Below are 72089 nucleotides of genomic sequence, written 5' to 3'. Positions count from 1 at the left end.
TTCTTCACGTTATGCGGGCCTCTCACTGCTGTGACCTCTCCCGTTGCGGAACACAGGCTCCGGACACGCACACCCAGCAGCCATGGCTCAAGGGTCCAGCCGCTCTGCGACACGTGGGACCCTCCCGGAACGGGACACAAACCAGTGTCCCGTACACGGGCAGGCAGACCCTCAACCACTGTGCCACCAGGGAAGCCCCACATTTTAGGATTTTACGTTTGTTCTATTTCTGTGAAACGTGCCACTGGAATTTTGATAGGGGTTGCATTGAATCTTAGGTAGTTATGGTTAGTGTCGACATTTAAACAGTATTCTGCCAATCCACAAGTACAGAATATCTTTCCATTTATTTGTGTCTCTTATCAGTGTCTTATAGTTTTCAGTGTATAGCTCTTTCATCTTCTTGGTTAAATTTATTTCTAGGTATTTTATTCCTTTTTTTGAATATTAACTTTTTAAAGTTAATTTTAATTTTATATTGGAATATAGTTGATTTACAATATTGTGTTAGTTTCAGGTGTACAACAAAGTGATTCAGTTATACACACACACACACACATATATATATATTCTTTTTCAGATTCTTTCCCCATATACGTTATCACAGATAATTGAGTATAGTTCCTTGTGCTATATAGTAGGTCCTTGTTGATTATCTATTTTATATATAATATAAAATATTACATATTATATCTGTTTTTGTGCCAATACCATACACTTTGATGACTGTAGTTTTGTAGTATAGTCTGAATTCAGGGAACCTGATTCCTCTAGCAGTATTTTTCTTTCTCAGGATTGCTTTGGCTATTTGGGGTCTTTTGTATTTCCATACAAATTAAAAATTTTTTTGTTCTAGTTCTATGAAAAATGTCATTGGTAATTTGATAGGGATTACATTGAATCTGTAGATTGCCTTGGGTAGTATAGTCATTTTGACAATATTGATTCTTCCAATCCAAGAACATGCTATATCTTTCCATCTGTTTGTGTTATCTTCCATTTCTTTCATCAGTGTAGTATAGTTTTCAGAGTACAGGCCTTTTGCCTCCTTAGGTAAGTTTATTCCTAGGTATTTTATACTTTTTGATGTGATGGTGAATGGGATTGTTTCCTTAATTTCTCTTTCTGATCTTTCTTTTTTAGTGTATAGCAATGGAAGAGATTTCTGTGCATTAATATTGTATCCTGCAACTTTACCAAATTCATATATGAGCTCTAGTAGTGTTCTGTTTTCAGCTTTAGGATTTTTTATGTATAGTACCATGTCATCTGCAAACAGTGACAGTTTTACTTCTTTCCTTCCAATTTGTATTCCTTTTATTTCTTTTTCTTCTCTGATGGCCGTGGCTAGGACTTCCAAAACTCTGTCGAGTAAAAGTGGCAAGAGTGGGTATCCTTGTCTTGTTCCTGATCTTAGAGGAAATGCTTTCAGTTTTTCACCATTGAGTATGATGTTAGTTGTGGGTTTGTTGTATATGGCCTTTATTATGTTGAGGTAAGTTCCCACTATACCCACTTTCTGGAAAGTTTTTATCATAAATGGGTGTTGAATTTTGTCAAAAGCTTTTTCTGCATCTATTGAGATGATCATATAGTTTTGATTCTTCAATTTGTTGATGTACTGTATCACACTGATTGATTTGTGTATACTGAAAAATCTTTGCATCCCTGGGATAAGTCCCACTTGATCATGGTGTATGATCCTTTTAATGTGTTGTTGGATTCTGTTTGCTAGTATTTTGTTGAGGATTTTTGCATCTATATTCATCAGTGATATTGGCCTGTAATTTTCTTTTTTGTGATATCTTTGGCTTTGGTATCAGGTTGATGGTGGCCTCATAGAATGAGTTTGGGAGTTTTCCTTCCTGTGCAATATTTTGGAAGACTTTCAGAAAGATAGGTGTTTCTTCTCTAAGCGTTTGATAGCTTTCATCTGTGAAGCCATCTGGTCGTGGACTTCGTTGGAAGTTTTAAAATCAGTTTTGATTTCAGTATTTTTTATTTGTCTGTTCATATTTTCTATTTCTTCCTGGTTCAGTCTTGGAGGATTGTACCTTTCTAAGGATTTGTCCATTTCTTTTTTTAATTTTTATAAATTAATTATTTTTGGTTGTGTTGGGTCTTCATTGCTGTGCGTGGGTTTTCTCTAGTTGCGGTGAGCGGGGGCTACACTTCATTGTGGTGTGCAGGCTTCTCATTGTCGTGGCTTCTCTTGTTGCAGAGCACAGGCTCTGGGCACAAGGGCTTCAATAGTTGTGGCATGTGGGCTCAGTAGTTGTGGCTTGCAGGCTCTAGAGAGCAGGCTCAGTATTTGTGACGCATATGCTTACTTGCTCCGCGGCATGTGGGATCTTCCCAGGCCAGGGCTTGAACCCATGTCCCCTGCATTGACAGGCAGATTCTTAACCACTGCACCACCAGGGAAGCCCTGTCCATTTCTTTTAGGTTGTCCATTTTATTGGCATATAGTTGCTTGTAGTAGTCTCTTATGATCCTTTTTTTTTTTTTTTTTTTTTTCAGTACACGGGCCTCTCACTGTCGTGGCCTCTCCCGTTGCGGAGCGTAGGCTCCGCGATATGTGGGATCTTCCCGGACCGGGGCACGAACCCACGTCCCCTGCATCGGCAGGCGGACTCTCAACCACTGCGCCACCAGGGAAGCCCCTCTTATGATCCTTTGTATTCCTGCAGTGTCTGTTGTAACTTCTCCTTTTTCATTCCTAATTTTATTGGTTTGAGTCCTCTCCCTTTATTTTCTCAATGAGTCTGGCTAGAGGTTTATCAATTTTGTTTATCTTTTCAAAGAACCAGCTTTAGTTTCATTGATCTTTGCTATTGTTTTCTTCATTTCTACTTCATTTATTTCTGCTCTGATCTTTCTGATTTCTTTCATTCTACTAATTTTGGTTTTGTTCGTTCTTCTTTCTCTAGTTGCTTTAGGTGTAGGGTTAGGTTGTTTATTTCAGATTTTTCTTGTTTCCTGAGGTAAGATTGTATTGCTATAAACTTCCCTCTTAGAACTGCTTTTGCCACATCCCATAGCTTTTGGGTCCTTGTGTTTTCATTTTCATTTGTCTCTAGGTATATTTTTTTGTATTTCCTCTTTGATTTCTACAGTGGTCCATTGGTTGTTTAGTAACATATTGTATAGCCTCCACGTGTTTGTGTTTTTTAGTGTTTTTTCTTGTAGTTGATTTTTAATCTCATAGCATTGTGGTCAGAAAATATGCTTGATATGATTTCAGTTTTCTTAAATTTACCGAGGCTTGATTTGTGACTCAAGGTGTGACCTATCCTGGAGAATGTTCCATGTGCACTTGTGAAGAGAGTGTATTCTGCTTTCGGAAGGAATGTCCTATAAATATCAATAATGTCTCTCTGGTCTATTGTGTCATTTAAAGCTCGTGTTTCCTTATGGATTTTCTGTCTGGATGATGTGTCCATTGGTGTAAGTGGGCTGTTAAAATCCCCCACTATTATTGTGTTACTGTTGATTTCTCCTTTTATGATTCTTAGCATTTGCCTTATATATTGAGGTGCTGCTATGTTGGGTGCATATATATTTGCAATTGTTATATTTTCTACTTGGATCGATCCCTTGATCATTATGTAGTGTCCTTTTTTGTCTCTTGTAACAGACTTTATTTTAAAGTCTATTTTGTCAGATGTGAGTGTTGCTACTCCAGCTTTCTTGTGATTTCCATTTGCATGGAATATCTTTTTCTACCCCCTCACTTTCAGTCTATATGTGTCTCTAGTCTGAATTGGGTCTCTTGTGGACAGCATACATATGGGTCTTGTTTTTGTATCCATTCAGCCAGTCTATGTCTTTTGGTTGCAGGATTTAATCTGTTTACATTTAAGATAATTATTGATATGTATGTTCACACTGCCATTTTGTTAATTATTTTAGATTTGTTTTTGTAGGTCCTTTTTCTTCCTTCCTCTTTTGTTTTCTTCTCCTGTGATTTGGTGACTATCGTTAGCATTGTGTTGGATTGCTTTTTCTTTTTTGTGTATGTATCTATTGTAGATTTTTGCTTGTGGTTACCATGAGGTTTTGTTATAGCAGTCTATATGTATACAAGATTGTTTTAAAGTTTCTGGTCTCTTAATTTCAAAGTGATTTCCAATATCCTGCATTTGTCCTCTCTTCTCACTATTGCTGTCTTTGATATCATACTTGCGTGTGGATGATTTCCTACCTTAACTGTGTTTGCCTTTACCGGTGAGCTTTCCCATTTGTACTTTTCTTGTTTCTACTTGTGACCTTTTCTGCCTAGAGAAGTTCCTTTAGCATTTGTTGTGAAGCTGGTTTGGTGGTGCTGAATTCTTTTACATTTTGCTTGTATGTAAAGTTTTCGATTTCTCTGCTGAGTCTGAATGAGAGCCTTGGTAGGTAGAGTATTCTTGGTTGTAGGTTTTTCCCTTTCATCACTTTAAATATATCGTGCCACTCCCTTCTGGCCAGCAGAGTTTCTGCTGAAAAATCAGCTGATAACCTTATGGGGGTTTCCTTGTATGTTATTTGTTGCTTTTTCCTTCTTTCTTTTAATATTTCTCTTTGTCTTTAATTTTTGTCAGTTTGATTAATCTGTGTCTAGGCATGTTCCTCCTTGGGTTTATCCTGTATGGGACTCTCTGCGTTTCCTGGACTTGAGTGATTCCTTTCCCGTGTTAGGGATGTTTTCTGCTATTATCTCTTCACATATTTTTTCCGTCTCTGTCTCTCTCTCTTCTCCTTCTGGCACCCCTATAATGTGAATGTTGATGCATTTAATGTTGTCCCAGGGGTCTCTTAGATTGTCCTCATTTGTATTCATTCTTTTCTCTTTACTCTGTTCCAATGATTTCCACCAGTCTGTCTTCCAGCTCACTTATTCATTCTTCTGCCTCATTAATTCTGTTACTGATACCTTCTAGTGTATTTTTTATTTGTTATTTTATTATTCATCCCTCTTTGTTCTTTAAATCTTGTAGCTCTTTCTTAAACATCTCTTGTATCTTCATGGTCTGTACCTCCATTCTTTTTCTAAGACCTTGGATTAACTTTACTATCATTACTCTGAATTTTCTTTCTGGTAGATTGCCTATCACCCCTTCATTTAGTTGTTCTTCTGGGGTTTTATCTTGTTTCTTCATCTGGATCATATTTCTCTGCTGTCTCATTTTGTCTAACTTTCTGGTTTGTGGTCTCCATTCTGCAGGCTGCAGGATCATAGTTCCTCTTGCTTCTGGTGTCTGCCCCCTTGTGGGTGAGCTTGGTCCTGAAGCTGGGTCAGCTTCCTGGTGGGAGGGACTGGTGCCCATCCACTGGTGGATGGAGCTGGGTCTTGTCCCTCTGTTGTGTTTGGAGGTGTCTGTGAGCTCAGGACGACTTTAGGCAGCCTGTCTTTTGATGGGCATGGCTGTGTTCCCACCCTGTTTGTTGTTTGGCCTGAAGTGTCCCTGCACTGGAGCCTGCAGGCTGTTTGGGTGGGGCTAGGTCTCTGTTCCAAAGTGGCTACCTCTTGTAGAGCTGACGTCAATGACTATTCCCTGGGGCCTCTGCCACCACTGTCCTTGTCCCCACAGTGAACCACAGCTGACCCCCACCTCCCCTTCCAAGATCCACGGGTAGGTCTGGCCCATGCTTCTATGGAGTCATTGCTTTGCTCTGGATCCGAGTGCACAGAACACCTTGCATGTGCTTCAAGAGTGGAGTCTCTCTTTCCGCCAGTGCTGCACTCAAGCGCCATTGGCCTTCAAAGTCAAATGCGCCAGGGGCTCCTCTGGGACTCTGATGTGGGGCTCAGAACTCTCACTCCTGTGGGAGAACCTCTGCAATGTAATTATTTTCCAGTTTGTGTGTTGCCCACCTGGTGGGTATGAGATTTGATTATATTGCAAAAGCTCCTTCCTTCCATCTCATCGTGCCTTCTTCTTTGTCTTTGGATGTAGAATATCTTTTTTGGTAGGTTCCAGTCATTTTGTTGATGGTTGTTCAGCAGTTAGTTGTGATTTTGGTGTTTTTGTGAGAGGAGGGCAAATGTTAACTCTTTTCATTTTTATACACTATAGTAAGATACTACTGCTAAGTCTGCCTAGGAGGGTCCAGGTGTGGGTTCTTGTCCTTGCTCCTCTCTTTAACTTGAACTTTTATTCAAATTTAACTCCCTTCTATTTTATTTCATTAATATATATTTTAAAAAATTGGGGGGATATCTGCATTGGAAATTTTCTCTCTCTGATCAGTTGTGTGTGACCTTGGGCAGGCTGCTCACTCTCTTCTGGTATTCATTTTTACCATCTTTTTCTTCTTTTCCTTCATGCTTGGTCTAGTTTCATTAGCTCACAAGAGACTGCATGCAGTGGCCTTGCACTAGCTCTTCAGACCAGAGTTCCTAGTGCCAAAAGGCTGCCCTGACACTGCAGCTGGGGAACCATGTTCTAGGTTTTTAATTCTTTTGATGTAATTGTAAATGCAATTGTGTTCTTAATTTCTCCTTCTGATAGTGTTATTACTGAATAGAAACACATGTGATATTTTGTATATTGATTTTGTATCCTGCAACGTTACTGAACTTGTTGATTAGTTCTAACAGTTTTTCTGTGTATGGAGTCTTTAGGGCTTTCTCCATATAATATCATGTCATCTGCAAATACTGACAGTTTTACTTCTTTTCCAATTTGGATGACTGTTTTTTCTTTTTCTTGCCTAATTGCTCTGGAAATACTTCCAATACTATGTTGAATAAAAGCTTCAAGAGTAGGCATCCTGGGGCTTCCCTGGTGACGCAGTGGTTGGGGGTCCTCCTGCCGAATCAGGGGACACAGGATCGTGCCCTTGTCTGGGAGGATCCCACATGCCGCGGAGTAGCTGGGCCTGTGAGCCATGGCCGCTGAGCCTGCATGTCCGGAGCCTGTGCTCCGCAATGGGAGAGGCCACAGCAGTGAGAGGCCCGCGTACCGCAAAAAAAAAAAAAAAAAAAAAAAGACTGGGCATCCTTGTCTTTTCCCTGATCTTGTAGAAAAAGCTTTCAGCTTTCCACTGTTGGATATAATGTTAGCAGTGGACTTGCAATGTATGGCATTTATTATGTTGAGCTACCTTCCCTCTATACCTACTTTGTTGAGAGTTTTTAATCATAAATGGACGTTGAATTTTGTCAAATGCTTTTTCTGCACCTATTGAAATAATCATATGATTTTTTATCCTTCATTTCATTAATGTGGTGTATCACATTGATTTATGTATGTTAAATTATCCTTGCATCCTGGAATGAATCCAACTTGATCATGGTGTATGATCCTTTTTATGTGTTATTGGATTTGGTATGCTAATATTTTGTTGAGGATTTTTGCATCTATGTTTATCAGAGATATTGGCCTGTAATATTCTTTTCTTGTGTCCTTGTCTTATTTTGGTATCAGGCCTTGTAAAATGAGTTTGGAAATATTCCCTTCTCTTCTATTTTTTGGAAGAGTTTCAGAGGAATTGGTATTAATTCTTCTTTGAATGTTTAATAAAATTCACCTGTGCAGGGCTTCCCTGGTGGCGCAGTAGTTGAGAGTCTGCCTGCCGATGCAGGGTACACGGGTTCGTGTCCCGGTCCGGGAAGATCCCACATGCCGCGGAGCAGCTGGGCCCATGAGCCATGGCCGCTGAGCCTGCACGTCCAGAGCCTGTGCTACACAATGGGAGAGGCCACAACAGTGAGAGACCTGCGTACTGCAAAAAAATAATAATAATAATAATTAACCAGTGCAGCCCTCTTGTCCTGAGCTTTTGTTTGTTGGGTGGCTTTTGTTTACTGAGTCAATAACCTTACTAATAATCAGTTTGTTCAGATTTTCTGTTTCTTCATGAGTTAGTCTTGGTAGTTCGTGTGTTTCCAGAAATTTATCAGTTTCTTGTAAGTTGTCCAATTTGTTGGTGTTATGCTTATTGTTGTTATTGTTACAGATGAGATAAATGATGGTCACAGAAGTTGTGCCAGTTTTGTCTGCCCCCAAAGCCCATGCTTTTTCTAATGGGTAACCTTGCATTGTTCGTTCATTTCTCTGTGGGTCTATCTGTGTAACTGGGAAGAGTTGAACTTGGATGGGGTATAAACCTGGCTTTACTGAGAATCTGGAGAGGGTCTGAGACAGAAGTCCCACATTTTCCTACCCCCTATCAGTGCCATCGTGCTCGATGCTCTTCACAGACAGAACCTCAGATGAGGCCTGAAGTCACAGGGCAGTGTCCTGGGGAGTTTAGGTAGTTGGCACTGGAATATAGGAAGGAGGGATAAAGGCTTCCTTTATTGATTGGGCAGTGGTATTGACTACAATTGTCTTGAAAGTGGAAATGAGGTATTTCTCAGCTCTTTGCCATTAGCAGTTGCCTGGAGACACCCTTGTGAAGTTCCCTGTCTAGTCATACCCTGGAAGTCCTCCCTTGCTCTTGGACCCACCCTCCCCAGCTCATAGGTACAGCCAGAGACATGGCATGAACATGGGCCCCTGAAACCAACAAATTGGCCTCCCCAGTCCTAAAGAGGGAGGATGGAACCTGGTGTCTTAGGACAAGCACCTAGGACCTCAGGCTTCCCTAATTGTCTGCAGGATGTCTCTCTTTGGAGACAGCGTCAAAAGTAGGGTAGCTTTTCCTTTGCCTCCCTGGCTCATTTATCCAGATATATCTCCTTTCTCTCTTTCCTGACTGGCTATGTGGCATCTTAAATGTCTTGTGAGCGGCTTTTGCCTTCTTGTTTTCCTCCTAGTCTAAGCCCCCTTCAGTTTTCACCAGCATCAGAGAAACTCTCCTTAACAGTTTCTTATTCCAGGCTTTACCCTCTCTTGTCCGTTCCTCACTTAAGTGCTAGAATAATCTTCTCAGTCATCCCACTTGCCCAGTTGGAGAACCTGGACAACTTGCAACCTCATATGATGACAGGAAACCTGGCTCCCAGCTGGTTACATGGTCACCAAGCAGGGTGGGGTTCACCCCCCCAGGGTTGAGCATGTGCACTGAATGTCTCCTTTGGCTCTGTGCCCTGGTCACCTCGCTGGCCTCATCTGAGCATCAGCCCTGTCACCAAGCTCCTGTCTGTCCCACTCACTTTATTTCTTACTATTCCCTCTGTGCTATGGGAGGCCCTGGGGAGGTCTCTGACATCATGGAGTCATGACACTTAATTTTTTTTTTTTTTTTTTTTGCGGCACGTGGGCCTCTCACTGCTGTGGCCTCTCCCGTTGCGGATCACAGGCCCCGGACACGCAGGCTCAGTTGCCATGGCTCACAGGCCCAGCCACTCCGCGGCATGTGAGATCCTCCCGGACTGGGGCACAAACCCGTGTCCCCTGCATCAGCAGGCGGACTACCAACCACTGCGCCACCAGGGAATCTCTCATTTTTCATGGGATCAGGAGAGAATCTGACACCTGCAGGACTGTTTGCACAAGCCCTCCTTGTTTGGAAATGGGAATGGCTTGCTTTCCATTATTCTATTGGAGAAGAGAGAAACCTGCTCCATGCTGCCTCAAATTCAGTAAAAATGTGGTGATTGGATGTTTTTATTGAACTTTCCTTAATTTAGGTCAGAGATTTTTTTTTTTAATTAATTAATTTATTTATTTTTGGCTGTGTTGGGTCTTTGTTGCTGGGCGAGGCTTTCTCTAGTTGCAGTGAGCGTGGGCTACTCTTCGTTGCAGTAAGCGGGCTTACTGCAATGGCTTCTCATTGCAGAGCATGGGCCCTAGGCACACGGGCTTCAGTAGTTGTGGCTCGCGGGCTCTAGAGCACAGGCTCAGTAGTTGTGGCACATGGGCTTAGTTGTTCCACGGCATGTGGGATCTTCCCAGACCAGGGCTCGAACCCATGTCCCCTGCATTGGCAGGTGGATTCTTAACCACTGCGCCACCAGGGAAGCCTCGAGGTCAGAGATTTTTGATTAGATGTCATCTTGGGCATTTCTGTTTCTGTCCTGGGATTCCCTCCCCCTAGCACTTGACTGCGGGTTGCAGATCAACCTGACTGTGGCCATGCTGAGAAAAATGGAGATGTGACAACTGGGATCCTTGATTACTTTTGGCCAAGGGCTGGAAGCAGGGCAGGTAATATCTGGATGTTGCTCAGAGAGGTTAACAAAAATTCTTTTCCCCAATTCTGCAATTTAAGTCATACATCACAAAAAGAATTATAGTTCAATCTGACCCCCAAAACCAAGGCAACATTAATATGAGAACACTTTGCACACACTAGTCCCTCTCCTTTTCACCAATTCATGCCCATTACTTGTTCAAAATTCCACAGAAAATTATTTTCTTCCGGGCAGGCATGCCTGATGAATACAGCTTTTTGCCTGAATAGAAAATAAGTGTTTCAGGCTTCCCTGGTGGCACAGTGGCTGAGAGTCCACCTGCCGATACAGGGGACGCGGGTTCGTGCCCCAGTCCGGGAAGATCCCACATTCTGCAGAGCGGCTGGGCCCGTGAGCCGTGGCCGCTGAGCCTGCGCGTCCAGAGCCTGTGCTCCGCAACGGGAGAGGCCACAACAGTGAGAGGCCCGCCTACCGCAAAAAAAAAAAAAAAAAAAAAAGAAAAAAAAGAAAATGAGTGTTTCCCTTAAAATCATTTCCTAGAAAAGGAAGAATCCCCCAGTAGTAAATTTCTTATAAGGTTTCTCATTTTACAGGTTCTCTCTCAATTACTTTGAAAATAAGTTCTGTTTAGGAAAAACCCATTCATCAAAATTCACACTAGTTTGGAAAGCATGTGGAGATCACCAGGAGAATTTCCATAAAAGGAACCAAAGGCAAAACCCAAAGATTTAGCAATAAATAACTCCTGCAGTAAGATCTCAATTTTTAATGTGATGGATTTCATTGTAAACAACTCTTTAAAAGACTCCTTTAAAAAACAGAATGATAAGTGGTTACATTAGAGATGATACCTAGGCATTTCTAAGATAATTGGGGGAAACTGTGTTAATATTACATAAGTGGTACTTAGGGCTTGGAGTGCTGTTTCCATTGACAGCTTCATCATGCTGTGTCTCAAACAACTAGATGGGCTGAGCTCTGGAAAAATGTGCTGATGATTCAAAAAGGGGAGCTTGTGATGACAGGGAAAGGTCTTGCTGTCCAAGAGCATATGAAGATTTGGATAGAATTATTTCATAAGGTATGAGTGAAAAAAACCAATAATCTATATTCCTATATTCTATATAGTCTGACTTAAAATATGGACTGTAGTTAGACATCTGACTATTTAATCAACATCTCTGAAATTTAAACATTCAAGGTGTCCACATTTTTTTCTTTTGGATCTTCTCATTGAGAAATTGGGGTATCACTCTACATTTGGGGCTGTCTCAACGTTTAGCCTGGAGATAACTCAGAGCCTGGTGCATGGCTTGGATTTATTTGACTTTTCTGATGTGTTGTTTTTTAAGGATAAGCCTGATCCTAAGCCTGTTTATTTCATCTTCCTTTCCAGACAATGACTTCTGAGGGCAGGGCTGTCCTCTTTTTCTATTAGAACCCTCCTGATCGAGTTTTTTCCTCTTGAAGTGTTGGAAAGTTCACTCATTCATCTTCTCATTTTCCTTGTCTGCAGGATGATAAGATTGAATAAGCTAGTTTGTAAGGATCCATACTGGCTTTAATTTTTTTCTTGAAATTTTTTTTAAAATTATTTATTTATTTATTTTTAGCTGCGTTGGGTCTTCATTTCTGCACGCAGGCTTTCTCTAGCTGCAGTGAGCAGGGGGGCTACTCTTCGTTGCGGTGCACGGGTTTCTCACTGCAGCGGCTTCTCTTGTTGTGGAGAACAGGCTCTAGGCACGCGGGCTTCAGTAGTTGCATCACACGGGCTCAGTAGTTGTGGCTCGTGGGCTCTAGAGCACAGGCTCAGTAGTTGTGGCGCACGGGCTTAGTTTCTCTGCGGCACGTGGGATCTTCCCGGGCCAGGGCTCAAACCCGTGTGCCCTGCATTGGCAGGAGGATTCTTAACCACTGCGCCACCAGGGAAGTCCTTGAATTTTTGTTTTTTGACTCACCAAGTATATGTGTTGCTTTAAAAAAGCTTTTGCCCTTGGTAGGGGTGGAAGTGTGCTAGGGATGGGAATCAGGACATGCTTTCATGTTGGAGGTGAAGAAGAGGGCAGATTCCAGGCTGCCCTGGTGGTGCAGTGGTTGAGAATCTGCCTGCTAATGCAGGGGACACAGGTTCGAGCCCTAGTCTGGGAGGATCCCGTATGCTGCGGAGCAACTAGGCCCGTGAGCCACAACTACTGAGCCTGTGCGTCTGGAGCCTGTGCTCCGCAACAAGAGAGGCTGTGATAGTGAGAGTCCCACGCACCCCGATGAAGAGTGGCCCCTGCTTGCCACAACTAGAGAAAGCCCTCACACAGAAACGAAGACCCAACACAGCAAAAATAAATAAATTAATTAATAAACTCCTACCCCCAACATCTTTTAAAAAAAAACTATTAAAAAGAAGAAGAGGGTGGATTCCTAACTTCCCATGGCACTTTGCAACTCTGGGTAAAATGGAATCTGAGACACATGCTAAAAATTAAAAAAAGAAAAGTCTCAATAACAAATTAAAAAGTCTGTTCTGTCTCTTCATCCATCCAGCTCTTTCTATAAACAAGATTTATGAAGCACCTATAAATACCAAACGCTGTGCTAGGTGGCAGGGACTCAGAGATGAATAAGACAGGGACCCTGCCTCCAGGGGGTTCAGCTCCTAAGTCAGAGACAGACAAACACTGGCCATCGGTCTGGTCTCAGGACACAGAAGGCCCTTAACTCTGCAGGGAAGGAGAGAGGAGGAGAATGGAAGGTCTCACCCTGGAGGATCTGTTTGAGGCTATTACTGGTGAGTAGGTAAGAATTTTCCAGCTGAGCTATGGACTGGGGGCAGGAGAACATTTTAGGAGAGGAAATCATATGTATGGGCTGGGAGGTAGGAAGAAACACAGTATATTCCGGAAACGAGGGAGTGTGTACCTGGAGAGGGGGCTATATGAGGCTGGAAAGAGAGGCACAGCAGGACCAGGAAAGAAGATGGAGCCTGAAAAGCAAATGTTGGCAGTTTGGTCAGAGTAGCAGGACCTCAGCAGGCCCTTCATGCTGCCAATGCTGCCCCCTAGTGGAGTAGCAGGAGATGGGCAGGAGCCGCTGGAAACCATGTTAAAGGGAAGGCCCCAGAGGTGGACAGGCTGGGAGTGGGTCCCTGCGCTCGGCAGCAGACCCGGGAAGTCTGTGGCAGAAGCACCTGGGACAGGTGATCTGAGCACTCAGAAAACATGCCCTGCCCCCAGATCCTTTCGTCACCGGCTGCAGTCGCCAGATGCCACCGTTAGAGGTTCCCCCCCATCCCTGTCCCCAAATAATGAGACTGTAGGAGCTGTGTCAACATGCATTCTGCTCAGGAAAGTGTGACATCTTCACCTCTCTTTTAGGTGTTCCTATAAATGCATGTGCTGTGGGGAGGGAAGGCAGGCTTCAGAGCTAACTCAGATGAGGGCATAAGGGGAGAGATCCTGATTAAGGAACTGTACTCTGGGCTCAAGGCCCAGTTAGGATGCTTTGAAGTGGTCCGTCGGGGAGCGGGGGACCGTGAGGTGCTGGGGTAGGGCGAGGAGGGGGAGAGAAACTCAGAAAGAAGTTAGCAAAGGTCTGGGAAACAGAAGTGCATTCCTGTACGAGCTGGCCTTCCAGCATGCCCACCATCCAGGGTTTTGCCAAGAGCGGTTGGGTACAGTGGGTATACATGGCAGAGAACATAGGCTTTGCAGTCAGGCTGGAGTTGGAGCCCCTTCTCCTCTCTGTCAACCGTAAGACCCGGAGTGAGTTGTTCAACTTTTCTGAGCCTACGAGTCTAAATGGTTCTGGTATTTACCTCTTAAGAGTTTTTCAAGGATTTAATGACCCCAAGTGAACATTCCATAGAGGGTGTGCATTTGTTAACCTGTATTCACCCTGCACCAGCATGGCCCCCAGTAGGTGATCAGAAATGTCTTGGGCAGGGAAGGGCCCCTTGCCGCAGCAACATGAGCAGCCAATTTCTAGTCACAGTTCTAAACGTGGAACTTAGATGTTCTCAGAGGTCCTTTCCTGGGCTCTGATGCCTGCTGGTAACTCAGGTGTTTGTAAGTCTAGATTGAACATTGGGCAAAATCCACACTGACTTTGACCTATAGTGAAGAGTGGCTGCCTTTTCATTCCTTTTTTTTTGGGGGGGGGGGTTCTTTCTTTTTAATTAATTATTTGGTTGCACCAGGTCTTAGTTGCGGCAGGCGGGCTCCTTAGTTGCAGCACGTGGGCTCCTTTGTTGCGGCAGGCGGGCTCCTTAGTTGCAGCTCGCCAGCTCCTTAGTTGCAGTACTTGGGCTACTTAGTTGTGGCACGCAAAGTCTTAGTTGCGGCATGCATGTGGGATCTACTTCCCTGACCAGGGAACGTGGAGTCTTATCCACTGAGCCACCAGGGAAGTCCCTGCCTTTTCATTCTTTAAATGTTCCTGCAGAGTTCTTTCTGTGGTCAGAATCTCAGTGCCTTTGAGTACCTTTTTACTTAAATATTCTCTTTCAGGCGATTCATTTAAAACCATGATCCCCTTTCTGGAAGCGTACAGAACCAGTTCCAGAGAAGTTGATATTAATTCATTTAAAAGCTATCACTAGTCAACAGGTTTTTTCTGACTTCAGCCATAACTGTAGGGAAAACAATTTCCTATAAGGACAGGATCCAGGTGTGTACTTATGAGTTTTATCTTTAACCGTTAAGATTCTTCTAGTAGAGAGAGTGGCATGGACATATATACACTACCAAATGTAAAACAGATAGCTAGTGGGAAGCAGCCACATAGCACAGGGAGATCAGCTCTGTGCTTTGTGACCACCTAGAGGGGTGGGATAGGGAGGGTAGGAGGGAGACGCAAGAGGGAGGGGATATGGGGACATATGTATACATATAGCTGATTCACTTTGTTATAAAGCAGAAACTAACACAACAATGTAAAGCAATTATATGCTAATAAAGATGCTAAAAAAAAAGAAAGATTCTTCTAGCAAAGGAAGCCTGGACTGAATCAAGGGGTGGGATCTCATTCAGTGTTTGAAGCAGTGCTCTGGGGAATAAATCACTTTTGACCGCTTGGTTAATCTGGCCACTCTGTATCAAAAGGACCGTCCATGGCCCTAGCTGATGAGGTAGCCGGAGCAAGAATTGCTTGATCTGAGTTGTCTTCTTTTTCCCCTTTTGTGTGTGAGGATTCCCACTATGTATCTCACCACATTATCCTGGAAGGATTCTAATTTCAACAAATGCATAAATGTATAAATAAAAACCATTTAATGTTTTTAAAAAATGTTCAAGAATGAGAAAAGACAATTCTAGTTATATTTTTCTGACATGTAAAATGACAAAACCAGAGTCACAAGGGATAAATGTAGAAGAATTGGGTTTTGAATGTCCACAGATTTCTAAAACTAAGCTATGCCTTCCCATCTGTTTGAAACCTTTAGCAATTGGGAAAAAATAACTATAATCTAAAAAATTTTGAACTTTGAATTTAAAGGTAGGTTTTTCTCCCTCAGTGTAGATAGAACTGTTTTAAGCTGTTGAGGAACCAAGTAGCCTTTCGAAGGTCTTTGTAGGTCGGCCAGCAGCCAACCTAAAGGAGCAGCAATGGGGGCATGGGCTGTTGGCCTGGGGTCACTCACTACCTGCTTCCCCCTGCTTCTCCACACTTCCTTCTCTTTCCACCTCAGGTCTCTCTTTCTCCTTCTCTCTGTACTCTATTAATTAACCAGAGCATGTTTAACTAGACTTAAACATCTATGTAAGAGCACAGTTTGTTGTACTCTTGTTTATATTTTGAAAGCATGGAAGGAATGTTTTATATTAATTTAAAAAGAAAAAAGTTTAAACCAGAAGTTAAAATTGTTTCTGTCTCTGGGCTAGGGAAACTGAATGCCGAGGGAACTCTGTAATCTTTTTGGCAGTAGGATGGATTGGATCCATAATACAAATTAGCGTAAGACAAGAGGTACCACAAAGAAGTCAGGCTGAACCCATAAGAGCCACAGCCAAAGATTTTAAACAAACACATAGCCCAAAGCCAAGATGCTATTTCTACAACCTTTAGTATATATGTGAAGGGATGAAGTTAACTTGTGTGTCTGTGGATTTTTCATTTACTGCATATTTAAGATAAAATCACAATGTGAAGACACAAATCTAGTAGTTCAGATTTCCTTCCAGGTGGAACTGTTACTTTCATACACTACTACTCGGCAACCTCAGGGGGCAGCAGTGGGATGCTATGGATCAATCGGCTTCGTGCCTCACTGTGACAAGACTCTAGTAGAGTGTGGGCACAGACAGGCCACAGGATGGCACAGCACCTCTGTACTTGGTTGGTCCCCTGGCAACCCAGTTAAAAAATATCCACTGGGAGGTAAGATGCTGGGATTCCAGAAACCATCTTAGTAAATCCAGAAAAATGGTAAATGAATTTGCCACCTCTAAGTCTGTATTTATTAAGGCCGAGATAGGGTATTGATTTTCTTCCAAACCCTATCCATTATGCTAAATGGGCATTTAAAGAGACACAGAACCCTCAAAAAGCACCCAGTTTACACAAAGGCCCAACACCAGTAATGATAAATACTGTTACCTTAAACATTACGTTTAATGACATCTAGTAGTGACCACACCCAGAAAAAAACTGAGTTAAGAATTTATTAAATTTACTTAAAGGATGCGAGCTGATATATAAGAGAACATTTAGAGTTATGTCAACATAAAAACAATAGCTGTGGTTACAAGTTGCACATGCAATTCACTGTGCAAAAGTGAAAATACATACAATATTCTTTCTAGACAAGCCTTCTATATGAAGTTAGATTAGGTCAAGGTAGAAGAGCAAGTGAACTTAAAAGGATTGCACTTACGATTAAGTGGGACGTAGGGTATAAATAGGAGACATACCTAATGCTACTCACGGTACTGCAGTACTAGCAAATTGCACACTTATTTTTAGAGGATACTATTCTATACATATATATACTAAGACTAAAGAATTTTCAAATATCCACCTTTAAACTATCCCTTTATTTCTGACACATCACATTTTGATATTCATGTAACAGCATCTGAAGCATGTAGTTATCATTCTCAAAGCTTATGTTTAAGGGATAAAAGGTCTGTAACATCTATCACCATTGGCCTTAAATTCATTTTCATCATGATCTATCAACTTTAAAGAACTGTGTAATGAAGTTTAACCCGTCTTAAGGAACTACTGACTACAAAAAGCCTTATTAAAAAATTTAGAAATAGGTAACAAAAGAGCTCATCCAGAGCTGCCATTTTTAATGCAATGTATATTAGAATATCGTGGGAATATACATACAAGTAGCATATACAATGGAAAAAAATAGATTAACCCAAAAGATATTACATTTAGCTTTGGAAAGTTTTGTTTTGACGTACATCTAAATTCTGTTTATAAATAGCCTGAAAAGGAACAGCTACCAAGGACCAGTTTATAGAATTAGGCTGTAAGTTTGCTAGTTTAAAATTTCTTAAACCTAAATATCTTGCCATTTTATGGCTTCATATTCTTTTAATTTACAAAAGTGCAAAAAAAATTTTAAAGTAATCTTACCTGGGCAATAGAATCTAACACGACTTCCAACAGAAAGCTATCCCAATATTTTTAAACAATTGAACTTTAAGTTTTATGTAGCTTATTATTTTGACATTTTACCCATTTCAACAAAAAACTACTGAAACAGAAATGTATGGTATAGAAATTTGTTCCTAACACCAAAGAGAGGAGGAGATTGGTGTGGAATATAACGGAATAGACTAGGAAGAGTTCTCCTACTTAATTTATAGTTGGTCAGTACATGCCAGTTAACAGAAATATTTTAGGGAATTCTACTAGATAATTATTCTATTTCTAAATTTATGTCATGATTTTTTTTTTTTTTTTTTTTTTTTTTTTTTTTTTTGCGGTACGCGGGCCTCCCACTGCTGCGGCCCCCCCCGCTGCCGAGCACAGGCTCCGGACGCGCAGGCTCAGCGGCCATGGCCCACGGGCCCAGCCGCTCCGCGGCATGTGGGATCCTCCCAGACCGGGGCACGAACCCTCGCCCCCGCATCGGCAGGCGGACTCTCAACCACTGCGCCACCAGGGAAGCCCTATGTCATGATTTTAACTAAACTACGTGAGTAGAAAAAAGACATCTTTTAAATTTGATTTCTATTTATAGTGCTATATTTTAGATGTTCCACTTTAAATTTGACTTTTCATAAATATATGTTTTAAAAGTATATTTCAACTTCATTAACCCTTAACTTTACAATAAACTAGGGTCTTGGATGACTTTGTGTGTAAAAAAAAAAAATCTCTTATCAAAGAAAAAGGTTGAAATTAAACAAACAAGTAGGCACAGAACAGATGTGAACACAAACCATGTGAATGATTCTTCTTCCCTTGCTTCTGCTCACATGTTGGGTATGTTTCCTAGTGCTGAATGATCCATGTTAAAAAAGAATTAAACTTTTAGATTTTAGCAGGTTTGAAGTCTGATAGTTTTCCAACAGTTATTTAGCCTCATGCCTTTATGAAGGATGAGGGTAGGATACCAAATACACCAGTAACAATCAAATTACAGTAACAACACATGTAACATACGCTTATTATTTTTTTAATCTTACAAGAGGGCAACTGCATCAAATTTTTGGATACTAGATATTTAATGAGCAGTTTATCCACTATCTTAAACATAGTCTTAATTTTCACATAAATTAAGTGGATTTGTTTCTGGCCTACCTAAAATATAATTTACATATTATCAAGACAGATTATTCTAAGACATGCCTTATGAAAGTAATTTTGTACTTAAGTTTCATGATTGCTTTTCTCTTTGGGGGCAAAGATGTATATTACATAAATATATTTATTTCCTGAATGAATTTTTGCACAGTAACTATATCCATTTAATATGCCTAAAGTGCTTTTGTGGCTGGGGGCATTCACTCACTGCACCATGTTCTGTACAAGTTTCAACATACAAATTTGCTTATATGATGTCCTTTCTTAAATAACTATTTGATCTGATTCCCATAGATCATGAGTTCACATTTTATAACTGCCCACCTCCCATGTACAATCTCGCAACACTGCTATTTGTTGGGAGGAAGGTTAGAGCTAAACATGGTTGTAAGGACATGACTACTTATTTTGAGGAAATGAAAAATGTAACAGATATAAATTTGTTGACATTTAGCAAGATAAATCTTGTCCTGATTTGGACCAGCCTTTGATGACCAACTTAAACGGTGGTAATGCTTATTACCTTGTAGTGTGTAGTGTGTGTGAGTTTGGGGTCTCTCTGTCCCAACTTGACCCGTCTGTGCCTAATTTTCCTTATCTACTACTAATGCTGACATTCTCCCAATCTCATGTTGGTTTTGCCTAAAGTAGAATAGGACATATCAGAATAAAGCATCTGCTCTGTCTCGGAAAGACCATATATGAGAAAGAACTCTGAGAAGTATCAGGCAAGAATACAAGGGATAAAGCATAACAGCAAGTCTAATGTGAACAATATTGAGAGAGTAATGAGTCGAATTACATCTCAACTGTAAATGTGTACTAATTTTTCTCAGCCTTTTATTCTTCAGTAACCTCTACAAACTATTTTAAGTTGGCTTGGTTTCTGTAACTTAAATATGACAGAAAAACAACACAAACTTGCTTGACAGCAGTACTCAACCACATGACAGTTTCTTCTTACTTACTCAGCTCCTAGTTTTTAGGCCCTGCCTCCTTGTCAAACGTGGTGGGTAGGGAATAACATAAATGCGAAAGTGAGTTTAGTGCTAAACTCTGGAAGCCCAACTCACTTTTCCCCTGAAGAACAGAACATGTGGGAAGAGGTTTAAAATATTCCTAAATCATCATGTAGAACTAAGTTCCACCTACCTCAGAACTGGCAGACATTAAAATACTATCTCTTCATTAAGCGCCTCTACAATAAGGATATTTGCTAACTGTGATATTTCCTAAGATCAATATGTACGTTTTTGGGGCGGTGCTTTGTTTGTTTTGGTGAGTATTGCCCAAGTCCTCTAACTTATTAATCTGCTTCAAACACCTACTAGAAAGAAAGAAAGAACTCAGTCTTGGCCTACTTAAAAACAAAGCATATTAAATCAAAACACATTTTAAGGTGAAGACATACTGTATAAAGTGCTTCATCAACCAAATTCTCTGACGTCTTAACAAGAAGGGTCAATAATGTTTATATACATGTATAGAAAAGTGTTAACAATTTAAGCCTTTATAAATGGCAAAGAATTTTTTAAATGTTTAAGATAGTTCATCGCATTCATTCCTAGCTCTTATCTGGACCCTCTGCTGAGTTTGTGAAATGGATCTTCGGAGGTTGTCAATAGTGATAGAAAGCAAATGTTTGAAAATTTACTTAATTGTCTAATATTCAAAAATTAATATTTTTAGTTTGCCAAGTTAAAACTCCAGAATCCCTTTTCTCCAGTAACTGGCAGCATCATTACCAATGGACGAGAACTAATATTTTATATGTTGGTATGATTATAAATGAGCCCAATTTTTTTCTTTTTTTTTTGTCAGACAACAAAAGCTGGGCTCATATTAGTTGTACCATCTGGACTCTTTTTAAATTATGTTGTCACTTGAAGTAGAGGGTCTAGACCTTGCTCCCCTAATTTTTATGCTAATTCTCCCCAAGATTTGATATTTGATGACTATTCTCATTAAAATCAGTATAGCTGTGCTAAGTTTACCACTGCTTTTAATTTAAATACCCTCTGTTTTCTAGATAGATAGCAAAACAAAAAGTTTCACTTTATAAATTTCAGACAAGCTTTGTTTTTCTTCAGTGCAAACATCCTGAAACAGCACAAAGTCATTCAGCTATTTGGAGGATGAAGTCAGTTTATGTAGTGCTTAAAGTTAAATCCCAGATATTCTGGAATGGAAACAGCCCACATGGGAGGACAGTACCTTCTTGTCCTTAAGGGCAAATGATCATCTTCAGTGAGTGAAGATCTGAAATCACAGATAAAATACTTTTAGCTTTACTTTACAGGTACTTCCAAAGTTGTAACAGGAGTTAGTCCTTCACTGAGGCATGTAGCCACCTCGTCTTACAGTCTGTGGTAAGTAACTTTTAGGCATTCCTTCATCAGTTGCAGCCTCCATCCCAACTGTTTCAAATCTCTCTACTTGTCCCTCAGTGCCTGGACCAAAAGCATCTGCTGCAGGAACTTCCTGAAACATTTTCATTTGCCCAGATCCATAGGGCTGTGAAATATGATCTGAAATCTGTTGCTGTTTAAGTCTAACAAAATCTCCTTCATTGACTGATGAAACTTGCTTTGACTTTTCAAAATGTGAAGTATCTGGACTGGTTTCATGTTGACTGCAGTTTTGTTTGAAATACTGTTGCCTGGGCAGAATGCTGTCACTGCCATCTACATTATCTACCAGCTGTAGATCTTCTGGCCGTTCTTCAGAATCTAACAAGGGCTGGGTGGACTCGGATCTTGAGAAGACTTGGACAGATGGCACCTGGTGTCTGTAGCCACTATGTACCACAGTGGAATACTGGACAGTGCTCGAAGTGTTCTGTGCAGATTCATTTTCATCACTGCTAGAAATGCTTGGCCTAGAAGATGACATGCATGAAGACCCTCCAATACCACTGCTGTGTCCTTCAGTATTAATTTTTTCCTTCTTGAATAGGTCCAATGATTTTAGATCTTCTGGGAAAGGCTTTTTGTCATTTGCTTCTATTTCCACAACACTTACATCAGTGAAATTGCCATCTGGATACATTTGATCTTTTGAATTAAAATGCTAAGAAAGAGAGAAAATGAATTAGTACCTATGGTGCATGTTCATTTAGAAACTCTGAAATAATTACATATGATATATTAGTTAAAGCCACAGAGTAATGAATCTCTAAAACGTCTCAGTAACTTTTAATGGTGCAGAGATAATCTATATCACTAACTAAATCATGTGAATCACGGATATTGTGAAATGATTCTAAAAAGTATGAATTAGACTGTATTTCCTCAGAATTCTAAATCAATATTGTTGGTGTTACATTTTGATAAACTTAAAGGTCCAGAAATAAAATTTCATGCCTAGTCTGGGCAGCCTAGGATTAACTGGATAGAAAAATGAGGAAAACATTAAACTCAAATGACTGAAGTTTCATAGGATATACATTTCAATCTGTTAATCTAAAATTAAAGGACTGTCAGAAGATATTAAGTACAAATCATTTCCCCCTTAGGGAAGTTCAAGGAATTTACTGTAGGTTTACAGAAGCCATTTAATCATGTTAAAATGGTAGATTTAAAATTTTACTTTAATATATAATCTAAAATGCTTGCCTTACAACAGAATTATCATATAGCAGCATTAAAACATAGTAGGTTTTCAACTTAGAAGTTCAATCAAATATTTTTAATGTATACTAAATAGAATTGGGAATATAAGGACAAATATGCTATGGTGATAATAAACTCCTAGAATACATAAGTATTATTTTAAATTTTGACTAAAATTCTCATTTATGTACTATTTTCATCTACTTTTCAATTCAGTCTGATTATCTTTTGCTTGAACTCTACAATATATCCTAATATGCTTGTGTATTACAAGTAAGTCAGAAATATTTTATCTTACCCTTGGAGGTGTGAGAGGTGACCACTGGGCAATATGACTCTTTGAAGGATCTGGAACATTAGGCCAGATGTGTTTTTTAATTCTGGAGAGAAAAGAAATATCGCATATGTAGAACCACATGTAATAAACAATGAATAGTCCCTATTTCTAAACATTATCATCCAAGAATCTTAAGAATCAAACCAATTAAATAAACAAAAAATACCTACTGTATCCAAAAGCTAACAAAAATGTTATTTTTCTTGTAACCAATAGAAAAAGAAATACTGTTAAAAATGCATAAGGATCTTAATCTTAAAGAAAAAGTGTTTGTTTATAAGACTAAAGCTGGTAATCAGTATTCAATTTTTTAAAGTCTCTGAAATTAAATTCTGCAATAAAAACCACTTAAAGGGCTTCCCTGGTGGCACAGTGGTTACGAATCTGCCTGCCAATGCAGGGGACACGGGTTCGAGCCCTGTTCTGAGAAGATCCCACATGCTGCGGAGCAACTAAGTTGCTGTGCCACAACTATAGAGCCTGTGTTCTAGAGCCCACGAGCCACAACTACTGAGCCTGCGTGCCACAACTACTGAAGTCTGTGCGCCTAGAGCCCGTGCTCCACAACAAGAGAAGCCACCACAATGAGAAGCCCATGCATTGCAACGAAGAGTAGCCCCTGCTCGCAACTAGAGAAAGCCTATGCGCAGCAACGAAGACCCAACGCAGCCAAAAATAAATGAAAATAAATAAATTTAAAAAAACAAACAACAACAACAACACTTAAAAACTTTAGACAGGGTCACAAAAAATTGTGGTATACCTTCTCTCCCCAAAAACCCAAAAATGTTCAATTTTCACATTGGTACAAGATAAAATAAATATGATTTTTCACAAGGAAGAAAAGGCTAACAATGAATTCAGGATATCCCCCATTATCAAAAACCTATTTAAATATGTTTACCTTAATACAGTCCCTAGCCCAACATTAGAGGTCCATAGTGTACATAGGTACACAGGAAATGAGTCATCTTGAGAATAAGTTCAAATAAAGATGAGTAATAAGATCCTAACAGACTGTCCTGCAGGAACAACTATGAAATCTGGACATAATATAAAAAGCAATAAAGTTAACAACCTAAATGAACTGACCAACCAAAAAAAAAAAAAAAAGGATGAATCCCTTGTAAGACACCAATTACCAAAACAGATTGAAAAAGAAAACTTCAATAGCCCTATGCTTGTAAGGAATTCAATTTTTAATTAAAAACCTCCCCACAAAGAAAACAGCAGGCCCAGATGGCTTTATTTGTGAATTCTATCAAACATTTAAAGAGGAAATAATACCAACCCTACACACTCTCCCAGAAAATAGAGGTAGTATGTCCTGAGGCCATTTGTTTTATGAGATAATTAGTATTACCCTGAATCCAAAACTACACAATGACACCACAAAAAGGACAAACCAATATCACTCATGAACATAAAAATGCAAAAATTATTAACACACCAAATCTAGCAAAATCCAAGGAATGCAAGGTATAACATCTGAAAATCAATGAATAAAATTCGTATTTATGAAAGGAGAAAAATCATAAGCTCATCTCAACAGATGCAGAAAAAGCATTTGACAAAATTCAATATCCATTCATGACAAAAACTCTTAGCAAAACGTAAGAACTTCCTCAACTTACAGCTAACATAACATGCAATGGTGTAAGACTGAACGCTTTTTCTTCTAAGATCGGGAACAATGGAAAGATGTTGGCTCTTACCACTTCTATTCAACATAGTACTGAAGGTCTTAGCCAGTACAGTAATGAAACGAACTAAAAGTATAATCTTTTAGATTATAAAGAATTATAAAGAATCTTTACTTGCTGGCAGCATGACTGTGCATGTAGAAAATCCAAAAAGTGACTAAATTAATTTATGAAGATCTCAGTATACAAGACCAATATATTTACAAGATCAATTGCACTTTTCAATATACTAGCAATGAACAATTAGAAAATAAAAGATTTTTTTTTTTTTTTTTTTTTTTTTTTTTTTTTGCGGTATGTGGGCCTCTCACTGTTGTGGCCTCCCCCGTCGCGGAGCACAGGCTCCGGACACGCAGGCTCAATGGCCATGGCTCATGGGCCAAGCCGCTCCGCGGCATGTGGGATCCCCCCAGACCGGGGCACGAACCCGTGTCCCCTGCATCGGCAGGCGGACTCTCAACCACTGCGCCACCAGGGAAGCCCCGAAAATAAAAGATTTTAAATTCTATTTATAATAGCACACAAAAAAGAACACTTAGGAAGGAATAAATTTAACATAAGATGTGCAAGGCCTGAAAACTACAAAACATTGCAAAAGGAACCAAGATAAGTATAGAGATATACCACATTCACGTACTGAAAGATTTATTTGACTCATGAACATGTGAACTCATGTTCAGATTGCATTTTACCCTAAACTGATGGACAGATTCAATAAAGTTCCAATAAAAATTCTAACAGATTTTTAAAGGAAATTTATAAGCTGATATTAAAATTTATATGAAAAGGCAAAGAACCTATCAAAAATAATTTTGAAAAAAAATACTGGAGGAATTCTACCACCTGGTATCAAAACTTACTATAGAGCTGTAATAAATCAAGACCATGTGTTATCAGGATGAACAGACATATAGAACAATGGAACAGGATTGAGAGTCCACAAATAGATCCAGACTTATATGGATAATTGATTTTGGCAAAGGTTCAAGACAATTCAATAGGAAAAGGTAGCCTTTTCAATAAATGATGCTGGGAATGACTAGATATCTATGGAAAAAAAAACTTTGACCCTGACTTCACAACATGCACAAAAATTTATTCTAAATAGATCACAGCACAGAGCTAAAATGATTAAACTTCTAGAGGAAAATATAGGAGAACATATTTGTGACACTGGGTTAGGCAAAGATTTCTTAAACAGGACATAAAAAGCAAGAACCATTAAAAAAAAACCCTGATAAAATGGACTTGATCAAAATTAAACTTTTGCTTTTCTGAACTTTTGCTTTTCTAAAGTCACAGTTAAGAGAATAAAAAGGCAAGCCACAGTTCAGAATTTGCAAAACATGTATTTGACAAAAAGTTTGTAACCAGATATATAAAGAACTCTTAAACCTCAATATTAACAAGACAAATCACCCAATTTAAACATGGGCAAGAGATTTCAAAAGGCTCACCACAAAAGAAGATGTATAGGTGGCACATGAAAAGATCTATTACTAGTTATCATGGAAACAGAAGTTACAACCACAAGGAGATAGCACTGCAAACCCATGAGAAAGAACAGCTGAAATTAAAACCCTTGTCAGTACCAAGAATTGAGGATGATATGGAACAAATGGAACTCTCACATTGCTCTTGGGAATACAAGATGGTACAAACACTTTGGAAGACAGTTTGACAAAGTTAAACATGCACTTACCGTATGACCCAGCCATCCCATTACTAAGTATTGACTCAAGATAAATGATAATATATCGTCACACAAAGATCTGTATGTGAATGTTCATAACAACACATACATATTTTATCTATTCATAACAGCCCCAAATCAAAGAAACAACCTAAACTTTCATAATAGATGTACGGGTAAACAAATTTTGATAGCTCTATACTATAGAATACTATTCAGCAATAAAAAGAAAAATATTAGTATATGCAACAACATGGATGAATCTCAAAAATATGTCAAGTGAAAGACATCAAACACAAAAAATTACATGTTGTTTGATTCCATATATGTGAAATCCTAGAAAAGGTAAAACTGCAACCAGAGAAAGTAGATCAGTGACTGCTAGGGCCAGGGGCTGAGGGAGAGGACACAGTACAAAACAGAATGAAGAAACTTTTCAGAGTGATGGAAACGTTCTCTATCTTGAGTGTGGTGGTAGTTATACATCTATATACAGTTACAAAAATTCATTACACTGTACACTTAAGATGGATGAATTTCGTTGCATGTAAATTATAGATCAATAAAGGTGGGGGAGGGCTTCCCTGGTGGCGCAGTGGTTGAGAGTCCGCCTGCCGATGCAGGGGACACGGGTTCGTGCCCCGGTCCGGGAGGATCCCACATGCCGCGGAGCGGCTGGGCCCGTGAGCCATGGCCGCTGAGCCTGCGCGTCCGGAGCCTGTGCTCCGCAACGGGAGAGGCCACAACAGTGAGAGGCCCGCGTACCGCAAAAAAATAAATAAATAAATAAAGGTGGGGGAAAAGGCAAAAATATGACTACGGGTACTTACAGGTCTCGCTTATTAAAGCAGAATAATACTCCCAAAAGGGTTGTCAATAGGAATGCTAAGCAAACAGGTACAACAATAGCTTCAATTTCTCCTTGAGCTAAAGAAACGGAAAGGGGAAAGAAAGAAAATAACTGTTGACACATATGCTAAAGGGAAATAATGCAACTTCCCAACCAGATTACTGTTGAAAAGATGAAATACCATCCTAATATTTTTTTACAACCTTTTCAAACTTAAAGGTGTTTCTCTCCCCCCTCCCTTCCCCGTTGGTAAATCATATCCTAGCTACTTACACCTTACACAGTAACCTGACCACATAGTATGCATAAAATATATGTTGGCTGGGGGAATAAATTGATTAGTTCAGTTTATTGGATAGATAATCTACCTGGTAAGAGCTTTCAAACCTATTTATTACATTTATGGTCTGCACTCAGCAGAATCTTAACAAAAGCTTATCTTTGAGTTCTAGAACTACTGGGTAGAACTGGAAAAGCTTTTTCTTTTTTAAAATTAATTAATTTTTGGCTGCGATGGGTCTTTGTTGCTGCGTGCTGGCTTTCTCTAGTTGCGGTGAGTGGGGGCTGCTCTTTGTTGCGGTGCGCACGCTTCTCACTGTGGTGGCTTCTCCTGTTGCAGAGCATGGGCTCTAGGCACGCGGGCTCTAGAGCGCAGGCTCAGTAGTTGTGGTGCACAGGCTTCGTTGCTCTGCAGCATGTGGGATCTTCCTGGACCAGGGATCGAACCCGTGTCCCCTGCATTGGCAGGAAGATTCTTAACCACTGTGCCACCAGGGAAGTCCCTGGAAAAGCTTTAAACAATCTCAATAATTGAACTATAAATGTAATCTTCTATAAGGAATAAAAATATAAAATTCAGGCAAAATTTTAATAGTTATTTACTATTTTCAAAAAGATGATAAATCTGACATAGGGCTAAGAATTTTAGGAGAATCTTAACAGGCACAAGGAGTGGCAGAAGTAGGAATAATATCATCTAAAATGCAGCAAGCCTGAGATTCCTAAATACCACATGAATCCCTATCTGCAATCAAAACTACAATGAGGTATCACCTCACACCGGTCAGAATGGCCATTATCAAAAATCTAGAAACAGCAAATGCTGGAAAGGGTGTGGTGAAAAGGGAACCCTCCTGAACTGTTGGTGGGAACGTAAATGGATACAACCAATATGGAAAACAGTATGGAGGTTCCTTAAAAAACTAAAAATAGAACTACCATATGACCCAGCAATCCCATTACTGGATATATACCCTGAGAAAACTGTAATTCAAAAAGAGACATGTACCACAATGTTCACTGCAGCACTATTTACAATAGCCAGGACATGGAACCATCCTAAATGTCCATTGACAGATGAATGGATAAAGAAGATATGGCACATATATACAATGGAATATTACTCAGCCATAAAAAGAAACGAAACTGAGTTATTTGTAGTGAGGTGGATGGACCCAGAGTCTGTAATACAGAAGTAAGTCAGAAAGAGAAAAACAAATACTGTATGCCAACGCATATATATGGAATCTTTAAAAAAAAAAAAAAGGTACTGATAAACCTAGTTGCAGGGCAGGAATAAACAGGTAGACACAGAAAATGGATGTGAGGACATGGGGTGGGAGGGTGAAGCTGGGGTGAAGTGAGAGTAGCATCGACATATATACACTACTGAATGTAAAATAGTTGGCTGGTGGGAAGCAGCCACATAGCACAGGGAGATCAGCTCAGTGCTTTGCGATGACCTAGAGGGGTGAGAGAGGGAGGAGGGGAGGGAGGCTCAAGAGGGAGGGGATATGGGGACATGTGCATGCATGTGGCTGATTCGCTTTGTTGTGCAACAGAAACTAACACAGTATTGTGAAGCAATTATACTGCAATAAAGATGTATAAAAAAATAAAAGAGGACTTATTAATCAAATGAATCACTAATTGGTACAATTTATATTAGACATTTTTTTAATGATTTACCTATGGTTGTTTCTGGTTAACTCCTCCAGCCCCCTGTAACTAGTCTTTTACAGGAAAAATGTATGAAAGTAGTACTACGGTAATACAGTATTCACTTAGTCTTATCTTTCCACCACACGTATCCCTTTGTAAGTAACTTTACCTCCTACAAAGCATGATAGGAACCAAGAAATCAGATAAAGGCTCAGGAATAAACTATAGGTTGGAAAATATTAATTCCTGAATGCTAAGGTTCTCATACATATGCCAAATCAAATTCAGGCAGATCCTCTCCTTTATTGGTGCTGAACTTCTGCTTACTATGTTTTCCTGCCTTGGGCCTTTGCTCATGCTGAACTAAGATGCCTTCTTCTTCCTATCTGTCCACATCTTAACTTCAAGGCTCAAGTATTGTCTTCCCCACAAAATCTTCGAAGGTAAAACTCCCCACTACAGATATCTTTAAATTCCTGCTCTATTTACTATCTACATGGCTCAAATGTCTGTTTGTTTTGTTTACTTGTACCATATTTCTTCAACTAAGCTATATGGTCCTTGGGAGCAAATTCCATGCCATATGAAGTAGCCATAATGAATCCATAAAACAACAGATAGGTCAGAGGAAAAAGCAGATGATGAAGTAATACTAATAAGTATGATTTCGTGTATGCATAGAAAAGATGAGAAGGATATATAAATATGTTGAGATTATTTTGGATGAGGGATCAGGAGTGATTTTTCTTCCTCTTTTTATTTTACTGTATAGTCTAAATTCCTTATAATGAACATTACTTTTATAATCAGGATAATATTTTTAAAGTTTATTATTACTATTTTTTAAAGATCATGGCACAAAGTTTTATTTCAAATATTACAGGTATCCCCCCACTTCTGGAAAGTTCACATAATGCCACTTCACTTTCAGGAAAGACCTACATCAGTATACTACAAGCTTTTTTCATAAATTACATTAATGTCTGTTTTTGCTAACAGAAATAAATGTATGAAAAAAGCTTTTTAGTGTACTAACATAGGTCCTTCGTGGAAGTGAAGTGGCATAATGTGAACTTTCCAGAAGTGGGGAGTACTCTCTGCTCTACACCACTTTGGCTTATGAAAGGTTTCATAGGAATGTTCTACTTTTGGATGGCGGGAGAAACCTGCATTTGTTACATATATATTCTACAAACATGTCACCACAAATCTTATCCCATAGACTATATTCATTATTGGCATCACAGCAAAGCTCAGGATCTTTTAATATCTATCTTATGTAGTCACTTATCTACTTATTTGCTCTCTCAGCAATCATTCAACCAATGAGGAATATGGTTGAATGATTTATTTATTTATATGATAAACAGCTTATTATTTATCATTCACTGTCTTGGTGCTTGGGTGTGGGTGTCACAAATACAATTACAATAAAATAAGGTAATTTCTATAATGATTCAAAATGTAGTAGATACAGGAAAGAATGCAGTTTAAGTCTGCTTTAGGGAGGTTACAGGAATAGCCCAAACAAGAAAAGGTATAGGGCCACGTACTGGGAAAAGACAAAAAGGTGGGGAAAATGATGAGAAGTTTAGGGTCAAAGAAAGAGATTATGAAAGCACATGCGCAAGCAGTAATTAGAAGGCATGATCTACTGGACTCGATACTTGGTTTATGTAAGTGAAAAAGATATGAAGAAACTTACTACAATTGCACCTAAATTTCTGGCTTTGGCAAAGAGTTGTGGCATGGAACAAAGAAAGAAAAATGTATTTGAGAAGGGAAGAGAGGATGGCTGAAGTCACAGGCAGGGAATTTGAATAGGCAAATAAGAAAAGAGAGCTCTGGAGAATACAGAACATTTAAAAGAGACCAAGAAGAAAGTACCAGACAGGGAGGAGACTCAGGAGAGTGCTATTAGAAAAACAAACGAAGGGAAGAGACAGTTTCAAGGATGAACAGGCCAACAGGGTCAAATGCTGGGAAGCGTAGGAAAAAAAAGATGACTAAAAAGCATGCATTGGATAGGACAAGTAAGGGGTCTTCTGTGAGTGACACTAGAGAGGTTTCAGTGGAGTGGTAGGTTGGAAGACTGGTTTGAGCAGGTTAAAGACTGAGCTGGAGGTATGGAACTGAGACTGCAAGGGTGGACTAGTCTTTACAGCAACCTGCCCGTAAGAGGAAGAACAAGTGAAGAAAGAGACCACATCCAAGTTTTGCCAGTGAAAAAAGGAACCCATTTAGAAAGATATACAATTCTATTGGGATTTACAGAGTACAAGTGAAATCAGTCAGAGACAATTAAAAAAACAACAAAAAAGTAAGGAAAAAATTTTCTGTAGTTTAAAGAAATAACCAAAACCAGATAAACAATATAAAAATCATAATTTATGAACACTTCATTTATATGAATCCAAAGATTCACTTTAAACAAAATTTTAGCATATAAATTAAGCCTATTTTTAGTCTGATTAAATTTTAAAAAGAAAAAAGAGAAAAAAAGAAAGATCAAACATCACTATTTCTTACCAAACTTTGGTGTAGTAAAAGTGAATTCTGGACCATCCTTTCCACCTTCATCTGTATATGCTGCCATTCGTACCATATACAAAGTGTCACTAGTCAAAGAGGACAGTGTATATTCTGTGTGGGAAGAATCCACATTCACAGCTGGAAGAAATCAATAAGTGTGCTTTATTCAACTACTCTTGCTTGGTTTGGCCTATATTTGATATTGTGAGTGTCTTAAAACATATTTTACTAGAAAACAATGTTTCTTTAATAGGACCATGAAAGCAACCACAAAGCATATTCTCAGGTTATCTCTTTTCTGAGGATAATATGCTATACTAAGATGTATAACACAAGAAGGTGAGACAAATTAGTATTTAAAAGCTTAAGAAAAAACACCCGATTCTTAATAGCTGATACAGTTTTATTACCAGTTTCATTTCCAATGATGGTTCTATAAAATATAGTATAATTTCTGATAAATCCATTCTGAACATCAACAGGAAGTTGGTCCCACTCTAAGACAGCTTCATTTTTCCCCACTTTTTTTGTCCGGACAGTAGGTCCTTTGGAAGGTGCTGAAACAGAATAGGGTATTTACCAAGTGAAAATCATTAGAATTTAGTAAATCATTAAGACTTCGTAAAATTTCATTATCATGAAATTATTTGAACATAATAAGACATATCCTTATTTAAAAGGGATAAAATATCTTTGTTAGTTAAAAAACTCAACATTTTTCAAAGAAGGTGGGTCTAGACTTACGAGCTTGTTTAAGGTATGCCTTTATAGACGCGGGGATTCCTGGTCCATCAGCATACACTGGAGTGACTGTTATCAAATAACATTTGCTCTCTGCTAGGTTTCCTAAAGTAAGAATAGTGGATTAAGCATTTTTTTCCTTATAGTGAAAAAAACCTAATTAATTCCATTACTTACTTTTACATTATAATTTCATGACCACTGAACTTTATTTTCATTCATTTTTTAAAATTGAAATATAGTTGATGTACAACATATTTCAGGTATATTAAATAATGATTTGACGTTTGCATACATTATGAAATTATTACCACTGAACTTTCCTTTTTTTAAAACTGCAACTTTTAAAGTAAGCATTGCCTTTTGTGTACTGGATTCAAGCTTAACAGAATAAAACTGTTTGAAAATAAAAGGTTACTCTTATTGCCAATACAGTGAATAAAAAATATTTATACTGTCAATAAAAGTAATGATTGCATTTATATTCAGGATTTATAAAACACTGAGTCTTCCTGGGTCTTCCTTAGAGTTTGGCAATTTTTGTACATTTTACCTACTTCTCTGAGAACTGCCTAAGTGCAAGATGTCACTAATCAGAGCTAGGGAAAGCGCTAATGGCTGTGGTTTGTCAGGTGACTGGGAAAAAAAGAATTAGTGTTATTTCTCCCGGAAAGTAACATAATTTTAAAAGAAAAAATTATCTTAAATATTTCCTTTATGTATAATCTCTCCAAATTAACAAAGCAATCTATCCCATCAGCACGCAACAGCAAAAAATTTCTTTTTGTTATACTGAAGTTTATACTTTCAACAAGAATTACATTTCCTTAACTATTATGCATGAAGTGACATAACACTTTTTTTGTTTCTTAAAGAGAGTAATTTTCTTGATGATTCAATATTATCAAGAAGATAATATTTTTATATTCTGCTGTAATACAGTGATGTTTTATCAGGCCTACTGAGCTATGTGGGGATACCTGCACAACCTGAAGGTCTCCAGAGCCTATGCTATATTATAGTACAAGTCCCTACTGTCCAGTTATTATCAATCTATCTCCTCTCTAGCTCCACCTTGCTTTTATTTGGATAAGGTTGATAAACTAGACAACCAGAATTAGTAAAACTATATATTAAATAATAGGTTAATGAGGGCCAAACAGCCTATGTTATGAATAAAGCTCATTAACTTTATGGCTATATATAAAGATATATGGTATATCTTTGTTAACATGTTTTCTCTGATTAATCATATTATTTGTAGCTGAATTCTAATGGTTATCCTTCTTTACACACATACAAACTGAATGCTTTGTTTTCTCTTTAAAGTTGTTGTATCACGTGGTAAGTAGTATCTTACAATGAGAGCAACCCATTTTGGAGCTCTATAATACATTACTTTCTGTCCTTCATTAGTACTTGCAGTTTAAAAGACAAGGAAATCTAAGTTCTAGTTCTGCTTCACTTCTTCAACAGCTATAAGAAGTTAATAAGCCATCTAGATGCTCACGGAAAATATTTTCTCATTAAAGGATGAGGGAATTTAATCAGGTACAGAGATACTATTAGCAACAGAGGTTGGATTATCTTGTATTTCTCTTACTTTAGTTTTGTGAACATTCCTTTGATGATCAAAACAACAGTGGAATATTACATGAAGACAGTATTAACCCCACTTAGTCCATAAACTGACCCTGCAGTTTAGAGAGGTTAAGTGTGACTTGCTGAGAGTCACAAATCTAGTACACAAGACATAACTAGCAACTATGATAAACTGGGTATCTTTTCAATGGACCACAAAGCAGAAAAGAATATGTAAAAGAAAAATCTGTCTAAAGAGCTAGAAAAAGGACAGCAACTTAAATGTTTGTAGCCAGGTATACCTCTTAAATAGGTGCGATGTACAGTACCGTCTTCTTGTTGCCAGTCTGGGATACAAGGCGATTTATCTGATAACACACACCACTCAAGTACATATCTGTTTACAGATTCATTTGGAGCAGTCCATTCTACCCAAAGCACATTATCTTTGGGAAATGCTTTAAGATCCGTTATGGGGTGAGTAGCTTTAAAACAAAGTTTGAATACTGATATGACAAATGAACATTTAAAAATCTGATATTCCAATATTTTACATTCTTTTCCATAACCATGTGATCTTGCTATCACGTTTTTGTAGCATATAATATTAACATGTATTTACATGAATAAAAGCACTTTATTATAATTTACATGTAAAGTAAATAGTTGATTTATTTTGGAACTTAAATTCTTCCTTTCCCAAAGTTCTTCAAGTGTTTTGTGTACGTAAGTTGCAATGTTTTTCTTCTTTGAAAGCTACAGATAAAACTACAGAAAAACAATATATTTAAGTCATATACATATAAAGTTCCTAAAACGTTAAAAATATATTTTAAAAAAGATAAATAATCAGAAAATGCTTAAATGAATTAAGTAGCTTACTGCAAAGTTTAAGTGAGCCACAAAATGATGGACCAGGTTTGGCTGCTGACTGACTTCTAAAAATATGATCACTGTTGATACTGAGGAGACAGTCTTAGAATACTTACAATTTTTTACAGGAGCCCTGTCCATACCTAACTACCCTTTCCCATTCATAAGTCAGGCTCCATCTCAGGGACACAAACCTTGAAAGTTCCAGGCAGGGATAGTTAAAACAGATGCATCTGATTTGCCAACCAGATTTCTTGCTGTCAGAGTTGCTATGTAGCGATCATTTGTGAGGTTTACTGTCAGTTTTGTGTCGTTAACTATGTAATTTTGTAAACGTGATTTCCATCTTGTGAGAGTCACTTCATAATCCAAGATTTTTCCATTGGCTTCAAAAGGGGGCAATGTCTGTAATAAAATAATTTATTTTAAAAATGTTTCATAAATCTTGAATAAAGTTAATCAGTTTTTCTTCATGTTCACAAATTCTGCTATTATGTCAAATCTCTAAATATTTAATTGGAAGGGACTGGCAACCTTACTTTGAACTCACTACTGAAGTAAAACTACTTACACTGAATGAAGTTTTACTGAAGTAAAACTACATACACTGAATGAAGACTGACTTCAAAAAGCATGACGTCGGGCCTCCCTGGTGGCGCAGTGGTTGAGAGTCCGCCTGCCGATGCAGGGGATACGGGTTCGTGCCCCGGTCTGGGAGGATCCCGGATCCCATATGCCGCGGAGCGGCTGGGCCCGTGAGCCATGGCCGCTGGGCCTGCGTGTCGGGAGCCTGTGCTCCGCAACGGGAGAGGCCACAACAGTGAGAGGCCCGCATACCGCAAAGAAAAAAAAAAAAAAAAAAAAAGCATGACGTCAACTACGAGGGAAAGCACCATTCTGTTAGCCTTTCGTTCTCTACACAATTCTGCACTGTGGCTATGTTGGCCTAAATTATTTTATGTCTTGAGTATTTTTCTTTCTACCTTATTTTAGTATGATCCACTCATGAACATTTATGGAGTGCACAACAACTTTATTTCCTATTACCAGCATACACTTTGATTACCCAAAACATTGATTAATTATTTTCTATGAGGTACTGAGGAAAGTTTGGTAAAAAACAAGGCCGCTAGGACTTCCCTGGTGGCGCAGTGGTTAAGAATCCGCCTGCCAATGCAGGGGACTCGGGTTCGAGCCCTTGTCCGGGAAAGATCCCAAATGTTGCGGAGCAACTAAGCCCATGAGCCACAACTACTGAGCCTGCATGCCACAACTACTGAAGCCCACGCACCTGGAGCTTGTGTTCCACAACAAGAGAAACCACCGCAATGAAAAGCCCACGCACCACAACCAAGAGTAGCCCCCGCTCACCGCAACTAGAGAAAAGCCTGTGCACAGCAACGAAGACCCAATGCAGCCAAAAATAAATAAATAAATAAATTAAAAAAAAAAAAAAAAGGCCCCTCTTCTCAGAACTTTCACTGAACTATGCTGAAATATATATGAGGTATCACCTGTAGTTTAGAAACCTGACTTTTTTATAGTATATATAAAGCTTTGTATTTCTATTTATTAAAAAGTTATCAAATAGCTATAAAAAATTAAGCTCCACTCATAACACCATATAAAATATATTTATATGAGATAAAAGAATATAAATAGGCAATTTTTTTTTACCTTCCATATGAGTTGTACAGATCTACAGCCATGAGTATGAGATGGCTCTATCTTATACCAGAAGTTTGGTGCCTTGGATGGTCCTAAAGAGATGACATAAACTTTTTATTATAACAGTAAAATAAAATCCTAGAAATTATTCTCTTACTTTGTTCTTAATATTCTTGCCCTCCAATCATATGGTGTCTCTAAGTCTTTCTTTATACCAGCCTTTTCCCATCCCAGCATGATATGCCTGGGTCTTCCTTTAGTCAGGGTGATAGCTTGATGATTTAGATTACATTGAAACTCTTTTGTAATCTTAAAATTTTAAAGGTACAAATATATCCTAAGCAATAACCAAAGATGTATCACTATTTCTTATTGCTAAAAATCAAACTGAAAAATCATATTTAAATACATGCTTAAAACCCCTAAATGCATACATTTAAGAATAGAAGACAAATTAAAATAAATGGAGTTACATGTAGTATAAGTTTACTACCTGATGTTGGGATGAGTCAATGTAATGGGATATTATAAAAATGAATTCACAGGATTGTTGTAATAATCACCAACCATGTGAAAAAGCACTTTACAAAACATCAAATGCTGATAATTAGGTTTTAAAAATTCAAAATTTTTATAAATATAATTGCCAAATATGGTATTCAACAGAATAAAAAAGGATCTGAATAAAATCTAAGCAGTGATGTGCTGATCATGAAGAGGTAATTACAGGTGACAAAACAGAGAAAAGAGGAAAGGCAGACCAGGAAGGCTGGGGAAAAAGCTGCTGGTACAGGGAGTTCAAATAGATATATACATGAGTACAGTGCAGCGCCCTGAAAGAATAAAGAACATGAAGTTATAAAGGAAACTTTATGGGCTGGAAATGGTTCCTAACATAAAGAGGACCTAGAAGCTTCTTTCACTAATTTGAAGAAAAGCATAATCCAATGGTTCATAACTTTTTGGACACCAGATATCTCTTTGATTTGACAAGGTTATGTACCATCACTCCAGAAAATTCACACAAGTACTAACCACAATATTTTGTCAACGTTTTGAAGTAGTTCAAGAACTCCCCCAAACTGACCCAAGTAGTTTTAAAGGCCCCAAGAATATCAGCTTAAGAATTCCTGACCAAGACAAAGGGATCTGATCGAGGATTCCCAAACCAGCAATAGTAGGATTACTTTCTTTCCTGGCATTTATCAAAATGAGAGAAAATTCTTGGTGGAGAAGGGGTACTTTACTTTTCTGCCTTTGACATTCTCAATTCATGTAACTCTCACGAAACCTCTGGAACAGCTCTATGGAAGTGAAGGGATACAGGTGGTAGGGAAGGTTTTAAAGCCATGGCTGCTGCCACTGACACCTAAAGAGGGTGACCATGATAGGAAAATGTTCCGAAAAAAACCCCCAAAAACGAAAAAAAACCTATATGCCATAGGATTATTTCTTGATGTCTACAGAAGAAATTATTAACATTAGCTGCTTTGGGGAAGGAATTTTATTGTACATTGTGTATCTTTTTATGCCTTTTGGATTCTACACTATATACACTGTATTATCATGAGAAAAAAAGGGAAAATGAAAATAAATCAACCAACCAAAATGATAAAAAAGAAAAAATGAATAAAAACTATAGTACAAATATCTTCTTGATACCGAGGGTCTAAAGCACATTTTGCTAGATAGTGATTTTGACGATTCAGGATATGATTCTCTAGTTAGATATTTCTGGAATACTCTCCTTTATGTTCTGGATTACAAACCGTTAATGGCTTTCTCATGGTATCTAAGACTATTGCATAATTTTCTTTAATTAGGTATCAAAAAGATTTGTACTATCAATAATGCATATTAGAGTTTACACTTGATATACTTTTTTAAAAAGTGTAAAATATCAGTTTGAATAAAATGATCACAAAATAAGAAGCAATGAGATCTGTATTATTAAAACCAGACATAATTTATAGTCAGAATTCCAATGCTTTTTTCTTCATATACTTATTTACTTACTATCTTCATATGTGATCCCACTTGCTTCTTCACTCCAGTCACTCCAAAATCCTTTACCATCTTCCTTCATACAACGAATCCTAAACACATATTCTGTAAAGGGTTTAAGGTCCTGGACAGTGAATGAAGATCGGGTAGATGCTGTATCTTCAGGAGGAATCTGAAAACAAAGCAAATTGACCAAAAAAAACCCCGAAGGTATTTATTATAGGTCTTCTAAACAGCCTAAGATTTTAAAAGCTAATTAATGAAATAAGACTAATAACTAATGAAAGAAGACTAATTTGACTCAAGCTCTGGAGAGAAATAAATGCAAGTGAATAAGCAGTCAAAATCAGTAAGGTTAATAGGTTTGGGAAATACAGAAACATCTATTACTAATCCTTTCATCCTTTCTTTTCTTTCTTTCTTTCTTCTATGCTCTTATAACACTCAGGGTCTCAGCAGGAAAAAGATGGAAATTCCAATTAGAATTTAATTCAAGGAGGGTTTACTATAGGAAGTATGGGCAGAGTGTATAGGCAATACTCTGGGGCTTCTAGGTGCTACCACCTTTAGATCCAAAGGGATGAGAGGCGGTAACAGAACCTGGAAGAACAGGGTCACAAAGGGTTAACTTGAGAGGAGCAGTGACCTCAGGTTGAGACAGGAAAGCTCCAGGGAGGAAGCAGGGAAAATAAATATGCTGATCTCACTTCTCTCTCTCCTCTTGCCAGGACCCCTCCTCCCATTAGCTAGGAACTCACTAGGAAACTAGAGAGAACCAACAGATAAAATCCATACAGGTCAGCATCTCCAGACAAAGAGTAGGGTGGAGAAGGGTAGAGTGTAGATCTAGATAGGCAAATGGAAGATATCCAGCCCAATTAAGAAAAACAAAAGCTATCTTTGTAGATAAACTTGGTTTTCAAGAAATAAAGACAGAGATAAATAACAGGTTCTCTCTACCACTCTGAGATTTCAACAGTGAATACCAAATAGGTGTCGAGTCTTTTTTGTACCAATGAATTAAGATTCTATGATATTAAAAAAATATTTTGAAGAACTTTTGGTATGTATCCTCTCTGTACAATCCTCATGTACAACATGAAGCATTAATCCATTTTGGTTTGTTGCTTTTTCTGATTGTATTCTGAGCCCTTTAGATAAGTGGAATGGAGGACAGCAGCAGGAAGGTCATGGGCTCAATTCCCTTCTAAGCTCATTATTGCAACCAGAGAAACAAAGCAGAAGCATTCTGTTAGTGATAAATGGAGTTACAACAAAGAATAGTATGGGGAGCTCAATGCTATGATGATAGCCTTTTGAAAAGCTCCAAGTACTTCTTTTGCTGGTAGCATCATCTTTGGGTACACTGTCCTTTTCCTTTTCGGTCTTACAATCCCTTCCTCGTGAGTTGGCAAACTTTCTATAAAGGGCTAGATTGTAAACATTTTAGGCTGTGGGCCAGACGGTCTCTGTTGCAACTACTCAACTCTTTCTATGTAGCACAAAAACTGTCAGAGACAATATGTAAACAAATGTGTGTGGCTGTGTTCCAAGAAAACTTTATTTACAAAAACAGATGACAGGCTGAATTTGGCCTGCAGATGTCGTTTGCTAACTCCTGCTCTACCTTATCTGCATAATCTCTTCATTTTTACTCCTCTACTTAATCTACTTCCTGTTATTTGTGGTCCTTTCACCTCTTGTCAAAAATGCTATTCCCTATCATCCTGCATCACTTCCATATTTCACTTAAAAGCTACTGTACTGAGCAAAACTGTATTTTCTATCTGGCTGTCTTCCTGTTGGTCCTTGCTTGAGATACAGGATCTAGAAAAGGTGTCAAGCAAAATACTTCACATAACCAGAAACTTAAGACATTCAGAAAATGATTGGGATTTTTAGGTTAGTGGGTTGCAAGAAAGACTTTGAGTAAACAGTAACTTTCAATTTACCTGGTTCCAAGTTGAGGCATCTCTGGTCCTATATTGAATGTTATATTTCAGTCTTATAAAACTCTTAATACTTGAGTTGATCCATGTCAATTTTAAAATACTAGACAGTTCCTCTGAGTTGCTGACTGATAAATTATGTGGTGGATTGGGCTTCACTGAAGAAATAAAATAGATCCAATAGATTATAACTTCTTATACAAAGTCAAATATACTCTTTAGATTTTATTTCACAGTATTCTTTTATTCTCACCAAATGAAATAATTTCTCTAAAAGCAATGCTATGCCATACTATTATAATGGAAAGGAAAGGCTCCTAAAGAAACTCTAGTTTTCTTCCTTGTCAGCTTATTACGTGTGTTAATCTTTTCAGGTTCAGATATTAAAAGACAGTTAAGTATTTATGATATACGAAATTTAAAAAAGAATAAAAATGGAACATGTATCTTATGATTACAATGCTATAAAATGTTTGATATTTGGACAAATACCAGAAGATAATAGTCAAAGTGAAAACAGCTGTGAGTGTGGTTGGATTATGGATATTTTTCTTTTTCCAAATTATTTTTAATGCTGTTGATAAAGTGAATTTGTAAAAGTCACTAAGATAAAATAAATGCTTGTTTCTACATTAATTTAACTTAAAACTAATTTATAAACCACTGTATATTCTAATAAATTCTCAAATTGAGGTTTATAACTACCTTTATCTACAGGATCAAAATTGATATGATCTGAGGTAACGTTCCCAAGAGCGTTCTCTGCTTCTACCCAGACTTCAATGTTGACAAAATACACAGGAGAATAATCAACAGTACATGAGGTGCGGGTGTCACGTTTTGCTTTACAATCATCAAACTTCTCTGTTGCCCTAAATACAAAAATGGTAGAATCAGTCATTAAAAATAGATTTGAAAAAATTAGAGTGAAAAAGGTTATTGAAAAGAGTTTGCTGAGACCCAGATTATTATAGCTTAGAATAAAAAAGTTAATTCCAATAAGTTTAGAATAAACTGTTGAACACTAAAAACAAAATTTGTTAAAAGTTCACCTGTTTTTCTTTAAAACTGAGTTTGATCTATATCTTAAAACACAAAATTATTTTCAAAATTTTACTCTGAGAACATTTAGAACATTATGCTCTATCCCCATTGACCTTTCTCTAAAAATTATTCATTTCCTGTGATATTAGTACTGTTTCTTTCCTTTCCTGAAACAAAATCTTTACTGTACCAGCAATGTCTTTCTTTAAGCACAGTATGCTAGGAGGTGATAGGGTAGGGATAAGAATTTCTATCACCCCAGAAAATTCCTTCAATCCCTTTCCAGTCAAACCCTGGCAACCACTTTCTGATTTCTATCACCATATAAAATTTCAAGTGATGTGACTATATTTACTCACATATGTTTAAATTATGTATCAATTAAGAATATTTATATATATACTTGCTATTTTTTAAAACAGAAGGATACATCAAAACCAAACCAAAACAGGTAACTTCTAGAGCAGCAGTCCCCAACCTTTTTGGCACCAGGGACCAGTTTCGTGGAAGACAATTTTTCCACAAACCGGGGGTGGGGGGGTTGGTTTCAGGATGACTCAATCACATTACATTTATTGTGCACCTTATTTCTATTATTATTACAATAATATATAATGAAATAATTATACAACTGGAGCCCCGAGCTTGTTTTCACTTGTCACTCACTGATAGGGTTTTGATGTGAGTCTGCAAGCAGTTGATTTATTATGGTCTCTGTGCAGTCAAACCTCTCTGCTAATGATAATCTGTATTTGCAGCCGCTCCCCAGCACTAGCATCACTGCCTCAGCTCCACCTCAGATCATCAGGCGTTAGATTCTCATAAGGAGCTTGCAACCTAGATCCCTCACATGTGCAGTTCACAGTAGGATTTGAGCTCCTATGAGAATCTAATTCTGCAGCTCATCTGACAGGAGGCGGAGCTCAGGCAGTAATGCGAGTGAAGGGGAGCAGCTGTAAATACAGATGAAGCTTCGCTCGCTTGCCTGCTGCTCACCTCCTGCTGTGCGGCCCGGCTCCTAACAGGCCACAGACCCCATCCGTGGCCTGGGGGTTGGGGACCCTTGCTCTAGAGGAAGGGAGGAAATAAGGTAAAGGACACAGGGAACAGAGACCTCTGTGAACATATCTTGTCTTAGAAATTTGTGTGGGTTAATTTATTATTTTACACAATGAAGAAAATTCTTAAAAACCGAAAGCAAAGGGCTTCCCTGGTGGCGCAGTGGTTGGGAGTCCGCCTGCCGATGCAGGGGACACAGGTTCGTGCCCCGGTCCGGGAGGATCCCACATGCCGCAGAGCGGCTGGGCCTGTGAGCCATGGCTGCTGAGCCTGCGCATCCGGAGCCTGTGCTCCGCAACAGAAGAGACCACAACAGCGAGAGGCCCGCATAACGCAAACACACACACACACACACACACACACACAAAAACACAAAAAAACGAAAGCAAAATGAAACATATGAATTCTTGTATTGAGTTGGTAGTGTAACACACAGAAAGGAACTATTTCAAGTAACTCTAAAAGAGTAACTTAATTATGTCCTTAGTGAGAGAAAAACAACCTTAAAATTCTTTTTAGTAATCACATTGTTGGTGCTAATATTGGAATTGTTACTCTGTAACTGTTTTGTTTACTGTGGAATAAAGCAAATGAATAATTATGTTGGTGTTGCTGGGAACTAAGGTTTTCAGCATAGAAGAAAGGCTATGTAGATGTTAGATAGAATTAAGTAAAAACCTATAGTCTGGCTTTTAAATTGGAAATACCAGTATGAGTTCATGATGTATTTTATCTTAAAAACATTCTTAGCTCTTTCCACTGAAAAAGCCTAGAAACAACAACCCAGTAGCAATGAGATTCCCAACACCCAGACTGTAGTCTCTAAATAGTACTTCACACTAACTGGAACCATGACTACTTCAGAAATGGTTGATATTAAGATGAACCTGGAACATCATATCACTTCAGAAATCAGGAAGCTATCAAAGACTAATGAAGCTGTGTCAAAAGGATGAGCCAATTTGAAAAGTTCCCACTAACCAAAGATGGGACGATTTAAGTTTAAGAAGAATAATAACTGTAATGGATTAAAACACATCAAATATGTTTAAATATGAATCCATAATGAGGAGAAAAACCCCTTACATCTACCTTTGGAGGATGGTAGGGAACCAACTTATGAAACTGGTTAATAAAGGGAAAATATTAACACCATTTTGCTTCTCTTATATGAACTGTACCTCAGGGTAACCAATAGTTGATGGAGAAAAGCTTTCTTTAAGTATTTCGGGTGAAAAAAAAAAAGAAGAAAAGGATAGAATACCATTATTTTGTACCTCATATATAAATAATGATCACTGATGAATGCTCAAACCTTTAAGTGAAAAACTAATGGGAAACAACATGGTTAAATTCCAAAACCATTCTGCTGAGTCATTAATCCTTTCACAAAAAGAGCACATACTTTATGATTCCATTTATATGACATTCTGGAACAGGCAAAAGTCTATAGGGAAGAAATGAGACAAGTAGTCGCCTTGTGGAATGTGGTGAAATAGGGTGGTTTTTGGGATTGACTGGGAAGGGGCATGAGCGTGTAATAGTACAGTAATGTTCTATATCTTGACAGGGGTTTAAGTTAGACAGATGTATATGCACTAGTCAAAACTCACTGAATAATACACTTAAGATATGTAAGTATATCTTGAGAGAAAAATAAATTTTCTTCTTTTCTTTTTTCTTTTTTGGCCACACCATGCAGCTTGCAGGATCTTAGTTCCCTGACCAGGGATCGAACCTGTGCCCCCTGCAGTGGAAGCGCAGAGTCTAACCACTGGACTGCAAGGGAAGTCCCAAGAGATACTGATACATAAATTTTACCTAAAAACAAAAACGTTCCTGTTTTTGTAAACATCTAGTTAATTAATCTAATTAATGGTGTAAATGCTGAAGTGATTAAGGGTGAAGTACATAAATGTCTGTAACTCACTTTGAAATGCATTAAAAAAAGAGATTGGTAGATGGAGACAAAGATGCACAGATCAACAGGTATGTGATAAAGCAAATCTAGTAAAATGTTAATTGTAGAATCTAGGTAATGAGTATGTATAAACGTTCACTGTAAAATTCTTTCAACTTTTCGTTATGTTTGAAAAAAAACTAATGGGGAATTTTATAATACCCGAAACCATTGCTCAAACTTAGCATAAGAAAAACAATCAAACATTATGTGGTTGTTCCTAATGGAAGTACACATCACTCCTATGAATTATTTTTGAAAAAAAAAGAAAAAGAAAATCTGATTAAGAGTCTAGATCTAATGACAAGTTTTAGGAAATAAAGGGACAGAGGAATGTATTAAATAATGTGTAACCATTATTTTAATAACTGAATTGCAAAGAGAAAGAAGAGAGAGAGAGGTGGAAACTACGGTTAAGAGAGACAAGACATACGATTGGCAATATATGGTGATTATTTACATCTTGAACAAATGTAAAAATACATACATATATCTATGAGACAACCGGGAAAATCGGAACACTGATTAAAAATGTGACAATATGAAAGTATTTTCAATTTCATTTGGGTATGTCGTCATGTTTTTTAAAAAAGTGTCCTTATCTTTTAGATAGATGTACTAAAATATTTATGGATATGACGATATGATGTCTAGATTTTCTTTAAAGCAATCTGGGGTGGGGTATATATAAAATAAGACTGGTCATGAGTGGATCATTATTGAAGCTGGATGATGAGCACATGAGGATTTCTTACACAATTCTTTCTACTTTCATGTTTCAGATGTTCTAAAATAAAGAGTTAAATAAAATGTTTAAAACTTTGCATTTAGTATTACTACTTGACAGAATAAAAATTCTAGCACCAAAGGCTAACTTAATAAATTCAATGCATAACAAATTTAAAATAACTTGCCATTCAGATTTTAAAGTGTAGTTTGTTTCCAGGTGCGTTTCCCTTCCAGGATCCCACTGACACATCATTTTCTTTCCTTCGTTCACAATGCAACTCAAATTTTTAGGTTTTTCTGGAGGCACTAAAAGGGAGAAATTAGCAATTTTCAAAAAGCTTTATATTCACAAATAACATGCAATTTATATACTTCTCTAGACATTTAAAACAACCTAAATTAGATAGAAAAAAACAAACCCAAGAAAAAAGGACATAATGAAAGACTGGTGACTAAAAAATTAATTTCTTTTCTATTTAAATTCAAATCTTTTCGATAGTAACATACATTTTCTATCATAATTATCATTAATAGGTATGTTTCAAATTAATTTTCTACACAAAATCTACTTTCATTTATAGCTGGATAGCATTATCAACTGACTTCCCCATTAAATGTATTTTAAAATAATATTGGAATGTTAGGAAGAGGCAATTAAATAGAAGCAAAAATGATTCATTTATATTTCTCTCCCTATTGCCTTCCCAAACTCTGCTGGAGGAAAAGCAAATGCCAAAATTATAGTTTTAGGTGATCCACAAATTTAGTAATCCATTCTTGGATCATACTAAGTTTACTTATTTGCCTCAACACGGAAGAAGGACTCTCTCCAGTACTTATTCACCTTCTTTAGGTAGTTGCTTTACACTGCATTTTCTCAGCAACTAAGGGAAATTGAAACTTACTATGAATACAGTCACAGATTTCAATTCAACACTTTTTGGGGGTGTCTAATGTCAAAATAATTTTCCAGAAAACTGACAGATACTTGGCTTTCAGGAAAAATATAAAACTTGTATTACTCTTTAGGTTTTTTGTATATTTGTAATGCAAATGCAGTTCTACTTCTAAGCTCATTAAAAAAAAAAAAGTCCAAAACTCACTGAGCTGACAGTTTCTGCATTTCATAAAGACCAATAGACAACAGACATTAAAGCTGTAATTCAACAGTCATGACAAAGTCTGAAATAAGAAAAAAGTAAAACACTTACGGCCTGAAATTATTCTGATTCCATAAACATTCTGATCAATCTGTCCAAATGTACGAATGTTGCAAGTGAGTTGAATATTTAATAAAGATATATCTGTAAATGTGACACTAGATGCTGTTCTGTTTATGACAGTATATTGTTCAAAAGGAACAATAACATGGTTTGTTTTCCAGAAAATGTAATTAGCATTCACATGAAAATAATCCATACATTTTTCCTTTAGCACACAAACTGCTGTGAAATTAGAACCAAGTTGTACAACTGAAGATTCAGGGTGGATATGACCACATGGATCTAGAAGTTCTCCTGAAAAGGAACAATAACAGAAAATATAAAAATGGACTGAATTTTTCTAGTACAAAATGATATTCTGTATCAATGCAGTTCCTCAATCTTCATTAAAATATCTCTAAAGACACAAAAAAAGAAGAAACACTGTGAAACTTAATATGATCAGAATTTAATGTCTAAATTTGTAAAGAAATATACAAATTATATGGCAGATGGAGCTGAATTAAAAACAAAAAACCTATGCAAGCTTCAGCCCTTTTTATAATATTTTAACTTTGTTTAGGAAACAGTTTGCCTGCAGCACGATTGAAATTTGCTCTGCCCCCAATCCTGTTCCTCGATTCAGACCCAGCATCTAAATTAGACTCTGCAGAAGACAGGCAGTGGTCTCTGCTCTTCGCCAGTCCTGAATTCCTTTGGAGGTGCGAATGGGGACATGGAAAGATAGTCTACATTGTTCATATATCAAAATCAGACAAAAAGGAAAGAGCAAGGGAGCAGTAAAAAACAGAAAGACTAGAGTAAGATGGCCAAATACATTGGTTTTCACAGTAAGTATATGGGGTAAAATCTCATATTAAAAAACAAAAAATCAAATTGTATAAAAAAATAAAATACAACCATATGCTTCACCTATCACCTACTCCATGTTGATGACATCTAAACCCCTGTCTCTGGCTCTAACGTCCTAAGTTTTCAATGGCTTATAAGACATCCACCCGAGATATTCTGTAAGTACTTTAAAATGAACATGTCTAAAGCTATATGCATCATAGTCCCTTCCAAATTTACTCTTTCTTATTCTTATTTCTCTACCTCTGCTAACAACACCACTCCCATCCAGCCATCTAGGCCGGATAACCTTGTAGTCCCCTCTCTCTAATTAGCCTCCTCCCCTGAGTCTTCTGTATTCTTAGTATGTATATCAACCTCTTCTCATCAACCCTATTTTGGCTGCTGGTGCTTAGGCCATCATATTATACCACAATCTGACCTCCTTCTAGTTCATCTTACATACAGCTTCCAGAGTTACTGTTCAAAAATGAATATGCCATTTCCCTATTTTAAATTATTTAATGGCTATCTATTACGATCAAAATAAAATTCTCAAATATTTGGCATGATTCTATTCTCTTTCTCTATTCTCACTGTCTAGAAACTTAAGGCAGCTTTCTCTGGTGAATCCCATTTACCAATGGGATGTGAAGTTCTATCTGAGCTTCAATTTCTTCACTCGGAAAATGAAGTTAATAATGGCTATCTTTTTTTTTTAATTTATTTTTAACATCTTTATTGGAGTATAATTGCTTTACAATGGGGTGTTAGTTTCTGCTTTATAACAAAGTGAATCAGTTATACATATACATATGTTCTCATATCTCTTCCCTCTTGTGTCTCCCTCCCCCCCACCCTCCCTAATAACGGCTATCTTGAAAAGATTTTTGAGATCAGAAATTAGTTATGTAAAGAACCTACTACAATGCCTGGTATTCAACAGGCCTCCAATAAATGGTAGCCTATCATCATTACTACTACTCTCCAGAGACAAGTAATCTAGTCACATTGATGGGGTCTGGAAGGGTCTCTTAGAGGTGACTAGTTCTAGCAGTTAAGGTAGAAGACATACAGAATCAGAGAATTACGAAACTGAGAAAAACCTTGGAGATCATTTACTTCAACACTTTATTTTATAAAGAACACTGAGATACTTTTACCGAGTCAACCTCAAGTATCAGGCAGATTCTTCCAATTCCCAACTTGGTCCCAAGTTAGACTGCACAAAGGATAAAACTACTTTAAAAAGCTAAACAATTATCTTCTTATTCCACACCTCTCATAAACCCATAAGGCCCAGAGTCAGAATATTTATTTCTTTGTTTCAAAACCTATGATGTGGCCTATTTACATGACCTTGCCATTATTTATACACATCTATGGCAAGTCCCAGTGCACAAACTACTCTAAATTTCTATCTTGTGGCATACTAATAAGTTACCTTGTGATACTGAGCCAGTCCTTAAAACTCCCTTGACCTTACTTTATTCCTTGGTAAAATCATTCCTGTTTTACTTTCTCTATAATATTTAGAGGGAACAGTACCTATGAAATATACTTCAGAGTACTAAAGAACATTAAGACACAACCAGAGACTAAATAACAATTTTTAATCACATAGAATAAGAGAAATACTAGAAATGGGCAAACGTTCCAGTTTTCAAAGTGAAACACAGGCTCACTGAAACCACCCCATACCAAACTAAACCCATTTTTATAGGGCTACTAGGCTACTTGAGATCAAATTCTAAAAAGAGAGTATTTTAATTTAAATAAAGGTATTTAATAAAGTTAGTTGGGATATTCATGTAGTCAAGATGAAGAACTGTGGATTAGAATATACTATAACAGATATTAGGGGCTTTCCTGGTGGCGCAGCAGTTAAGAATCAGCCTGCCACTGCAAGGGACACAGGTTCGAGCCCTAGTCCGGGAAGATCCCACACGTCGTGGAGCAACTAAGCCCGTGTGCCACAACTACTGAGCCTGCGCTCTAGAGCCCATGCGCCACAACTACTGAAGCCCGTGCACCTTAGAGCCTGTGCTCCACAACAAGAGAAGCCACCACAATGAGAAGCCCATGCACCACAATGAAGAGTAGTTCCCACTCGCTGCAACTAGAGAAAGCCCGCGTGCAGCAACGAAGACCCAATGAGGTCAAAAATAAAATACATAAAATAAATAAATTTATTAAAAAAACCAAAAACAAAACAGATATTAGAATGAACATTATGAAACTGCTGATATTTAGCTATTCTTGATCTACAAAAACAGAAATTTCATGGCTTCAAACTAATAGATTTTTAATTGGTCAATTACTCATACATAAAAAAATCACTGACTAAAAATATCAATGAGAGGGAGACTTAAGTAGTATGCTGAAGTGCCTGCCCTCAGTCCTTGGGGCAGACTGTATTTTCCAACAAAGGTCATACCTATATATGTGTCCCATTGCACATGCTCAGCTTACAAAGTGACTGATACTCCTTCTACAAAGAAATGGGGTCTGTATTCCCCTCCTGTCCTCAGATCTGTAAGGGTGCTTATGCCTGCTCCAGCCAACAGAGTGTGCTAAGTGACTTCCAAGGCTAGATCATCAAAAAAATACAACTTCTGACTAGCTCTCTTTTTCTCTTGGGACATTTGCCCTTGGAACCCAGCCACATGCAAGGAAGCCAAGGGCACGTGGAGAGACCACGTGTGGTATTCTGGCCAAGAGCCCCAGCAAAGCCCTCAGTCTACAGCCAGCATCAACACCAGACATATAAGTAAATGAGCTTTCAGATGATTCCAGCCCCCGATCTTTGAATATTTTAGCTGAGGCCCCAGACATCAGAGCAAAGGAGAATCAGTCTGACTGTGCCTGTCTGTATTCCTGACCCACATAAACCATGAGAAATAATAATGTCATTTTAAGGCATGAAGTTTTAGAGTAATCTGTGTGGCAGCAATAGATAATGTAGTCCTGTTATTTTCAACATTTTTATCAACAACTTGGGGGAAAACAGAGAGAGAGACAGAGAGAGAGAGACACACACACATTTATCAAATCAGCAAAGGACAAGACTATAATGGATTGCCAACAATTTGGATGATAACATTAGGATTCAAAATTATGTTGAAAGATTAGACTGATAGGCTAATGGATTTTGCAAGAGAGAAAATTATCTCCTATTTAGGTTGATAAGAAATAAATATGTGAGGGAGAAATGGCTTAAAAGGTAACTCATGTGAAAATGATCTGAGAGGGCTTCCCTGGTGGTGCCGTGGTTAAGAATCCGCCTGCCGGGCCTCCCTGGTGGCGCAGTGGTTGAGAGTCCGCCTGCCGATGCAGGGGATACGGGTTCGTGCCCCGGTCTGGGAGGATCCCATATGCCGCGGAGCGGCTGGGCCCGTGAGCCATGGCTGCTGAGCCTGTGCATCCGGAGCCTGTGCTCCGCAACGGGAGAGGCCACAACAGTGAGAGGCCCGCGTACCACAAAAAAAAAAAAAAAAAAAAAGAATCCGCCTGCCAACGCAGGGGACACGGGTTCGAGCCCTGGTCCGGGAAGATCCCACATGTTGTGGAGCAACTAAGCCCGTGCGCCACAACTACTGAGCCTGTGCTCTAGAGCCTGCGAGCCACAACTACTGAGCCTGTGCGCCACAGCTACTGAAGCCTGTGTGCCTAGAGCCCGTGCTCTGCAACGAGAAGCCACCACAATGAGAAGCCCACGCACCGCAACGAAGAGTAGCCCCCGTTTGCTGCAACTAGAGAAAGCCCACGTGCAGCAACAAACACCCAACGCAGCCAAAAATAAATCAAAAAAAAAAAAAAAGATGTGAGAATTTTCACTGACTGGTAGGTAGCTTAACATGAAACTATGGTGTATCTTAGTGGGCAAAATACTATGTTGCTTTAATAAAAATAATGTTCAGATCAAAGTATGTAATAAAATCACTACACTCAGACCATGTCTAGTTCTGATACATTTATTTTTTTCTTAAGTGCATTTTATTCAATAATAATAATAAAATAATAAATATATAAAATAATAATAAATATATTATTACTATCCTTTTAAATAATTCTTACTGTGGGCCAGGCACTGCCCAAATGCCTTCTGTGTATTAACTCATTTAATTCTCACAATAACCCTAGGAGTTACGGGCTGTTATTATCCCCATCTTACAGATCAGGAAACTGAGACATAGATTAAGTGACTGGCTAAAGTTTCATAGTTGCTAAGTAGGAGAGGTGGGATGGTATTATATTTTAAATGTGATATGGGAAATTAAGAGAAGAGTCAGGAGGGTAATCAGCACATAGAGATTGGAAGCCAAGTCCTATAAAAGAATAATTAGGTAAATTTAGTTTGGGGAAGAGAGGGGTTATAGACACAGGAAAGCAGTCCTTCAATACTTGAAGAGTTGAACATGGGAAAGGAAAGTGGGCCTACTATAGAAGGATTTCTAGGATTAATGAGAAAAAGTTACAAGGAAGAAAATTTGGGTTCAAGACTAGGAAAGACTTAAATAAGGAAAAATTTCAACATAAGGTTTGTATAATTCAACTGTTTAAAAAGAAGCTGCATTCTTGAACTTGAAGAGGGTTTGACTTAGAGCAGTGCTTCTCAAACTATCTGTGGTGAAGGATCAGTTTAGGTTTTCTTCTCCCAATCTTTCACAAACTTATACTTTTGTTTTATATTCATGTTCAGTGGGACAAGTCCACTGATCACATGCTTGGATGTCAAATTGTTAAAAGAGTTTCTAAACATTTATTCTTAATTTCTGTACTCATCTCATTGTGGACCAAAAACAACCAGTTCTCAAACAGGCTGTGGACTAGTATGAGCAGTACTGCTCTAGGTGACCTCTTTATTCTGTTATCACAATCACACTGCTGCTCAGTGACACCTCTGGAGTGAAGGTTAAGGAGTGAAGTGCTAAAAGTAACAAACTTCCTATTTCTTTATTTATAAAAACAAACAAAATAAACCCTTTTTTTCCTTCTCTACGTTAAAGTTACTGTTAGTATAGCTAAACAGGATTTAGGATTACTGAGTAATTGAGTGTTTCAACTCAAATTATACAAATTATAATTTGTCAAGAGTATTTTTTACTTCTTAAATTCATTTTTAAGACAACATCATTCTCTCAATAATGATCCTAGAAAGAATAAATATATAAGCATAATTAATTATTCAACATAAGCTTAATTATGTAATTATACAAAAATACACAAACCTAATTTGTGGGGTTAGGAGGTAGTATATTTCATGAACCTTACCTACAGATTCAGTGGTGAGGAAAATAAACACGGCTTGCACTATCCAAGTTTGCAATGTCAACATCTTGCATAGATATTTCTGTAAAAGACACATGTAATATTATTTTAAATATTTTTACTCTTACTACACATAATAAATTCAGACAATTTCTAAAGCTCTTTTGTTTCCATTGTATAGCTGTTTTCTAAAAGGTGGTAAAATCCTTATGAGAACGCAGAAAACAAGTTGAAGTCTTCAGAATATTTTTCTTTATTCCCACTAAAGTTATGGCTACATAAAATATTACTGGGAAACAATTTATACTTTAAGGTTAATTAAAAGAGCAATTCTGTTTCCGTATTATGAAGTCTTGCACTATTAGTAAATACTCTGTGAGACTGAGAGCTTCAGAGAGACAAAATTCTACATGGCAAAACCCAGCATTAGCAACTTCAAAAGATAATCGACAAAATGGGGGAAAGAGTTTGTAATTCATAGCCTGACCAAAAGTATCTCCTGACATAAGAAGAATGCCTACAAATCACTAAAAAAAATTCCAACACCTCATCTTGCCTGTTTAGAAGAAAACGGGCAAGATGAGCTGAACAGGCAGTTTATAGAGAAGGAAATACAAGTAACTCAAATATATGAAATAATACTTTCAACCTCACTCATAGTGAGATACAAATTAAAACAACCCAGACAGGAATGCAAGATGATACAGACACTTTGGAAAACAATTTGGCAGTTCTGTACCAAGTTAAAAGCACATGATAAGCCTCAGCATTGACACTGACAATTATATGAAGTTCAAAAACAGGCTAACTTAATCTATGGGGATAGGTCAGAATAGTGGTTCTCTTTTGGAGGGAAGGTGGTGGGAGGACAGAAGGGAGCATTCTGGGATACTGAACATGAGCCGTACACTTATGATTTGTGAACTTTATTGTATACAAGTTGTAGTTAGTAAAAATAATAAAACAAACAAAACTATTGCAATATCATTCTCACCTTGAATACTAGCAAAAATATAAAAACTAAAAAGTTACCAACAGCGTTATGAGAATATGACATAAAGGCATTCTCATACACTGCCAGTTATAAACTGGCATAACCTTCCCATCAAATTGTACACCTAAAACTATGAATTTTATTGTTTGTAAATGAGACCTCAGTTAAAAACAAAAACCCTACCCAGACAAGGTATATGGCCAATTTTGCGCTATCAGTCAAAATTAAAGTACATGTACGTTTGAATCTAATGATTCTACTTCTAGTATGTTATCCTATGAATATGGGCAAAACAACACATGTACAAGGTTATTCACTACAGCATTCTTTTCTTTTTTTCTTTTTTTTTTTTTTGCGGTACGCAGGCCTCTCACTGCTGTGGCCTCTCCTGTTGCGGAGTACAGGCTCCGGACACGCAGGTTCAGCGGCCGTGGCTCACGGGCCCAGCCGCTCCACGGCATGTGGGATCCTCCCGGACCGGGGCACGAACCTGTGTCCCCTGCATCGGCAGGCGGACTCTCAACCACTGCGCCACCAGGGAAGCCCTACAGCATTCTTTTTAATAGTAAAAAGCTGAAGCAACCTAAATGTTCATGAATAGGGGACTAGGTAAATTATGGCATATCCAAACACAGTATACATGTAGTCATTAAAAAAATGTACAGATATAGAATCATATCTAAAATACATTGCTAAGGTATACAACAGTGTATTTGTTATTTATGGGCAAAAACACAACAAAAAAGGCAAAACATATACTCATTTCCTTATATGTGCATAAAACATCTCTAGAAGGATAAAAATTCAAATACTGGCTGCCACTGGCTGTTTGAGACACTAGAGTGGGAGGGAGACTCTACAGTGTGCTCTTTGTACCTTTTCCAATGTTGTACCCTGTGGCTTCAGTAGAAAATAGAAAATAAATATAATTTAAATAAAAAGTACTTAACGTGTATCTCTCTAAGATAAAACTACTAATTTCTTGATGAGGGCTTCATAGTACTACACTTGAAACATAGTATCATTTTACAAAATATAAATACTTTTATACTCCCTAACCAGGTAACAGTCACTCTATAACAAAATAATTTGATAATGAATTGTTTAGACTGTCTCAGGTAAAGCTATAAAAGAACTAAGTTGCAGGATGCATTTTCCTCTACCTATTTTATTCCTTACTTCCCAACTTTAAATAGTCCCAGAGTAGAAAAATCTACCACATCATTCAACTGTTCATCAAAACAACAGAAAAGAAAAATATCTGAGCATGTTGGTAGAGTGGTATGTGGTCATGTCATCCTGACCACCTACCCTACCAAGTACCTTGTTCACACTGTAGAGAGGTTTCTTTATAGTTCTGAAAACTGGCAATCTTTCTATTTATGTACTATAGTCTTATAACAAAACTCTGAAACAAGAAGTCCCATGAAAGTTTGATTACTTCAAAGCAATTAGATTTATGTGAGCAGTGCCATGAAACACAAGTAAAAGGAAAAACAGGCAAAGGTAGGTTTCGCATTTTAACAGTTAGAAAGTAATGTTTCCTAATTTTTAAAGGATTGTCATTGAAATGTGATAAAGGAACATCTATTAAGGAACTTGATGTCATAGTCCAAACCTAAGAGATGGAGACACAATAGTATTGATACTATCTAAAATATTATATGCAATATAGTCCACTTCATTTGGGGGCTTATCTTGTTTTAAAATTGATTGAATTGATAGTACTCTGCTTATTTTTCCCCTTTCATTCTGTTGACAGCAGATAATCAATTTAAAATTCTATTATTAGCACTATCCTTTCTCCTCATCGCTTGCAGAATATTCTATGCATATATTACAAGCACATATTGTATATATTGATTTTCCTTGAAATTTGCATGTTATTTTGGAAGGTTCTGTGAAGCCAAAACATGACCACTAACCACAGATACAGGAAAGGATTTTTCCAAGAACTAAGCGGTTGTTCTACAGCAGCAATTCCTCAACTATGGTGGTTTCAATATGGTAATGTGTTGAAAGGAGGCATAAGATGCATCATAGGGCTTCCCTGGTGGCGCAGTGGTTGAGAGTCCGCCTGCCGATGCAGGGGACATGGGTTCATGCCCCAGTCCGGGAAGATCCCACGTGCCGCGGAGTGGCTAGGCCCGTGAGCCATGGCCACTGAGCCTGCGCGTCTGGAGCCTGTGCTCCGCAACGGGAGAGGCCACAGTAGTGAGAGGCTCGCGTACAGGAAAAAAAAAAAAAAAAAAAAAAAGGATGCGTCATAAATAATTCACTACTATTAATGTTAAAGTAAGAAAGTTTATGGATGATTTAGCTAAAAAATTAGAACAAATCCAAAGCTATCCTTATAGCTGTTTGTTCTTACTTTAATTTCCATGGATGTTTTAAGTGGGAGAAAAAGTAGTGGAGTTTAATTGTTAAATATTTAATAGTTTAACCCTTTATAAATTATTTTTATTCCTATGGATTGTGATTTTTGAGTTTTTTTCCCTTTTAATTTGATAAAAAATTAGGATAGAATGAAAAAGAATAATAAATTTAGATTTACGTTGCATGTGAGGAAGACTGTCAGTATAAACCTTATTACTATAGAAACAGTACTACTATAACTGTAGAACAGTAGATGAATTACGACTGCCAAATAGAAGGCAAAGTAATATTTATTGAATAAATAAGCTGAGCAGGGATCAGGATGGGGAAATTTCAATATGGTACCTTTTACCTCATGTCATACACAGTAGTGTTATTATGGATAAATTCGCAAAAAGTCAGTCATGCCTACATTAACTGATTATCAAATTAATTATTTAGAAAGTTATCCAACTCTGGGCTTCCCTGGTGGCGCAGTGGTTGAGAATCTGCCTGCTAATGCAGGGGACACGGGTTCGAGCCCTGGTCTGGGAAGATCCCACATGCCACGGAGCAACTAGGCCCGTGAGCCACAACTACTGAGCCTGCGCATCTGGAGCCTGTGCTCCGCAACGGGAGAGGCCACGACAGTGAGAGACCCGCGCACCGCGATGAAGAGTGGCCCCCGCTTGCCACAACTGGAGAAAGCCCTTGCACAGAAACGAAGACCCAACACAGCCAAAAATAAAAATAAAATAAAAATTAAAAAAGAAGGCTCAACATTAAAAAAAGTTATCCAACTCTGTTCTATTCCATTAGTACTAATCATGAATTCATAATAACTAATACTTGTATACTATTTCACATTACACAAACTGCTTTCATGTAAGTTATTTCACTTGATTCTCCCAATATCCTAGAGAAGCAGGTGGATAGGGCAGGGCTCATTATTTTATTATTTTTTTAAAGGTTTTTTTTTTTTTAACAGTAGTTTTAAGTTTACAACAAAATTGAAAGGAAGGTAAGGAGATTTCCCACAGACCCTCTGTCCCCACACACGTATAGCCTCTTGCATTATTAACATCACTTCTCACCAGAATGGTACATTTCACCAAAGATGAACCTACACTGACACATTATAGTCACCTAAAATCTCTAGCTTACTTTAGGGTTCACTCTTGGAATTGTACATTCTTGGGTTTGGAAAGGCAGGGATTAATTATTGGAACTTTACAAAAGAAAAAACAAAAATTCAGACAGGGTAAGGTACTTACCCAAATCACAAAATTAGTAAGTGAAAGAGCAGGGATTTGAAACTAAGTCCTCTGCTTCTAAATGTCCTACTCTTCTCGTTGGGTCTCGCGGTAGAGAGAGGAGGGTCTTGTTTAGAAAGACAGTTTTGACAAGTTTTTATATGTGTACTTAAATTCCTGCCACCTACTGGTCTGTCAGGTTTTGAGAAAGCATCTCATTTTAGATATCTTCTGAGTTTCAGTATAAAGCACTCCCATAAACACTTGTATAAGAGTATTCAAGTATCCCAGTGTAGTTTTGCTACGTGCTTGGAAACATTATTGGCTCCCCCATGCTTAATCCAAACCTCCTTGATATCCATGTATGTCATAGACATGTGAAAGGAACATTTTGTTGAATCTGATAAAAGCAGTTAAAGCAAATCTTACACAGAATCATACCTTTTGTCTTCCACTAGCAGTAAGTTAAGGCTACTGACTCCTCAACCGCCAAATTATTATATGCACACAGATGTAAAAATTCATTTTAAAATCTGCTCAGTATTAGGTTAAATTCTAGCATAAGGAGCGGTCGTTCCTCTTTGAAATGTAACAAGATAACTTCAAACTCAGATAAGGAGTTGAATCCCCCACTATTGTTTCACACATGTTAAACCTTTGATATAATTTGATAACATATAAGAAATTTAATCTATAACAAGGATATTTTTAAATGCAAAGAAAATACATAATTATTTTAAAACTTTCAAATGAATAGGAATTGACAATATGTCATGTGAAAATCCCCTATAATCCCATCAAGATAACTGTGAACAATTTGGTGTATAATCTTACAAAATTTCTATGTGTATAACTTTATATTGTATAAATATATACTTTATCAGTGTACAAAAATGGGATCACAAAAATGTTCTGTAACTTTTTTTTCCCTTAACACTACATATTGGGCATCTTTCTAAGTCAGTACATAAAGAGTAATTCCTCGTAGCCTTTGATCAAATTCACCTTCTCATACAAGTCTTTTCTGACTAGCCTATATTGCATATCCTCCCTTTCCTGTTTTTTCTCACTAGCACTTAACCTTCTAAAATAGGCTGGCAAACATTTCTTGTAAAGGGCCAGATAATAAATATTTTAGGCTTTGTGGGCCTTCAGGTCTCTGTGACAACCAACTAGTAAACTGTTTTTGGAGTGCAAAAGCAGTCAGTGACAGTATGTAAACAAACTGGCATGGCTGAGTTCCAATAAAACTTTATTTATAAAAAGAGAATGCATGCTGGATTTAGTCTGCAGACCATAGTTTGCCAACCCCTGTTCTAAAATACTATTTAATTAACTTATTTTGCTTATAGTGTGTTACGGGTTGAGTTGTGTCCCCACAAAAGATATGTTGAAGTCCTAACCCCCAGTACCTCAAAATGTGACCCTGTTTGGAAATAAAGCTGTTACAGATGTAATCAGATGTTAAGATGTCATATTAGGAGGCTTCCCTGGTGGCACAGTGGTTAAGAATCCGCCTATCAATGCAGGGGACACGGGTTTGAGCCCTGGTCTGGGAAGATCCCACATACCGTGGAGCAACTAAGGCCGTGTGCCACAACTGCTGAGCCCGTGAGCCACAACTACTGAAGCCCGCGCGTACAGCCCGTGCTCCACCACAAGAGAAGCCACCCCAATGAGAAGCCCGTGCACCGCAACGAAGAGTACCCCTGCTCACAACAACCAGAGAAAGCCCACACACAGCAACAAAGACCCAATGCAGCCAAAAATAAATAAATAAATAATTTTTTAAAAAAATGTCATACTGGAGTAGGGTGGGGCCCTACTATAATATGACTGGTGTCTGCTATGAGACAGAAATACACAGGAAGAATGCCATGTGACAACAGAGGCAGAGATTAGAGTGATGCAGCTGTAAGCCAAGGTATGTCAAGGACTATCAGCTACTATCAGAAGTTATGAAGAGGCAAAGGATTCTATCCAGAGTCTCAGAAGGACTTTTGGTCTCCAGAACCTTAAAAGAATAAATTTGTTTTAAGTTTGTGGTACTCTGTTATAGCAGCTCTAAGAAACTAATACACTGTTTGTGTCCCCAAAATAGAATGTGAGCAGATGAGGTAGGAAATTTTGTATGTTTTGCTCCTTGCTATATTCCTAGTATCTAAAATCATACCTAGCATAGTTTAATTTGGGTCTTTTTCATATCTTCCATAACTCTACTTTTTGAACATATAGAACACAGTTATGGCAACCACTTTAGTGTCTTTGATAATTATAACATGTGTCAGCTTTCGGTTAGTTTTGATTAACTGAATTTTCTCTAATACATATATTTTCATGCTTCTTTGCATACCTGGTAATTTTTGATTACATGTCAGACATTGTGAATTTTACCTTGTTGTGTGTTGGATACTTTTGTATTCCTATTAAAGATTCTTGAACACAGAAGCCTGTCCTGTTCCAGGACACAATTATTAACTTACTTGAAAACAGTCTGATCCTTTCGGGTCTTGCTTTTAAAGATAAGTTGGGTGGGATTGGAGCAGTGCTTATTCTGGGACTAATTATTCCCTACTACTGACACAATACCCTTCTGTGTACTCTATCCAATGTCTCATGAATCAAGATGGTTTTCAATCTGGCTGGTGAGGACAGGCACAATTCCTAACCCTGTGGAATCATTAAGCACTGTTACCTCTAATCCTTTCATGAGCTTCTTTCTCAGTAGTTTCTTTTTTGTTGTTGTTTTTTGTTTGCTTTGTTTTGGCTGCGCCTCATGGCATATGGGATCTTAGTTCCCTGAACAGGGATCGAACCCACACCTGACGCAGTGGAAGTGTGGAGTCTCAATCACTAGACTGCCAGGGAAGTCCCGGTAGTTTCTTTATATGCATGCACTCAGCTAAATAACTGAAGGGGACTCTGAAGCTTTCAAGAATTCTCTTGTTTCAAGAGTTTCAAGATTCTCCAGTATTCTGTTCTATGAACTCCAGCCATCTTCTTCAATTCAAAGAGTATCCACTGTGCTTAGCCTAGATTTCCCCAACCTCTGACACGGTTTGGAAACTCTCTCAAGGTAGTACGCTAGTTCAATCATAGGATCTATCTCACTTGTTTCCCATCTCACAAGATCATTGCCTTTCATCATCCAGAGTCCAGTGTCTTGATTATCTCTGTATTTTTTCTGTTTTATGGTTGTTTCAGACATGAGGGTAAACCTTATCCTTGTTTCCCCGTTTTGGCCAGAAGTTGCAGAGTCATTTGGATACCAAATCAAACAAGGATTACACAAGAAAACTATTGTCAAACTATTATGAATTGGTGTGAAAAAACCTAAATAAAGCATATGCAAATTTGTTCTAGCAATGTATTTAAAAGAAAAAAAAAGCCATAAATACTAACAAGTATTTTGCCTAAAAATACAAGTATGGTTCAACATGAGAAAAGATACCAATGTTATCCACTATATTTTCTAATAGATTAAAGACAAAAATAACACAATCATTCCACGAGATGCTTGAAAAGCATCTAATAATATTCAACAACTGTTCAGCTACAATTTTTAAATAACAACAAAGTATTAGAAAACTAGACTGAAAGAGACCATGTTTATATTCATGAAGTAGATAAGAGGATGGACTCTGTAATCAGACTGCCTGTATTCAAATCCCAGCTCCTCTATTTTTTGTAAAACATCTTAGGCAAGTTATTTAATATCCCTAATTTTCATTTTCCTTAACTTTAAAATAAGGATAATCCCACCACCTACTTTCGTAGGACTTTTGTCAAGATTAAATAAGTCAGGGGAGGGGGAAGGGTAAGCTGGGACGAAGTGAGAGAGTGGCATGGACATATATACACTACCAAATGTAAAACAGATAACTAGTGGGAAGCAGCCACATAGCACAGGGAGATCAGTTCAGTGCTTTGTGACCACCTAGAAGGGTGGGATAGGGAGGGTGGGAGGGAGACACAAGAGGGAGGAGATATGGGGATATATGTATATGTATAGATGATTCACTTTGTTGTAAAGCAGAAACTAATACACCATGGTAAAGCAATTATACTCCAACAAAGATGTCAAAAAAAAAGATTAAATAAGTCAGTATACACCAAGTACAGTGTAGTATATATCTGCCATATACTACATACTCAGTAAATGCTAACAGCTGTTATCAGTGCAGCTCTTGGTGTTGCTGCCACAGTACTTTATCAGAAACCTACAGTAAACATCATATGTAAAGATAAAAATTAAAGGCACTCCTATTAAGGTCAGGATTCAAACAAGATGCTTGATGTCATCATTTATTCAACATTGTTCTAGAAGGCTTAAACAAAAATATAATAAACAAAAAACAAGATATAAAAATGGAAAAAGAAAAACTTGTAGATGATATGAAAACAAAGAGAATCAAATAACAAACTATAAGAACCACTGAGAGTTTAACATAACAGCTGAACAAAAGATCACCAAAAAACCCCTCTCTCAGCAATAATCAGTTAGAAAATGTAATAGAAAAAATCCTATTGGCAATAGCACCAAAAACTAAACTATATCTAGGAAAAACAATTAAATCAGAACAATGCAAATAGTTTATGGAGAAAACTATAAAACTTTACTAAAAAGTTCATTAGTAAGACTTCAATATCATGGAACAAATATATATATATGGGGGGAGAGATATCGGTTCTTCACAAATTAATATATCAATGCAATACAATTTTAATCCAAATTGCAAAGTGGTTTACTTTACAAACCAATTTAAAATTTCACATAAAATATTAGAAAATGGCCAAAAGCCAATTTTCAAAAAGAAAAAAACAGAATACTTGATGTACCATCTATTAAGATATACTATCAAGTTACAGTGATTAAAACATGGCATTGGCATAGGAATAGAAAATTAAATCAAGTACAAAACAAAAAATACAGAAACAGACCCAAGTATATATAAGAATTTAATATCTTATGGGAAAAAAAGCTACTGGTATCACTGGGGAAATAAAGGACTATTTAATAAATAGTATTGCGACAACTGGCTCCACAAGCAAAAAAATAAAGAGTCCTACTTCATCACAGATACATACACTCCAGATTGATTAAGGACATAAATGCAAAAGTAAAATTGTAGGACTACTAGAAGAAAATACAGAGTATGCTTATGACCTTATAGTTAGAGAAGGTCTTTTACTAATTATCTTTGACTGTTTGAGATCTATGAAAAGGTTTTAAGAGTACTTTGATGACCATCCATGTTCTCACCATAGCTTAAGAAATAAAACACTACAAATATAGTTTAAGCCAAATAAACAGTTCTTGCCCTTAAGAAGTTCAGTTTAGAGAGGTGGAATATGCACAGGGTACTACAGGAGCATAAAGAATACCCAATTCAGACAGGGTCCAGGACAGCCCATCATGAAGTAAGAGTAAAGGTTTTCTGGACAGAGACAGTAGCATACACATGAACTATACACCATCTTTGACTCTATAACTGTAGATTACCAATGGCAAAATCCCAGAGCATGCCAGTCTACAAACCAGAGCTGTGCTGTCTGAAACATTTTGTGTTAGGGAGAGTGCGTAGGGGAATACATACAACAGAACATCCAAACAAAAACAGATTGTGCAGAAGACCAGTATGAAATGCATTATTCAGAAGTAATGATAAAACTAATCTACCTTAGAGCAAAGGGTGAAACTGATTAATTTGGATCAAGAGCAAATGATAATTTGGAGGTTGAATATTCAAATTTTAACAGGGCAACAGATTTATTGTGCTGAAAGGAATGAAGCTCTTGCTATGGGTATGTATACATTCAGCTTTAAAACAATAATCTATACTATAGCCACATTACAAGAGATGTAGCTTTCTTACTCATGTCAATTGGCTAACACTTCTCATTAAATCTCACTAAGATATACTAGATAGAAAAAGAGATTGTAGCCATTGTGACAATATCACAAGCATTTCTGAAGCATTTCACATTGTTGACCACCTCTGCTTTCTGAATTTCTCATATCTCTTGGTTTCTATGTAAACATATCTTGTGGTTATATTCTTTCCTTTATTTACTTTACTGTCTCCTTCACTGAATTCTCCGCTAGGTTTTATCTTCTGGCTATGAATGTACCCAAAAGTATTTGGCGTCTACTATTCTTTTAAAATACCAACTTCTTCAAAAATGTATGACTTCAACTACTACCTTCACACAAAATAATTTCAAATATTCTGACTGAGATCTTTCTTCTAATTTCAGTTATGTATCATCATCTTGGATATTCTCCCTCTGACTCAAATAAGCTTAACAGGTCTAAAAACAACGTACACATATACACATACTCATGCCCACATAAATACATAAATGCATGCACTTAAAAAAAAAATCACAGTACTTTTTTCCCCCTCATCTAAAAACACTCACCCTTCTTGAATTTCCTACGACGATGGGGTTCATCATTGCCTCTTGCCTATCCATTACATTCTAGCTTTTCTCAGTTACAAATCTTATTCAGTCTTCCTTCATGATCCTTCCCACTTGTTTTGTCTTTTCTACCCTCCACCATGACCAACCTAATTTAGGCACTGCTCACCTCAATACTTATAACTGCCTTCCTGCTTCAAGTCTCTTTTTTCCCTCCAAATCATTCTGAACATTATTATTGATAGATGAAATCTCTCTAAGCATACTTTAAAGTTGTCACTCTTTTCCTCAAAAGCTTTTTAAAGAGTGAATAATAATGCCAAATATTTCAGCTATTTAAGAACCTAAAAATTTGGTTTCAGTGTGCCTGCCCAATCTATCTTCTTCAATATTTAAATCTATTCTAAAAAAACCAAAACTCTCTACTCTGATTTTGCCCTCAAGCTCTAGAGAAAACAGCGAGCAATCTGGTTTCTACTCTGATCATGCTGAAATTATTTTTGTAGTTTCCCAAATGCAAAGCAAATATTTAAGCTCTTCATTTTACTTGACTTCACCATGCCATACACAATTTGGTCTTACCTTTTATCATGCCCTACCAGCTACCCCTACAGACTTTAAGCTCAAGTCACAGCAAACTACTAGACTTTCTCTAACACCCTTTACTATTTCAGAGTTTGGGTTTCTACAAATGCTATTCCCTGGCTCTAGAATGTCTTTCTCCAAACTGTTCTGCACTGTTTATATCTCAGATGAAACATCATCTCTTCTGTGGAATTCCCCCCCACTCCCACAAACATCTTTGCTCCCAGTGCACTTGTATACAGTTCCCTAACAGGATTCATAACACTGTATTGTAATTTTTGTTTATATGTCTTGATATCCTGAGAATCTAACATACTCTGAAGCACATAGTGGACAATTAAGAGTGGGTTTTAAAAGACCTTCTGGAATGGCCATATTATTCTAGTTAACTGTCACTTAAGTATACTATATGAAGAGGTAGTATATTTACCATCCTTAGGAGCTCAGATTCTGAAGCCAGGCTGTCTAGGTATAAATTCTGGATCTACCACTTAATAGTCGTGTGGCACTGGGAAAGTTAATTAAGCTCTCTATGCCTGGGTTTCCTTCTTTATAAAAGGAGAATAGTAAGATCTACTTCATAAGGTTATGAAGATTAAATGAATATAAGCAGAGTGTTCAAAACAGTGACTGACAGAAAATAAGCATTACACATATATTGACTATTATAATTACTATACCTTGATTATTTCTGACCCTTTCCACATATACCTCTATTGGAATGGGCTCCTTTCATTTTTCCCTTTATCCAAATCTTACCCAGGTGTCAAGGCTGACCTCTGTTAAATCCTTTGATCCTTTCAACTCTTAAATGGTTACTCCCTAGTTTAAATACCTATAGCATCTTCTGTATCACTCTGCATACAATTAAAACTGCCTTGCATCCTTGTCATTTTTCACAAAATGTCTAACCAATTTCTGTAAACTCTTTGAAGGTCCTAAGGACGACTCATGCATCTTTGTCCGTTCCTACAGCAAGTACTAAGTGCTTAGTATTTGTTATGTAAAATAATAAAGCTCAGTAGAAACTTCAACTCTGATCAAAATGTCTCTGTAATCAAATAAGTGGAGAAGACTGTGAGAACATTCCATGCTTCTCTAAGAGCCAAGCTGCAAATGTATTAGTGCCAGGGAATTCTGACTCCCATTAAAATAAGCTGCTCTGAAACAGCTTCTGGGAGGAAAAAAAACCCTCCCTACAGAAGAGTTTTGGGGAGTTCTTAAGTTCCCAAACCAAATTGTAGCAGGGGATCCTCTATGAGAAATGTGTTAACACGACACAGTGACTGGTTGAGAGTACAGGATTTGCAATTACATAGATCTAGGTTTCACAGGGACCCTGAGCTTCAGTTTCCTTCTCTATAAAGTGGGTATTGTAACACCTACTTCACAGGTATATATGATAATCGACATCCACCCTAACGTTTAACTGAAATGCAAATTCCCTTGGAAAAATTTTAAATAAACTGAAAACACGGCAATTCGTAAATAACTGAACACATTTTTCATTACCTAAGAAAATGTATTAAATTAGCTGTGTATTTATAATATTCTAAATTACCTATGAGAAAATTAAACAAATGTCAATAATATGGAATTGGGATGAAAGAAAAATTGTACTACAAAATTTATCCTCCTTTTCTGACACTTTCTCCATCCTGTGATTTTTTTCTTCCACTTGTGATTAAAAACAAGTGTTCAAAATTGTCCCCAAAGAGAAATATTTGGAAAGCACAATTTAACTTAATAGCAAGTTGGTTCTAACATTGTAGTATTCCAGCTTACAGTTAAAAAATACTTCCAAATAGGAATTAACATGAATTTAAGAAATTATGATAATGGCGAATAGCTCATATGATGATCTGAGTAATTTCAAATTAAGAGTTGTTCCAACTTGAAGCTGGCAGTCACACAGTCTAAAGGGTTTGTTTACAGCACTGACTAAACCAAACACTCCAATCTTTTAGACTATTCATCCTGGCATTCTAACAAATAATTATTTTAAAGCAGTATAATCGCTGAAATGCCCAATACTACACAAATTAAACCGAAATGGGTTTCCTTCTGAAGAAAAAAAGAAAAGAAAAGAAAAGAAGTGGCAGGTCTTATTTTTAAGCTGTGCTATTTTTTTCAGTTTGAAAAAATACTGAAAAACAGAACCTTGCTACTTGGAATCATCTTTAAACTTGGGGGAGGGGGTGAGAGAATTTAAAAAGACAGAATTCGGCGCCTTTACGATACAGTGGTATGCGGGGCTCATTAGGGCCAGGCCATGTAAGCGATCAAAAGAAGAAAAGAGACATTAGTTTGTTAATTGTATAAGTATGGTGTAACTTTCAGCAACGTTGAAACGTTACCATTTAAGTATGAAAAGATGGCTTTGGGGAAAGAAAATTCACCTCCGAGTTGAAAATCAAGGGTCAAGTGCGGGACTAGTGGAATTTAAGGAGAGATGGAAAGAGGACTGGGGGAAAAGTGGGGATTTGGTAACCACAAAGGGGTATGGTCCAGAAGGGCGTGTGTGTGTGTGTGTGTGTGTGTGTGTGTGTGTGCGCCTGTGTATGTGTGTGTGGTGTTGGAAGTGAGGCTTGTACTTAAATCTACGTGATAAAGTTGTGGAGATCAAATTCGGAGGTGTGGGAACACGGAGAGGAAGGAATGTGGGGATTTCCAGGCTGGGATAACAAGAAGTTTGGGGCGCGCGCTGTCGGGGCGCCCCTCTCCCGGAGACGGGTGGCCCCCTCGAGTGCCAGGTCCCCTGGCCGCCCCGACGCAGCCCTCCCCTCCCGCTACACGGCCCTTCAACTCGACCACGGCCCCTCCTCACCTAAAGGCCGCGGTGACTCGCTCCTCCGCGTGTCCACAGGGCACGTCCCCCTCGGCGCCAGGCTGGGCCGGGCCCTTCGGCTGGCAGCCGCGGCCCCCAGCTCAGCTGCGTCCGTGCGTTCCCCACGGGGCTCCGCGGGCCTGCAGGCTCCTCGCCCTGGCCTCGGGTCTCTCCCGGCTCCTTCCCGCAGACGCGGCACGCGGCCCTCCTCCCGCTGCGGGGCGACGCGCCCCCTGACCCCGCCCCGCGGCGCCCCGTAAAGCCCCGCCCCCGGACTTGGCATCTGTAAGCTGATTGGCGCCCGCGAAAGCCGACGCGCGCCGGCATTGGCTCAGCGGCTGCCCGAAGGCGATGGGGAGGCCCTCCGAGCGGCTGCGATTCCCGTAACACGGTTACTGGCGTCCCGGATTCGGGTCGCTGCGTCCGCGTCGCCTCTCCCAGACGAGATCGAAGGGTTCTCCCCACCTCCCCTCTGCTGGCGGAAGGAGCAGAATGTTCCATTTTTCCGTGGAATAACGGGGTCGTGAACTGAAGTCTGGGTGCTGCCCGCGCCTGCCGTCCCCCCTTCTTGCCGCGGCCTCTTCGGCCTCCCTTCGAGGCCTTCCCCAGGGTACTCAGAGCCGCTAGGGACAGCCGGGTGTCCTTGGGGACCGGGGAGGCGTGGGAGCTCCTGAGGGAAAATGAAGGGCTCGGTGGCCATGACTGCACACGAGATTACCGCAGATTGTGGCGGCTTCGGTCCAAGTCTTATGTAAATGAACCTTGCCACGATATATATATTTTTAAGTTAGTAAATGAGTTTGGGTGTGATTGATCAATGAACCCCAGAGTTGGTGACACGCCAAGAAACTAGTTTTTCTTGCGTTTTGTACCTCCCAATCTGTGACAAAACTACCGAGTAAAAACCAATTTCGTTAAAACCCCTTCTTCCCCGCTAGTGGTCCGGAAAATGAACCTTCAGGCTCACTTTGATACAGTTTTTTTCCAAAGCAAGATGAGAAGCTTAAAAGCGTGTGTGTGTGTGTGTGTGTGTGTGTGTGTGTGTGTGTAAAGAAACACACCCAAGGCCAGAACCTTTTGTGGAAGAATGGCAGACTATAGGAGGGCAATAATGGTTTAATGGACCTGAACAAATTATACCCGTAAATTAACAATTATAAGGTTCTTCATTATATTGGGGATTCAGATAGAATAAAGCACAGGCCAAATTATCATCTCATAGTTGATCAGATAATTTTTAAAAGACACAGAAAGGTGGGCCTGCTACGTGTCTAGTGCTAAGGGCGTCCCAGGCAAGCTTGGGGTTGGGAGAGTCAAAGCTCCACCGTGTTCCACTCTTTCTGCTCCCTGTCATCCTGTTATCTAACCTGTAGAGAGTGACTGGATTGTATCGTAGCTCTGCCATTTATGGAGGTGTTTAAAACAAACGTATAAAATGTTAACTTGGGGCTTCCCTGGTGGCGCAGTGGTTGAGAGTCTGCCTGCCGATTCAGGGAACACCGGTTCGTGCCCCGGTCCGGGAAGATCCCACATGCCGCGGAGCGGCTGGGCCCGTGAGCCATGGCCGCTGAGCCTGCGCGTCTGGAGCCTGTGCTCCGCAATGGGAGAGGCCACAACAGTGAGAGGCCCACGTACCGCAAAAAATAATAATAATAAATAAAAATGTTAAATTGGGGAGGAGATAAATTAAGAGTTTGGGATTAACATATACACACTACTACCTGTATATACAACAGATAACCAACAAGGACCTACTGTATAGCACAGGGAACTATACTCAATATTTTGTAATAACCTATAAAGGAAAATATCTGAAAAAGAATACATATAGCTGAATCACTTTGCTATACACCTGAAACTAACACAACATTGTAAATCAACTATACTTTGAAAAATTAAAATAAAGTTAAATTAAAAGTTTTATTTAGATCTATTGGACATTTATTTAGGGACAATGTGTAGAGGTTAAATGTACCTTCTGTTTCCAAATTGCCTGGGTTTGGATCCTGGTACTGCTACTTCCCATGTCTATGATCTTGGTCAGGTCTTCTCAGATTTTTCATCAACCAAATGAGAATAATGGCACCAACCTAACAGGATTGCTACGAGGGTTAAATGAATTAAAATACATGAAGTGCTTGGCACATAGTAGGTGCTCAATAAATGTCAGCTGTTAGCATTATTGAATGTGCTTTCTCGACCTTTTCGTATTGCAGTGTATATTGAAAATGATGATTCTTCTCTGGCATAGAGAGAAGACAGAGGGGAACAATATCTCACAGCACACTAGCCTGCCTTGTGCACTGGTCAGGAAAGCAAAGGACTGAGTTAGTTCTTTTGTGGATATCTTTGCATTGGCTAACACTAACCCGTAAGAAACTCACATTTTGTGGAGAATGGTTAAAGTCCTAGGTTAAAACAAAGAAACAAGGGCTTCCCTGGTGGTGCAGTGGTTAAGAATCTGCCTGCCAGTGCAGGGGACATGGGTTCGAGCCGTAGTCCAGGAAGATCCCACATGCCGCGGAACAACAAAGCCCGTGCGCCACAACTACTGAGCCTGTGCTCTAGAGCCTACAAGCCACAACTACTGAGCATACCTGCCACAACTTCTGAAGCCTGCACACCTAGAGACTGTGCTCTGCAACAAGAGAAGCCACCCAGTGAGAAGTCCGCGCACCACAATGAAGAGTAGCCCCTGCTCGCCGCAACTAGAGAAAGGCTGCGCGCAGCAACGAAGACCCAACGCAGCCAAAAATAAATAAATAAATAAATAAATAAATAAATTTATTAAAAAACCAATGAGTCAATATTGGAGAAAGATTTTTCAGGACAGCAAGAGCCCATCTCTCCTTGGCTGGAATTAGATGACTCTGCAGATACCTCTGTAGGGTACTGGTCCTGAAACAACCACTTTCAGGATAAGGATTTGTCATTAGCACGCCCTGTCAAAATGCAAAGATAAGTGGGGGAAAGTGACATATCAATTGAGAACTTTCCATTTGTGCTTTGGGACTTATTCGGGATTTTAGATGTGTCAGCAGCAGAGGGGGAACCTGTACAGTGAGAGGGCAACAAGAGGACACTGAGGTTACTCAAGAGTAAATGAACAAAGCTAAGGGAAAATGCTACAGAACAAAGGCGATAAATGTCGAAGACAAACTCTGCCTGCCTTGCTATTTGCGTAAATCTGGCCCTGACCAGGATGGCCATTTACTTCCTTGCCTGTGCCCAGTTGTGTTTCTGAAACTCTGTGTCAGCCTTGAATTATCCTCCTGTCCTGCATCAACCTAATGATTTCATCAGCATCCATGATAATAACTCAGCACGCTGACCTCACAATTTCTCATCCTTCTCTTTTTCAGTCATCTTCAACTTCACTCATATCAGGAACCCACAGATGTAGCCACACCTTGAAGCCAGTCATCAGATAAAATTACTCCATCTGCAAAATTTTGGCGTGTGAGTTTCCCTCTCTACCCACAGCCACCTACCCTCTACCTCTCTTACTTACTCCCACTCAGTCTGTAGTTTGTCCTCAGTGTGACCTCCAATCTTTGTTCTCCTAGTTTATCAGTTTTTTCCCACCTTCTTTTATCTTCCTAAACTCTGAGAGCCCTTTTATCAACAATTTTAGCTGCACTCTCACTAGTGTCTTTAATTCCCTTGACCTTCAGCCATGTTTACGTTCTCAATGTTATTTCCTAACTATTTCCCTTTTTCTTGAACTAGCAACTCTATCCCAACATTTATTCTTAGTGCAGAACCTTGTTTCATTATTCCCTGGAAAAACCAAGACCATCATTTGTGAGTATCTTCTTTTCCTCTAAGAGGAAGAACAATCTTATTCTTTTAAAAGATTTCCTCCTAAGTTCTTGGTCCTGCCTTTACCAGGTTCAGTCCCCTAGTTTTATATTTTTCGTTATTAGCATAAAATACCTTACAAAATTTTAAAAATTAAATATTAACTCAAAGAGTTGGGGACAGCTTTTCTGTATGTGTTAAAATCTTTGTAACCTAATAACGTCTAATTCACTGAACAGAATTAAAAGTAATTAATTCAATATATGTTTCAAAAAAATGAAGCAGCTTAAGGCACATTATAAACCACTTAATAAAATAAGTTTGGAATGAAATATGAACTTAGATCAAGTTGTAACTAAATTTCCAAGCTAGAAAACAGGAAAAATTCATTTCATAGCAACAAAACTTAGCAACAGGGCTTCCCTGGTGGCGCAGTGGTTGAGAGTCCGCCTGCGGATGCAGGGGACATGGGTTCGTGCCCCGGTTCGGGAAGATCCCACATGCCGCGGAGTGGCTGGGCCCGTGAGCCATGGCCGCTGAGCCTGCGCATCCGGAGCCTGTGCTCCGCAATGGGAGAGGCCACAACAGTGAGAGGCCCACGTACCGCAAAAAAAAAAAAGCAAAAACTTAGCAACATTATGACTCCATTTCGAAAATACTACTGAATACAAAACTACAGTAATCAAAAACATTGTGGTATTGGCACAAAAATAGACATATGGATCACTGGAACAGAATAGCCCAGAAATAAATCCACACACCTATGGTCAATTAATCTTCCACAAAGGAAGCAAAAATATACAATGGAGTAAAGTTTCTGCTAACTTCTCAATTTTAAAATGATAGTCATAAAACTATGGTATTATAAGTCTGAATAATGGTCACCAATAACTATAAGTGGTGTTCCAATAACTAGAAGGGAGGAGGAGGGGCTTTTTGAGATTCTGGTTACGTTCTGCTTCTTGATCTAGATGCAAGTTATGTGGCTGTGTTCAGCTTGTGAAAATTTTTCAAGTTGTACTCTTTTAGCATACTCATTTTTCTGAATATATATTATTCTTCAGTAATATTTTTATTTAAGTCTTTAAGCCATTTTGAGTTTATTTTTGTGTATGGTGTGAGGTTGTGTTCCGACTTCATTGCCTCACATGCGGCTGTCCAACTTTCCCAACACCACTTGTGGAAGAGACTGTCTTTACTCCAAAGCAGGGAATCCAGTCAAGCTATACTCAAGAATCCTGACCCACAGAAACTGAGATAAATGTGTGTTGTTTTAAGATGCTAAGTAATGCAGCATAGAAGACTAATACAGCAGGCAAAAGTTCAAAGCTATCCATGTAAATGTTCATAATAAATGCTTTTTTATTTGGTTTTTTTTTTTTTTTTTTTTTGCGGTACACGGGCCTCTCACCGTTGCGGAGCACAGGC

General features: G+C 38.2%; 1 protein-coding gene across 5 annotated transcripts; it reads right to left on the bottom strand.

Moving 5' to 3' along the window:
- Positions 1-20969: 20969 nt before the first annotated feature.
- IL6ST (interleukin 6 cytokine family signal transducer) lies at positions 20970-52490 on the bottom strand (the record flags this gene model as incomplete). 5 transcript variants are annotated; one of them, XM_079702014.1, is made up of 15 exons in its annotated part: positions 20970-21892; positions 22733-22814; positions 26998-27094; positions 31488-31628; positions 31901-32047; positions 32235-32336; positions 34115-34297; positions 34880-35090; positions 36363-36445; positions 38370-38529; positions 40310-40464; positions 41012-41178; positions 45284-45404; positions 46310-46615; positions 52427-52490. In XM_079702014.1, the coding sequence occupies 15 exons, from the start codon at positions 52488-52490 to the stop codon at positions 21155-21157; spliced, it is 2757 nt and encodes a 918-aa protein (XP_079558140.1). In that variant the 3' UTR covers positions 20970-21154. The 5 variants fall into 5 exon arrangements, with proteins under 5 accessions (XP_079558140.1, XP_079558143.1, XP_079558141.1 ...); XM_079702017.1 differs by having other exon boundaries at positions 46520-46615; XM_079702015.1 differs by lacking the exon at positions 32235-32336.
- Positions 52491-72089: the final 19599 nt, after the last annotated feature.

Source organism: Hyperoodon ampullatus (genome assembly GCF_949752795.1).
Source record: "Hyperoodon ampullatus genome assembly, chromosome: 4".
In the NCBI taxonomy this organism is placed as follows: Eukaryota; Metazoa; Chordata; class Mammalia; order Artiodactyla; family Ziphiidae; genus Hyperoodon; species Hyperoodon ampullatus.
Note: the sequence above shows the minus strand (reverse complement) of the source record. Positions and strands in the feature narration are given on the sequence as shown.